General features: G+C 39.4%; 1 protein-coding gene across 1 annotated transcript; it reads left to right on the top strand.

Annotated features, from left to right (window-relative positions):
- The first annotated feature begins 16,156 nt into the window (after positions 1-16,156).
- Plac8l1 (PLAC8 like 1) lies at positions 16,157-54,776 on the top strand. The gene is made up of 4 exons (XM_042692158.1): positions 16,157-16,281; positions 22,920-23,056; positions 52,709-52,845; positions 54,596-54,776. Exons 1-4 carry the CDS (start codon positions 16,157-16,159, stop codon positions 54,734-54,736), a joined length of 540 nt encoding a protein of 179 aa, XP_042548092.1. The 3' UTR covers positions 54,737-54,776.
- The last annotated feature ends 12,375 nt before the right edge of the window (positions 54,777-67,151 follow it).

Here is a 67,151-nt window from a genome sequence, read left to right as displayed (position 1 = left end):
ATATTTTCTTTATTCATTGATTATTAGATATCTTGGATAATTTAATAATTTGACTATTGTGAACAGTGCTGTAATGAACATGGGTATTTCCTTTGCTTATTTGCAAAACAGTGGAGTGGCAGGGCTGGGAAGGGGGCTCAATGGTAGAGCACTTGCCTTGCATGCTCGAGGCCCTGGGTTCGATTCCTCAGCACCACATAAGAAAAAAGCCAGAAGTGGCGCTGTGGCTCAAGTGGTAGAGTGCTAGCCTTGAGCTGAAGAGCTGAGGGACAGCACCCAGGCCCAGAGTTCAGGCCCCACGACTGGACCCCCCCCCCCAAAAAAAAGAGTGGAGTGGCAAAGTCATAAGATAGGACTAGTTCTCGGTTTAGAGGACCTCTTTATCAATTTCAATAGAGATTGTATTAGTTTACATTCCCACCAACAGGGTATGAGGGTTTCTCTCTCCCATACCCTTTTCAGAATTTGTTACTGTTTTCTTGATGACGTCTCTGCTCATATGTCTGGGGTGAGAGAATCTTAGTGTAGTTTTGATTTGCATTTCTTTTATGCTAAGAAGGTCCAGTATTTCTTCATGTATTCATTATTCATATATATAACAATATATATTTTTTATGTATATATATATAGATAGATAGATAGATAGATAGATATAGATATATATGGTTTTTGTTTTTGTTTTTAGCCAGTCCTAGAGTCTGAACTCAGGGCCTAGGCACTGTCCCCGAACTTCTTTTGTTCAAGGCTAGTTCTCTACTACTTGAGCCATAGTACCACTTTTGGCTTTTTCTGTTTATGTGATACTGAGGAATTGAACCCAAGGCTTCATGCATGCTAGGCAAGCACTCTACCACTAAGCCTCATTCCCTTTATATTTCTTCTGAGAACTGTTAAGTTCATTTACCCATTTATTAATCGAATTATTTGTTATTTTGCTCTTTTATGTGCTCTTTGTTCTCTTGGTTCTAATCATTGTTTCTTTTGATGTGAAGAAAAAAATAAATACAGCCCCATTTGTGAATTCTTGCTCTTATTTGCTGGGCAATTGGAGGCCTATTCATAGAATATAATTACCTAGGGGCTGGGAATGTGGCTTAGTGGTAGAGTGCTTGCCTAGAATGCATGAAGCCCCCTGAGTTTGATTCCTCTGTACTACATAAACAGAAAAAGCTGGAAGTGGCACTGTGGCTCAAGAGGTAGAGTGCTTTGAGTAAAATAAGCCCAGGGACTGGTAGGAGGAGGATGAGGAGGAGAGATAATTACCTATTTAAACAACAACAAGAAGAAGAGATAATTACCTATTTACCTATGCCTACATTTTCCAGTTTTAAAGATATATATTGTATAGTATATTAACCTGTATCTCTTAAGAACTAAAATGGTCTGTAAAATCATAATGGCATCAAATATGCAGAAAAGATACTCAAGTGAAAAAACAATTAGTTGAAATGTTGAAGAAAAAGCAGTCTATTGGATTTATTATATTGATTGTATGTGAGTATTTTTCTAAGGATTTAACTACATTTACTTGTTAAATAACTACATTTACTTGTTAAATAGCATGCACACAAAAAGTCAACAATAAAAAATATAAGTGAATCCCACCTAAAAAAACATCAGAAAATAAGACACCTGTGTAATCACCAATTGAGGAATGGCTCAATGCTAGCAGCAAATTGTACTTGAACTTTATGGCTCAATGCATGATCAATTATTAGCAACTGCACAATGTGAGCTTTAATGTATATCTACATTTATACAGGTATATATGTATCCACTAGGTCACAGTTGCAGGTCAAAGTATTTATCAGTTTTTATTCTTGTTTTCTTTGTTCTTTTCTCTTTTGGGAGATGTACTGAAGATACTCATGGCTATTGACTTGTCTATAATATCTCCTTACAGTGCTGACAATGATTTTGAGGCCTTGTTACTAGATGAGTATAAAGTGAAATTGTATCTAACCAGAATTTTTTTAATTAGAAAATTTTCCACGTAATATTTTTGATTTGGGCCTAATTGCTACTGTACCTAACATTAATGTAATAATACCAGTTTTGGTTAGCATTCATTTGAAATATCTTCATCTTTTTTACTTTTCTCTTGTAGCTTTATTTTATTTTGGGGAATCTGAAGTTTAGAGAAAAGTTGAGAAAATTGTTGGATAAACAGGCACCAAGATTTATGAATTGTTGGTATTTTGCCACATTCATGTTCTCTAGAAACATTTCTGAAGTAAGCTTTTGTTTCAGAATGGTATTAGATTTACAGAAAGATTTATGACTTCTGTATGATTTTTGCCAAGTTTCCTGTTAACATCTTACATAAATAATACATTACTAACTATAGACTTAATTCATATTTGACCAGTTTTCCACTACTATTTATTATTATAGGATCCTATCCCCTGACCACTTTGTATTTAAAATAAAAATTCATATTATTATTATTATAATATTTGCTGGTCTTGGGGCTTAAACTCAGGGTCTGGTTGCTGTCCCTCAGCTTCTTTTGCTTAAGGGTAATGCTCTTCCACAGTGGAGCCACAGCTCCACTTCTGGCTTTTTCTTTTCTTTCTTGCTTTTGGCTAGAATACTTTCTTTTTTGTTGTAGTTGTTGTTGTTGTTGGGCATGGGGTCTGAATTCTGGGCCTGGGCGCTGTCCCTCAGTTCTTCAGCTGAAGGCTAGCACTCTACCACTTGAACCACAGCCACTTCTGGCTTTTTCTGCTTTATGTGGTGCTAATGAATTGAACCCAGGACCTCATACATGCAAGGCAAGCACTCTACCACTGAGCCACCTTCCCAGGTCTAGAATATATGTTTTGAAAGTTCTGAACCACTTGACAATAAGTCATAGACTCTGTGACACTCATTTTTCTTTTTCCTTTTGGTGGTACTAGAACTTATGGCTGTCTACTTGAGCCATAGCTCCACTTCTGGTGCTGTGTGTGTGTGTGTGTGTGTGTGTGTGTGTGTGTGTGTGTGTGTGTGTGTGTGTGTGTGTGTGTGTGTGTGTGTGTGTGTGTGTGTGTGTGTGTGTGTGTGTGGTGGTTAATTGGAAATAAGAGTCTCATGGACTTTCGTGTGTGTGTGTGTGTGTGTGTGTGTGTGTGTGTGTGTGTGTGTGTGTGTGGTGGTTAATTGGAAATAAGAGTCTCATGGACTTTCGTGTGTGTGTGTGTGTGTGTGTGTGTGTGTGGTGGTTAATTGGAAATAAGAGTCTCATGGACTTTCTTGCCCAGGCTGGCTTTGAACCACAATCCTCAGGCCTCAGCCTTTTTAGTAGCTAGGACTGCAGGCATGAGCTACTAGCACCTAGCTGACACTCATTTTTCAGTGCATTGATATGCATAGCCTGAGCGCCAGGACAGTCTGTAGAATCACAATGGCATTACCATGCCCACGAAATTTAACATGATACAATTATACTAGTTGATAAGCTTTCTTGGGCTGGGCTTTTAGCTTAACAGCATAGTACTTGCTGGGTTTGATACCTAACATACACACAAAAATACCAATAAAATTGGAATAATGAAAATTTCTAGATGAATTAATTGCGTGTGTGTGTGTGTGTGTGTGTGTGTGTGTGTGTGTGTGTGTGTGTGTGTATTTATACCTCTGTCTGGATCCAAAGATCAAACCTTACATTTTGTGGTATATTGATCGTTAAACTGGGCATTGCTCTCCTTCCTGATAATCTTTCTGAAGACTAAGCTAGTTATTAGTAGAAGACCTCAGTTTGGATTTGTCTGTCTTATGACTACCACATGGACAGTAGTTCCCATTACATCACACTAATAAACTGTAGATTCCATTATTATGGTGGTACTAAGTTGGTTTCTTCATATTTCCCCATTTAAAAGGACACTTTGGGGGCTGGAGGAAAAGCTCAAGTGGTAGAGTGCTTGCCTAGCAAGCATCAGGTTCTAGGTTCAATCCCTAGTACCATTAAAATTATATATATGTATATATATGTCTCTATTTGTCTATTTTCCCGTTTTAATCAGTAGTCTGTAAGACTAGGTAGGGTCTGAGAGCTGTTCTTTCTTGAATGGGATTAGTGCCCTTATAGAAGGCACTTAGAAGTGAAGACACTTAGAAAGCATCACCTGGACCTATACCAGACACCATGTGTGCTGGCTCCTTGGACTTGGACTTTGTAGCCTCCTAAACACTGAGCAGTAAATTTCTACTAAAAATGACTCCATCTCAACTACAAGCAGTCCAAAGGCATGGTATCTGTGAGCAAACATTTATCAAGTAGTCTCATTCATGAACCATCTGAGTCAGTTGCTACATGTAGTTGTCATGGTGAGTTTTGTCTCCATTAGTCTCCATTCTATAAAGAAGAGGTTTCATCTTTACTCCCAAGTTTTAAAAATCATTATTTTCAAATCATTGTGGACCATAAAACCTTTTCTTTTTTACATGTGCTATAATCTATTACTATAATTATTTCCTGATGTGTTTCCCTAAAATTAATGTTTTCCCTAAAACTAACCAGTGGAGGCCCTAAGGCTTGGATCATTCTTTGCTGAAAATCACAATAAATTCTCACCTCACCTTGTGGGTTTTTTTTTTAACCTTCTGTTTTTCTGTCTCGTAAATAGGATCAGTCTTTTCTTCAAAAAGCCACTTGAGCCACACCTCCACTTTGGCTTTTTGCTGACGAATTGGAGATAAAAGTCTCTTGGCCTTGTCAGCCTGATCTGGTTTCGTACCTCAGTCCCCAGGTCTCAGCCTCCTGAGTAGCTAGGATGACAGCTGTAAGCTCTCAGCACTCAGCTGAGCTCTGCTTCATTTTAGTGGAGGATGTATTAAGAGACACATATCCAGATCATTTGAATGCGGGTTGCTAACAGGAGATGTTTGCTTTAGGTCTTTACATTGGATAGAGCTAACACTTTTTCAAATCATACAAATTTGTAACCAATAACAGATTTCTTTCCTTTTCTTAATACCTTTGCATTTTTTTTTATACAGCGGGGACTCTGGCTCTGAAGAACTTAATATATTTCTTCACTATATTTACTTATTGGGCATTTATTTTATTAGTAACTTCAGAATTGCCAAGCCAATACTACTTTATTAACAAAAGTTCATGGGATTTTTTTTTTCTTTTTGCAGGTGTGTGTATTTTGTGTGTGTGTGTGTGTGTGTGTGTGTGTGCATGTGTGTGCATGTGTGTTAAAATGTTTCTCATTGGGATATAAAGTACTATTCTAGTTGGGAATTCTGTTTGGAATATGGTTTCTTGAATTTTTTTTGTGTTAATTTTTTCATTTTCTTTGTTATATAGTTATTTATTTCTCTTTATATTCAATGTTATAGTTTTCTTTCTTTCCTTCCTTCTTTCTTCCTTTCTTTCTTTCTTTCTTTCATTCTCCCTTCCTTCCTTCCTTCCTTCTTATCTTCCTTCCTTCCTTCCTTCCTTTTTTTTTTGCTGGTCCTAGGGCTTAAACTCAGGATCTGAGAACTTTTGTTCTTAAGACTAGCATCTGACCACTTGAACCATGGCTCTAGTTCTAGTGTTTTGCTGGTTAATTAGAGATAAGAGTCTCACAGACTTTCCTGCCCACACAATTATCACGCAATAGACAAAGAATTCATTCATGAAAACCAGCAATGTATTTGACCAGGGCTAGTTTTGTTAGGCTGTAAGATCAGAGGAAAGAGAAGTTTATATGGACCACAGTCAGACATGACTTTACATATGGGTTGTGATGCAGAAATGAACTAATAGTTGGAAAAGTAGGGCTTGTAGATAGGGGTTGGATGTAAAAACAAACATATGTCTTGTTTTGGAGATGATGCTAGGAATGGAATGTATATCCAGGGAGGAATGAGAAAAAAATCAGAAAGAGGTAAGAAAACTGGGACTTGTTATAAATGTTCTTGGATTCCACAGTAAATGGATGTTTAACTCTGTTAATTTTGGAGTTAAATTTTGAGGTCATCTGTAGTCTTCAGTAGTGTTACTCATATATTTCCTCTTGAAGAATTTTATTCATCATATACTATTTTTTGGAAGTGTATGTGCCTGGCTTTAGTAGGCATATATCTGATGCTTCCTCACCCCATCAAAACAGCTACTTTCTCATGGGAATACAGGAAGAAGTAGAATTATAATTATTAAAACACCTTGTATAAGATAATGGATCTTTTTTGTTGGTGGTGGTCATGGGGCTTGAACTCAGGGCTTGGGCACTGTCCCTGACCTTTTTCTCTCAAGGCTAGTGCTCTACCACTTTGAGTCACAGTACCACTTCCAGTTTTCTGGTGGTTAGTTGGAGATAATTGTCTCACAGACTTCGCTGCCTGGACTGGCTTTGAACAGTGATCCTCAGACGTCAGTCTCCTGCGTAGCTAGGATTACAGGTGTTAACCACAGGCACCAAGCTAAAATGATGGATCTTATCCTCCTCCAATCACCATCCCCTGCGGCTCTCTCCTCCCCCTGGTTTCTTCCCCCCAAATATTCTTCCATTTAGCTTCATGCCATTATGTTAACTTGTATTTACAAGTCTAGATTCTGCACTTGAGAGAAAATGTATTGTTTTTATGAATCTGGCTTGATTAGCTTAACATGATCACCACCCCATTTTCCTGCAAAAGATGCATTCATTCTTTATGACTGAAAAATGCTGCATTATTTAGAAGATTTACCACATTTTCTTTATCTGTTCATCTGCTGATGGGCACCTAGGCTGAGTCTGTAGCTTGGCTATTGTGAGTAGTGTTGCAATAAAATATGGATATATAGGTATCTATGTATTTTGTCTTTTATTTCTTTGGATATCTGCCCAGGAATGGTATTAGCAGGATCATATGGTAGCTCTATTTTTATTTTTTTGAGGAATCTTCATACTGATTTTTATAGTGTTTACAAATTTACCTTTCCACCATTGGTCTATGAGAATTTCTTCCCCCACTCCCCAACTCCTAACACCATACTTGCCAGCATTGATCATTTGTTCTTTTTCAGACTGGGGTGAAGTAGAATTTCAATGTTGGTTTGATCTACATTTCTTTTATAGCTAAGGATGTTGAATTTCCCTTCATGTATTGGCCACTTGTAGTTTTTCTTTAGATAACTGTCTAGTTCATTTGCCTATTGCTCATTGGACTATTGTTCTTATAGTATTTAATTTTCTGGATGATATTAAGCCCTTGTCACATGAAAAACTTACAATGATTTTCTCCCATTCTCTCTGTTATGATAGCTTCCTTCAGTGATCAAGAGTCTTTTAATTCTTGCTCTTATCTCTTGAGCTATTGGAGGCCTATTAAGGAAATACTTGCCTCTCTCTCTCTCTCTCTCTCTCTCTCTCTCTCTCTCTCCCTCTCTCCCTCTCTCCCCCTCTCTGACCCCTCCCCCCATCCCTCTCTCCCTCTCTCTTTTGGTCGATTGTGGGCTTGAACTCTGGGCCTGGGTGCTGTTTTTGAGCTCTTCAGCTCAGGCTAGTGCTTTACCACTTAAGCCACAGTGCCACTTCTGGTTTTCTGGTGGTTAACTGGGGATAAGAGTCTCATAGACTTTCCTGCCTGGGCTGGCTTTGAATTGCCATCCTCAGATCCCAGCCACCTGAGTAGCTAGGATTACAAGCGTGGGCCACTGATGCCCGGACTGCCATTATATCTTGAAGTGATTTCTCTGTTGTCTCCTCTAGTAGTTTCAAAGTTTTAAGTATATTAAAGTCTTGAATCCATTTTTGGTTTTATATAAAGAATGAAAGATGGAGCTGGAGGTGCCAGTGGCTTATGTCTATAATCCTAACTACTCAGGAGGCTGAGATCTGAGGATTGTGGTTCATAGCCAGTCTGGAAAGGAAACTCCCTAGGACTTTTATCTTCAACTAACTACTCAAAAAAGGCAGAAGTGGTGCTGTGGCTCAAATGGTAGAACTCTCTCCTTGAGCAAAAGAAGTTCAGAGTTCAAGCCCCAAGACCAGCAAAAAAAAAAAAAAGAATAAAAGATGGGTCTAGTTTCAGTCTTTTTCATGAAGATATCCAGCACTATTAGTTGAAGAGGACATCTTTTCTCCATTTTGTAGTTTTGGCTTCTTTGTTAAGAATCAGATGGTTGTAATTGTGTGGGCTAATTTCGAGTTTTCTTATTCATTTGTTTATGGTTTACGTGTCTATTCAAGTGTCACTATCATGGAGTCTTTGCAGTATAATTTGTTTGCTCTAGATTGCTTTGGTTATCCAGTGTCTTTTGTGCTTCCATATGAATTCCAATGAGGAATATCATTGGGAGTTTGATGAGCATTGCACCAAATCTGTAGTATTTTTGGTAGTATAGACACTTTTACTATATTAACTCTGCCAGTTCACAAACATGAGAGACTTTTCCATTTTCTAATGCCTTTCTCAATTTTTTTTTAGTGTTTATTGTGAAGGTTTTCCACTTCCTTAGTTAGGTTTATTTCTAGGTCTCCCTAGAATGGAGAGAGTAGATAAAGCCCACTTTCTGATTTTAGAGGAAATGATTGTTTTTCCCATTTAGAGCATAAGTGGCTATGGATTTCTCATACATAGCCTTTATTATATTAGGGTGCATTCCTTCTATTCTTAGTTTCTTCAGGGATATTATTTGAAAGTGTGTTGGAATTTTTTCAAAGGCAAATATGATGATTTGAGGTCAATACAAGTACAAAAAACAAAATTTAAAAAACCTGATAGATTTGTTAATTATTTGTCCTCTTGTTAATTATTTGTCCTCTTTCTAAATTTTTTTCTTGCCAGTCCTGGGGCTTGAACTCTGGGCCTGGGGTCTGTCCCTGAGCTTTTTTAGCTCAAAGAGAGCATTCTACCACTTGAGCCATTGCGCTACTTCTGGCTTTTTTGAGTAGTTTGTTGGACATAAGAGTCTCATGGAGTTTCCTTTCTGGACTGACTTTGAGCCATGATCCTCAGATCTCAGCCTCCTGAGTAGCTAGGATTACAGGTATGAGCCACCAGCACCTGGCCCAAGCTGGTTTTTTTTTTTTTTTTTTTTTTTTTTTTAATTTTTATAACTACAGCTTTGTAATAGAATTTGAAGTTTGGTTTGATATTCTTCCAGCACTGTTCTTCCTGCTAAAGATTGTTTTTACTATACAGGATCTCCTATTATTCCATATTATTCTATCTGCATCTATTGAGATGATCTTGTGGTTTTGTCCTTCTGTTGTATTGAATGACATTAATTGACTAATAGGGCTTCTGGGATGTTTCCATAAGTTGGCTATTGTGAACAATGAACATGGATGTGCAAGTGTCTTTACACTATTCTGGCTTGTGATATTCTGGGTAGATGCCCAGGAGTGATAATGGCTGGGTGGTAGGGAAGATCTGTTTAGCTTTTTGAGGAGCCTCAAGACTGCCATCTATGTTGTACTAGTTGTACTAGTGGTTGTACTAGTTTACATTCCCACCAACAGTGGAATAGGGTTCCTTTTTTCTACATCCCTGCCAGCATTTGTTTTTGTTTGAATTCTTGATGTTGGCTAGTCTAACTGGAGTGAGATGGAATCTCAAAGTTGTTTTGATTTGCATTTCTTTATGGCCAGGGATGTTGAGCATTATCTTGTGTTTATTTGTCATTCTTAAGTCTTCTTCTGAGAAGCCTTTCTTTAGCTCCTTTGCCCATTGATTATTAGTTTGTGTGTGTGTGTGTGTGTGTGTGTGTGTGTGTGTGTGTGTGTGTGTGTGTCTTAGGGCTCTGATGGATGTGTTACTGGTAAAGATTTTCTCTCAGTCTATTGGCTGTCTTTCTAGTTTAGTCACTATGTCCTTAGTGGTGCAGAAACTTTTTTTCTCCTTTCCTTGATTTTATTTCAATAAATATTATTTTATATGGTCAGATTGGGCAGAAACTTTTCATTTTGATGTAATTTATCAAGTCTTTTTCCTATCTCTTTGTTAATTTCATTTTTCATTTCCTTTATTGAAAATTTGGTTTCTTTCTTTTTTTTTGGTCATGGGAGCTATTTTTTTAGCTCCCTTATCAAAGATTAGATGGCTATAGGTCTGTAGGTTCATTGCTGGGTTTTCAATTCTATTCCATTGGTCCTGAGGTCTGTTCTTGTGCCAGTACCAAGCTGTTTTGATTGCTATGGCTTTGTAGTAGAGTTGAAATTTGGTATTGATATTCCTCCAGCACCATTCTTTCTGTTAAGGATCATTTTTGCTATTCAGGGTCTTTTATTGTTCCCTATGAATTTTTGGATTTCCTCTTCTATTTCCTTGAAGAATGAGGTTGGAATATTGATAGGTACCGCATTGAATTTGTAGATAGCCTTGGGTACTATTGTCATTTTCACGATGTTGATCTTTCCAATCCAGGAGCATGGGAAGTTTTGCCACTTTCTAAGTTCTGTTTTGATTTCCTTTTTCAGGTTTTTAAAGTTTTCATTATAGAGGTCCTTTACTTCTTTAGTTAATTCCTAGGTATTTTATTTTTTGTGGGACTATTATGAATGGAGTTGCTCTCCTAATTTCAGCCACGCTTTTCTCATTGTTGGCATAGAGAAGAGGCATTGATTTTTGAGGGTTAATTTTATAACCTGCTACTTTGCCATAGTGTTGAATCAGCTTGAGTAATTTGGGAGTGGAGTCCATGGGATTCTTTAAATACAAGGTCATGTCATCTGCAAAGAGGGAGAGTTTTACTTCATCTTTCCCTATTTGGATACCCTTTATGTTTGCATCTTGTCTTATTGCTGTAGCTAGGCATTCTAATACTAGATTGAAGAGAAGTGGAGAATGTGGACATCCTTGTCTCATTCCTGAGTTAAGAGGAAATGGCTTTAGTTTTTCACCACCCACTATAATGCTGGCTGTAGGTTTGTCATATACAGCCTTTATTATATTGAGGAATGTTCCATGGATTCCTAATTTTTCCAGAACCTTCATCATAAAGGGGTGTTGGATCTTGTCAAATGCTTTTTCTGCGTCTATTGAGATAACCATGTGGTTCTTATCCTTGCTCCTGTTGATGTGATGAATTATATTAATTGATTTGCATCTATTGAACCAGCTTTGTATTGCTGAAATGAATCCTGTTTGATCATGGTGTATGATTTTTTGGATGAATTGTTGAAGTCGATTGGCCAGAATTTTGTTGAGAAGTTTTGCATGGATGTTCATCAAAGAAATGGGTCTATAGTTCTTTTTCTTTGATGAGTCCCTGCCTGGTTTTGGGATGAGGGTTATGATGGCTTCATAGAAAGAGTTCGGCAGTGAACTTTCTCTTTCAATTTCATTGAAGAGTCGAAGGAGTATTGGTGTGAGCTCTGCTTTGAAGGCCTTGTAGAATTCCGCTGTGAAACCATCTGGTCCTGGGCTTTTCTTAGATGGGAGGTCTCTTATTGCTGTTTCTATTTCAATGCGTGATATGGGCCTGTTAAGATGGTTTAGTTCATCTTGGTTTAGTTTTGGCATGTTGATATTTTCTAGGAAAAGGTCCATTTCTGCCAAGTTCTCAAACTTATTAGCATAAAGGTTTGAGAAGTACCCTTATAATGTTCTGAATCTTGGTTGTTTCTGTGGTGATGTTTCCATTCTCATCTCTGAGTTTATTTATTTGGGTGTGTTCTCTTCTTTTTCTAATAAGATTTGCTAAGGGTCTGTCAATTTTGTTAATTTTTTTGAAGAACCAACTCTTTGTTTTGTTGATTCTTTCTATGGTTTTTTTGGAATCTAAGTCATTTAATTCTGATTTAATTTTAATTATTTCTTTCTGTCTACTGGATTGGGGTTTATCTTGCTGCTCTTTTTTCAAGGAGGTTCAGATGTAAAAAGCTGTTGTTTCTGAGTTTTCCAAGGAAAGATCATGTCATGCTTAGTGACATTTAGCTAGACCAGTGTTTATTAGAGGTACTTATTAAAGCATAGTAATTTTAGCTGGGTCCTAGTGGATCATGCCTATTAGCCTATTTATTCAAGAGGAGGCTGAGATTTCAGTGCTGGATTCACATCTAGCCTGGGAGAAAATATTCTTATCTCTGATTAACCAGTTAAAACCTAGAAGTAGAGGAATGGCTCTAGTAGTAAGAATACCAGGCTTGAGTGGAAAAAGCCAACAAGAAAACACAAGGCCCATCAAATTGTTCATTTCAGATCTCTCCAATTTGTTGATGTAGGAACTCAGAGCTATAAATTTGCCTCTGAGTACTGCCTTAGCTGTGTCCCAGAGGAGCTGGTAATTTGTGTGTTCATTTTTGTTGCATATCATGAATATTTGAATTTCCTTTCTAATCTCTTCCATGACCCACTGGTGATTCAACAGTGTGTTGTTCAGCCTCCATGTGTTACAGGACTTTCTTTGGTGGCTTTTGGTGTTGAGTTCTAATTTTATTCCCTTGTGGTCTGAGAGAATGCAAGGTATAACTTCAATGTTTCTGAATGTTTGGACAAGTTGGCTTTGTGACCTAAAATGTGGTCTATTTTGGAAAATGTTCCATGTGCTGCTGAGAAAAAAGTGTATTCTGATGCTGCTGGGTGAAATATTCTGTAGATGTCTGTTAAATCTAGTTGATCTATTCAGTTGTTTAGATCTGCAGTTTCTCTGTTGAGTTTTTGCTGAGTTGATCTATCTAGTGGGGAGAGTGGTGTGTTAAAGTCCCCAACAATTAATGTCTTTGGATCTATGTGAGATTTGAGAGAAAGTAGTGTTTCTTGGATAAATTTGGGTGCTCCATTGTTTGGCGAATAGATATTTAGAATTGTAATATCCTCCTGAAGAAGAGATCCCTTGATTAGTTTGTAGCGGCCTTCTTTATCTCTTCTCACTAATTTTATTTTATTTATTTATTTATTTATTTTTTGGGTGCGGTCATGGGGCCTGAACTCTGGGCCTGGGAGCTGTCCCTCAGCTCTTCAGCTCAAGGCTAGCACTCTACCACTTGAGCCACAGCGCCACTTCCGGCTTTTTTCTTATGTGGTGCTGAGGAATCGAACCCAGGGCCTCGAGCATGCAAGTGCTCTACCACTGAGCCACCTTCCCAGCCTTTCTCACTAATTTTAATTTGAAGTCAATTTTATCTGATATTAGGATTGCATGAGTTGTTTGTTTTTGAGAGTAGCAGATTCTCTTCTTCTCGGATTTTGTGAGTTTTCCCTGTGGCTTATGCATCTGGGTTCAGGATTTGTGGAGGCTGTTCAGGTCAGGTGTTAAGGTCAGTGATAATGGGATGCCATGTACTGTGTCTCTGGTGGGCACTGTGCTGGTGGTGTCCTGCGCTGTGGGTGGGCCTTTCGGCCAGGCTGGGTGCTTACCTCTGGTGCAGGTTTGCTCCAGACACTGTTGATGTCAGGGTCCTTCACGGGGATGCACAGGCAGGCTTTTGGGGTGGGCTAGGTCCCGAGGGAGAGGAATATGTGCAGAGAGGTGCCAGCAGCTTAATGGGGTTCTGTTGAGCACCCCTCCTGGGAGTATTGCATCACTAGGGCATTGCAGGCAGGTTATTGGGGCTCACTTGGATGCTCTCCTGTAGCAACTTCTCCCTAGCATTAGAAGTCCTGCCGAGGCCCATAACAACTGCTCTTTCGTGTTAGAAATTCCACCCTATTTTGTTGTTCTTATAACCTGAATTTTCATGTATCACGTATTGATGCACAAATTGTGGAGCAGCAGACATGGTAGTAAGCACTTGGAATAGATTAATGGTAGAAGAAACATAGCAGTTGATAGTTGATAGATAGTTGATAGTTGATAGAGAAGTCACCCATAATTCTGCAATGGAGACAAATTTTATGAATCTGTGTCTGAGAAATCTTGATTTGAAAGTGGCCATAAGCTTTTTCTGACTATACTGGTTAAATACTCTTGCATTAACTATTCTTTATGAGTCTGATGGAGAAAATGTATAGTTAGTAATTGCTTCCTTTTGTCTGTCTAATGTATACTGAATTATTATTTCAAATTTTAACCCTCAATCTGCAATTGTGCCGTGTGTGTGTGTGTGTGTGTGTGTGTGTGTGTGTGTGTGTGTGTGTGTGTGTGTGTGTGTGTGCCAGTACTGAGGCTTGAACTCAGGACCTGTGGGCTCTGTACTTTGCTTTTTTCACTCAAGGCTGATGCTCTACCTCTTGTGCCACAGCCCTTCTTCTGGTTTTTTGGTGGTTAATTGGAAATTAGAGTATCCTGGACTTTCCTGCTCAGGGTTGCCTTCAAACCATGACCCTCAGATCTCAGCTTCCTGAGTACCTAGGATTATAAACATGTGCCACTACTGCCTAGCTTGCCTAAGTTTTTGTATTCCAGGGATGTTATTAAACTTTTGAGGTCTATCCTTCTAAAAGGTATATCCTACCTAGAGACATATTGTGGGGGCTTCTAAGACCCTGAGGATTTCAAGCAGGAAGGAAGTTATTACCAGGCAAGCTTTGATTTGCTCCCCAACTTCCATGTAGCTGAGTAGGAGAGAATCCCTGTGAAACCCACGGAATAGCAGGGGTTTCTAGACATTATAAAAAGTCTTGCCTCTGTGCCTCTAATCATGTAAAATAATATTTACCAAAATGAATTCCAGGAATAGAGATAAGAGTTATTTTTGGTCTTGTTTGTTTATCTGCTTCTGGGGGCAAAGAAATTGTGGGCCAACGGGTGAATAAATGCAGCAGTGGGACTCAGTAGACACCGTGCTAAAAATGAACTATACAATTTGTGGGCAGGGACCAGAGGGAAAAACTGGGAGAGAGCAAAGTAAGGGTTGACAAAAAGCGATGTAGTCATTACCTGCCTTATAAAATGGTCACCCCCTTCTGTACATCACCTTTATAATTAAAAAAATCTTAGGGGGCTGGTACAACCTAGTATGGCTCAAATTTGAGCTTTCATGAGATGGATTCAGTATGACACAATTTGTCATTGCTTTTGGGTGAGTTATGTGCTTTATCTCATCTCTCTGAATTGGACCAGCCACATAATATGGCAGAAATCTGTAGTTTCTGAGTTTTCCAGGGACAGATCATGTCATGCTTAGTGGCATTTAGCTAGATCAGTGTTTATCAGAGGTACTTATTAAAGCATAGTAATTTTAGCTGGGTCCTAGTGGATCATGCCTATTATTCTAGTTATTCAAGAGGAGGCTGAGATCTGAATGTTGGGTTCACCTTAGCCTGGGAGAAATTCTTGTCTCTGATTAACCACTCAAAACCCAGAAGTGGAGGAATGGCTCAAGTAGTAAGATTACCAGGCTTGAGTGGAAAAAGCCAACAAGAAAACACAAGGCCCATTGTTCAAGCCCCAATCCTGGCACCAACAAAAATCAAAAACCAAAACAACACTCTTCCAAAAGAAGAAATTTTGACCAAAGATATTTATTTATTTTTGATAATAATAGTAGGGTTTGAACACAGGGTTTTACCCTTGCTAGGCAGGTATTCTATTGCTTGAGCCATGTGCCCTTTTTCACTTTAGTTGCTTTTTTTTTTTCCAGAAAAGGTCTTACGTTTTTTTTCTAGGGCCAGCCTGGGGCTATGATTTTTCTACTTACCTCTTGTGTAGCTGGCACCACAGCCTGGTTGTTTATTGAGATGGAATGTGGCTAACTTTTTCCCCTAGCTGGCCTCTTTCTCTGTCCACTAAGAAGCTGAGGTTACAGGTGTGAGCCCTCATGTCCAGCTGATAAAAATGTCATTTGAAGTTATGTATTTACTTGTTACTTTAATTACACAGCATCTCCAACTGTCATCTTCCTTCAGACTAGTGAGAGACACTTGCTCTTAGATGTGTATCTATCTTTTTTTTTTTTTTTTTTGGTTGGTTGTGGGGCTTGAATTCTGGGCCTGGGTGCTGTCCCTCAGCTCTTCAGCTCAAGGCTAGTGCTCTGCCACTGGAGCCACAGTTCCACTTCTGGTTTTCTGGTAGTAAATTGGAGATAAGAGTCTCATGGATTTTCTTGCCCTGGCTGGCTTTGAACTGTGACCCTCAGATCTCAGCCTCTTGAGTAGCTAGGATTACAGGCATGAGCCACCGGTGCCCAGCGTGTGTCTGTCTTTAAAGAGGTATAATGTCTGTCAGTTGTATGGTTATGACCTCAGGTTCTAGAATATCAGAGCAACATTCTTTCAAAGAGTTGTTTCACTTTGGATTGAAGCTGATTTTAGAATCAGTCATTGCTAGAGGGACAAGGACAGGCCCAAGTGCTGGGAAAACACTCTCCCCATGTCTTGGCTTGCCCATTCCTTCTCTGGCTGTCCTGATGGTGTGTCCTTATTGGGCCTCCCCTCACCTCTGCTGTTCTCACTCAGATCATCTGAAGAGGAAAGACATTGCATTCCTAACTTCAGGTAGGAAGTAGGATGAGATTTTCTCAGCTTTTTCTCTCTAGTTGAAATATCCCCCTTGGATGAAGACAATGTCCCCAATCTTTGCTCATAAAGAGATAGGGGAAGGAAGAGTGGGTCTGGAGGAAAGTCCTTGCTACCTTTCCCATGTAATGGGAAAAATGTTTAGCTCCTACTGGAGAACAAGGAGAAAGCAGAATGATGTCAACATGAGAAAAGGCTGGGCACAGTTGCTCATGCTTGTAATCCTAGCTATTCATTAGACTGAGATCTGAGGATCACTCATGAGACCCTCATTTTAATCAATGTGCAATAGCACATGCCTGTTATCAAATCTATGTGGAAGCATAACTAAGAGATGGACTTAGATATAAATATGGGATCCTATTTGAACAAATACAGCAAAAAGGGCTAAGAGCATATTTCTGAACTTTGATTTCAAGCCCCAGTAAAACACACACACACACACACACACACACACACACTCACACACACACATACACACACAGATGGGGAAAGATGTGCGTTTTGTCTATCTGAAACATCTTTACTAGGTAAGAGTGGATCAAACTTTGACTGGACTCAGCCTCCTGCCTCCCATGAGTTAAAGCTTCCCTCTGTTCCTGGTGTGAATGACCACCTCTCAAAGTTTTCCTGGGGCTGCTTGATTTTCAGTACTTTGTCCAGCCTAGGATAACTGGAATAGAGTCACCCTGGCTAAACTTTAAGGCATTTGGATAGAACTTATGACAACTGAAAAATTGGCCCAGATATTCTGTCTCTGTTTCACAGAAAGCTATACAGACTGCCTGGGGTATATACTAGGTCCTAAAGTTACAGTAATAGCAATAGCTGCCATGGATTGCATGCCCGCCAGGTGGTGCCAAGTCTACAATCTGGTTTTGTACACATGGCTAGTAGAGCTGGGGTATTTAGAATCCAACTTTATGTAGGAAGATGCCAGAATGGAGGGTTGTGAGCTATTGTTTTTTCCCAAGGCCAAAAAATTAGAATGCCTGAATCTAAAATGTGAGCTCCAGGTAGAAACTACCTAAGTAAAGATCCAGAATCACAACAAATCAAAGAAAGACGAGATAAATGGAACTGCATTAATTGAAGAGTTTCTGTATGGCAAAGGACCTAATTAGCAAGATAATAATTATAAAGTCCACCAAAAGGGCTAAGATCTAAGGGCCTCATACCTAAAATACATTCAGAGCTCAAAAATTAAACCTCCCCAAAACAAATCCTCAAAGAAATGACCACCCATTAACAAGTGGGCTAAAGACTTAAAGAGAGACTTTTCTGAAGAAATTAGAATGGCCAATAGACACATGAAGAGATGTTCAACATCTCTGGCCATAAAAAGAAATGTAAATCGAAACAACACTGAGATTCTACCTCACCCCAGTTAGAATGCCCATTATTTAGGAAACTAACAATAACAGATGCTGGTAAGGATGTGGCCAAAAGGGAACACTACTACACTGTTGGTGGGAATGTAAACTTGTTTAATCTCTCTGGAAAGCAGTATGGAGACTAATTAAAGAAGTCCTACTTCTGGGCATCTATCTGATTTACCACAAACCAAGTTACACTAAAGCCGCCAGCATAATCATGTTCACTACAGCATTGTTTACCTTAGCTAACCATCAACCCAGATGCCCCTAAATGGATGAATGGATCAAGAAAATGTCACACACACACAATGGAAACCTATGCTTCCATCAGAAAGAATGCATTGCCCCATTTGTAAGAAAATGCAAAGACTTGGAAAAAATTATACTAAGCAAAGTAAGCAAACCCAAAGAAACATAGGTAGCATGGTTTTCCTCATTTGTAATATCTAGAATGTGCCTGTAAATCTACAAGTAAACCCAATGGACAGTAAAAGACAAATAATTTCACCTGGACATGATTAAACAGCAATCTAAACACTCACACAGTGAGAAAAAAGGATATTCTTAGGATCACAGGGGCTCAACAGCTATGTACATAAGATCATATAAAATGATGCTTATCAAAATGAACTCCAAGAAATAGAAGTAAGAGTTTTTTTATTATACCATTTGTGGTTCTTTTTATTTTCTTCTTTCCTTTTTCCCCCCTCTGTAGCTGTTTTCCATTTCTGTATCCTTTGTCTTGTATATAAGTTTATCTGATTTGGGGAAAGGAAGGGGAAACACAGAAATGGTTGGACAAAGGATGAACCAATTCAGCAGTGAAACCCACTAGACATGATGTTGGAAATGAACCACAACTTTGTAGGGAGGGAAGTTAGGAGGGGAAAAGCTGGGAGAGAATGAGGGAGGGGGTGACACTGTTCAAAAGGAAATGTACTCACTACCTGACTCATGTAACTGTAACTCCTCCGTACATCACCCTTACAATAAAATTTAAAATAAAATAAAAAATTAAAGTGTGTGCTCTTTTCACTAAATGGAGATTGGATGAATTTATTGAATTTGATGGTAAATAGACAGCATAGTTCTGTGGTTGTCAGATTCAGCCATTTCTTCTTCTTCATAACAGTATTAGATTCTGTGGGATAAATACAGAAACGCTGTCCAGAAAGCTAAGAGACCACTAAGTGCCTGGCACATAAAAGATGCTTAGTGAAGAGTAGACATAGTTGTAGTTGTTATTGTAAATCATGATCTGTGAGTGGTAAATTCAAGCATTTTAACATAAAAAATCACTAACAATGTAAGATGTGTGTGTGTGTGTGTGTGTGTGTGTGTGTGTGTGTGTGTGTGTGTGTGTTGACACACACACAGGACTTGGCACTTGAACTTAGGACTTGGGCACTATCCTTTAAGTTTTTCACTCAAGGCTAGTGCTCTACTACTTGAGCTACAGCCCCGTATCTGGCTTCTTGCTGATTAATTGGAAATAAGAGTCTCCAACTGTCTGGGCTGGGCTACCTTTGATCTTCCATCTTCAAATCTCAGTCTCCTGAGTGGCTAGGATGACAAGTATGGGAAGATGTAAGATATTAAAGAAAGAATATACTTTAACTTGAGCTCAAAATTGGATGGGCAGGTGCATGTGCATGCTCTCTCTCTTACACACACAGTAACTAGGTTTTTTTTAAAATTCTTAATACGAGAGTGCTATCCTCTTAGTTATTTGATTTGGAATAGAAAGAAGACAGGCTTTCTTGCTGTGATAAAAGATATTATAAGCTTGTCAAAATAGAAGCAAAAAAAAATTTCTATTCTAGGGCTGCAAGCAGTAAATGGTTCATTTCAGGGGAAATGTCAAATCCAGGTGGTTGGCCCTAAGATATCTTTTCACTAAAACCAGAGATGTTGAGGCTCTTAGCATAGTGCTGATATATATATATATATATATATATATATATATATATATATATATATATCCTGCTGGGATATAGACAGTTTTTAGGCATTCCTTTGCTTTTATTTTGTTAACGTACATATGAGAGTTGAGGCTTCACTAGTGAATGAAACAGTGTCCAAGTGCCATAGTTTAGGTTAGAGGAGCAACATTTGAGGAGGACTCAAATACCACAGAAGAGACATGAATTTATTTGGTCCAGTCAACAAATATTTGTCATGCACCCACCAGGCTTCAGGATAGTGTAATGGATGGTGGACCTACAGGGAGGAGCAGTTGTACTCGTTGGGTGGGAAGGGTTCACATGGAGGTAGAAGAAACAAGACAAAATTGTAGCTTCTTTAGGAACAGTCTCAAATACTCATAGGTGGGTTGGTTGGCTGGGGCTACCATAAGTAAAGACCAAAATCTGAGTGGAATAAACAAGGGAACTTAGTTTTCTCAGTTGTAGAGGCTAGAATTGCCAGGTCAGAGTGCCAGCCCAGCCTATGTCCTGTGATAGCCCTTCCTGACTTGTAGTATCTCACATGGCCTTTCCTCTGTGCATCGTTCTCTTTTTATGTGTCCATCAGTTCTATTGAACCTGGATCTCACCCTATTGACCTCATTTAACTTTACTTTCTAAGAGCCATATGCCCACAAAAAGCCACATAGGTCTAGAGTTATAACGCATGAATTTTGAAGAAAAAATATCAGTCCACAGAAGTAAGTCTAAGTCACATCATAAGCATATAAACATTTATCCAGCTTGTAAGTCTTTCCTCCTTATGTATATAAAATTTTAGTATGAACAATACATGAAAAGATTTTAATAACTTATTTGTTTATTTAATGTTAGTACCATATCTTGAACAAAGGCTCCTACTTGATTGAGTTCCTTCATTCCTTCCTTCCTTCCTTCCTCCCTTCCTTCCTTCCTTCTTTCGTTCCTTTTTCTTTTTCTTTTTTCAGCTGTGGGGCTTGAACTCTGGGCTTGGGCGCTGTCACTGTGTTCTTCAGATCAAGGTGAGCGCTCTACCACTTGAGCCACAGAGCCACTTCCGGTTTTCTAGTGGTTTATTGGAGATGAGTCTCACGGACTCTCCTGCCCGGGCTGGCTTTGAACCGTGATCCTCAGATCTCAGCCTCCTGAGTAGCTAGGATTATAGGCGTGAGCCACCGGCGCCCGGCTATTCCTTCCTTCCTTCCTTCCTTCCTTCTTTCTTTCTTTCTCTCTCTCCCTCCCTCCCTCCCTCCCTCTCTCCTCTTTCCTTCCTCCCTTCCTTCCTTCCTTCTTTCCTTCCTTTCTCTTTCTTCCTTCCTTCCTTCCTTCCTTCCTTCCTTTCTTTCTTCCTTCCTTCCTTCCTTCCTTCCTTCCTTCCTTCCTTCCTTCCTTCCTTTCTTCCTTCCTTCCTTCCTTCCTTCCTTCCTTCCTTCCTTCCTTTCTTTCTTTCTTTCTTTCTTTCTTTCTTTCTTTCTTTCTTTCTTTCTTTCTTTCTTTCTTTCTTTCTTTCTTTCTTTCCTTTCTCTCTCTCTTTCTCCCTCCCTCCCTCTCCTTCCTTCCTTCCTCCTCCTTTTCTTCCTCTCTCTCTCTGTCTCACTGTCTGTCTCTCTCTCTTTCTTTCTTTCCCAGTCCAGGGGCTTGAACTGGGGCTTGTCTCTGAACTTGTCTCTAGCTCAAGGCTAGCACTCTACCACTTGAGCCACAATGCCACTTCCAGGCTTTTCTGTTTATGTGGTACTGAGGAATCGAATGCAGGGCTTCATGCATGCTATGCAAGCACTCTATCACTAAGCCACCTTCCCAGCCTCTTGATTGGATTTCTTGCTCATGATGATGCTCTCCCATTTGAACCGCATTTTGAGAATCAGCTTTTTCTTTTTTGGCTAGTTATTTAGAGAAAAATCTCATGGACTCTTCTCCCCAGACTGGCTTTGAACTGTGATCCTCCACGTTTCAGTCTCCTGAAGTAGCTAAAACTACAAACATGAGCCACCTGGTTTGGATTTTTATAATTTTTAAAATGATTTTTTTCAAAATAAATTTGCTTTTGAAATTGACGGACTACTACTGCTCAGCAGCTATGTGTACTTGAGCATCTTTGGAAAACTAATAAACTGTCTCAAAAAGAATATATTTGTGAATCCTAAATCTGGCAATTAATGAAATTAACATAATTCTTTTGGGTGTGTTGGTACTGTGGCTTGAACTCAGGGCCTTTTGCTTTTACTTGGCTTTTTGCTCAAGGCTGGTGCTCTACCACTTGAGCTATACCTCCACTGCCAGCTGGCTCATTGGAAATAATCATCTCTTGGATTTTGTCTTTCCAGGCTGGCCTTGAATTGTAATCCTCAGATGTCAGCTACCTGAGTAGGTAGGATTCCAAGTGTGAAACACCAGTGTCTGGCACAATTATTTTTGTTGTTGTTGTTTTACTGAGCATTAATTTGTGTTTTACACTTAAAAATTTTGTTTGGAGCCAGTACTTTTTCCCAAGTCTCAGACACTTAGGTTGGCTTTTCAAAGGCTCATTAGACTTTAGATTTTGTCTATGAGGCTGATGAGAGGCCTGTTTTTCCTCCTCATAGATCCATGACACAAGTGGGCAAAACACTTGAAGTCCAGACGTTCCTTTAAGCACTGATGTATCATTTCTATTTCTTTGCTAAAATTCTTCTTGATGTCTCACTGGCTCTTCAGATGGGTAGGCTTCATGCCCAATTTTCCTTCTGTCCTCCCTCTTTTGTTTGTTTGTTTTTTTGGGTCCGGTCATGGAGCCTGAACTCTGGGCCTGGGCGCTGTCCCTCAGCTCTTCAGCTCAAGGCTAGGCTCTACCACTTGAGCCACAGCACCACTTCCGGCTTTTTTCTTTTTGCTTATGTGGTGCTGAGGAATTGAACCCAGGGCCTCTGGCATGCAAGGCATGCGCTCTACCACTGAGTCACCTTCCCAGCCCCTCTGTCTTCCCTCTTAACTCTATCCTCTTGCCATCTCTCTGATATTTATACCTGCTATGGAGCTGGTGGAAGACTTGGAAGCTTTGTAGTCACATGGTCTCCAAATCTACAGGAATCAGGTTTCAGTGAGATATCAGGATGATGCTAGAAATTTCCTGGAGACTGATTCTTTAGGTTTTCCTTGGAGACATGCACAGTGGGTCTGGGGTGAGACTCAGGAATTTGTTTCCTTAACGTGTTAATGGGATGGATTCTTATCTCTTCTTTATTACTCTGTCTTGTTTAATGGTTGCCTTTTTAAAGCATCTCTGTTTCCAGGTTCATCATCTTCCTCTCTCCACCAGGAGTCATGGACCAGCCCAGACCGTGGTGAAGCAACCAGTTCGTGGTGCCAGTGGGAGGACCGCCCTCACAGCGATTGTTCAGACCGGTGGGGACTGGAGCACCGGTCTCTTCAGCGTCTGCAGAGACAGGAAAATTTGTATGTTTTTCTTCTTTCAGTTCTTCCTCATTATTTCCTTTTTCCAGAGACAGAATCCTAGCTACTCAGGAGGCTGAGTTCTGAGGATCTCAAGCCCAAGGACAGAAATAAAATGGTTTAAGAATAACTGGACTAATAGTCACTCAAACGCATTGCTTAGCTGGAAAAGCAATCTTGCTTTTTCAGCAATGTGGATTCTTTCATAGAGTAAGTTGATGCCTTCAATTTTTTTAAAAGAATATTTATTTTTGGCATCAGTAGTGGATCGTGAATTCAGGCCCTGGGTGCTGTCCCTTAACTATTTTGCTCAAGGATAGTGCTCTATCATTTGAAGCACACCTCTTTTCTGGCTTTTTGGTGATTAATTGATGGTAAGAGTTACAGATTTTCCTGTCTGGGCTGACTTCAAAATTTGATCCTCAGACTTCGACCTTCTAAGTAGCTGGGATTACAGGAATGGATCATCAGCACCTGGCTAAGATTTTCCTTCCTTTCTTCTCCCTTTGTTTTTCTTCTTTTTTTCCTTCCCTCCCTCCCTCCCTCCCTCCCTCCCTCCCTCCATTCCTTCCTTCCTTCCCTAAATAAGTATTCCTTCCTTGACTAATTAAATATTCACCAGGGCTCATCCATCCAATGAAAAGTCAGAGAACAGCATGATGGCGAAGGCAGGAGAAGATATATCTTTGGGATACCTTTTTGGATACCTTTTTAAAGTAGCAGATTGTGAAACTATGCACATTAAGCCTGGTGCTGATGGCTCACACCTGTAATCAAAGCTACTCAAGAAGCTGACCTGGAAGACTAAGGTTCAAAGCTAGCCCAAGTAAAAAAGTTCAAGAGACTTTATTTCCAGTTAACCATCAAAATTATAGTCTGGAAGTATGTCTCAGGTGGCAAGACTCTAGCTGTGATTACGAAGGCCAAGAGGTCCTGAGTTTAAACTCCAGTTTGAAAATCAAAATTGCATATGCTTTCCACAAAACTCTGCAGGCTAAACACCATTTGGGGGACGCAGTGAGGAGTATAAACATTTAGAAAAAGATATGGAGGGACACAAAGACATATTTATAGCAGAGATCTCAGGATGACAGGCTAGTGAATAATACTTATTTTTTGTTTATATCTCGTCAACATTTGTAGGAGGACTATGTAGTGCTCTAATAAAAGCAAGAATGAACACAAAAGGAAACTTGCTTTGCCAACTGAATTTTTTTCTCACACTCTGGTTCACTTTTAAGGAGTTACAAGAACACCGTCTTCGAGCTGCATGGTTTTCTCCTGGGTTTGGAGTTGAAGCCTGTTGATTGAATTTTTACCTTCTGGTAGCACCTCTCTGGTACCACATGTCAGAATCATTCTCCAGAATCTGATGCTCTTGGTCAGGGAGCAATTGGATTACAGAATCCAATCCAATGCTGTAGGAAGTGGTATGTGTGATGGATGAGGGTTGGCTTCTTAAGTTCAAAAGTCCAAAGACCCTGGCTTTAACAGTTTTGAAGAATACCACTCTCCCCATCCTGTGGAAACTTCTGGGAAGATCAGAATTTGTTCTAAAGTGTTGCAGGATGGGTCAGTGGGTCAGAGAGCTCATTCAGTAGGGTCTCTCTCTCTCTTTGTCCCTCCCTGCCTCCCTCCTTGCCTCCCTCCCTGCCTCCTTCCTTCCTTCCTTCTCTTTCTTTCTTTCTTTTTCTTTTTTTGGTTCTGGTCCTGGGGCTTGAATTCAGAACCTAGGCTCCATTCTTGAGTGGTTTTGCTCAAGGCTGGCACTCTACCACTTGAGCCACAGCTCTACTTCCAGCTTTTTTAGTGGTTAATTGGAGATAGAATCTCACTGGCTTCAAACCACAATCCTCAGCCCTCAGCCTTCTGAGCAGCTAGGATTACAGGTTTGAGCCATTCTGCCTGGCTTGACAGCCTTTCCTGTAGCTTGGAGCTCTGCAGTCTCTTCTTGCCACAGCTATGTGTATATAGCTTTCTGAATATTCACAGTAGCTGTTCTCTCAGGGTTGCTCCTGTTTCTCTGCTCTTTTCATGATGTTGTCATTCAATGCTACAGTACAGAGAGGGTAGAGTAGCCATGCAGAGATGTGGAGATCTTGTCCCAAACAGGTAAATGGACTATCTTCTTTTTATAGCACCTGGTATGGAGCTGGGGGAACATCAGTGCATTTTCAACTCTGGCAAAGCCTAGAATATAATGCAGTTGAGATAACAAATTTGTATCAGATACAGACCATATTGTTCCTGTGCTGCCTTCTACTAGACTAATCATATTACCTAGAGTGGCTTCTCTGGGTCTTTATTGGTCCTACCCTGACAATAAAGAGAATAAAAGTATTGACCTCAAGAGTTGTCAAGAATAAAGCAGATAATGCACTCCCCCCAACCCCCTTTCTCATAAGCGTACTGAAGTATGGATTCAGGGCCTGGGTGCTGTTCCTTAGCTTTTCCTCTTAAGGATAGTGTGCTACTGCTTTTTAAAACATATATTTTTTATTTTCTATTTTTTAAATAAGTTTTTATTGTGAAAATACTGTACAGAAGGGTTACAGTTACATGAGCAAGGTGATGAGTACATTTCTTATCCAGCATTGTTGTCTCCTCCTTTGTTTTCCCCCTACCATCCTGTCCCTCCCATTTCCTCATCTACATTCCCCCACCAGCCCCTACCCTCCCCCGCCCCAGATTGTACATCTCATTGTTGCAATGGGTCAATCTGTATCCCTATTTAAACATTTTGTTTTTTCCCTTCCCCTCCCCAAATTATACCAACATCAAATACAGTGAAAACAGGGGTTATACCATGGGGGAGGGACATACAAAGCAACAAAAAAAAAAAATCACTTGGTACCTTATAAATATGTTAGAAAAATATTTTTTATTGTAAAGATACTGTACAGAGGGGTTACAGTAACATGAGTAAGGTAATGAGTACATTTCCTATTGAACATTGTTACCACCTCCTTTGTTTTCCTCCTACCATCCCTTCCTTCCCTAACTCCCCAACTCCTCCTTCCCTCCCCCCCCCAAGTTGTAAAGTTAGTTTTCAACATAGTGTCTTGTATATCTCATTGTTACAGTGGGTCAACCTGTATCCTTATTTCAGCATTTTGTTATTTCCCTTCCCCTCCCCAAATTAGAAAAATATATATACAAGATACAGGGCACCAGAATCAAATAAAGTGAAAACAGGGCTTATACCATGGGGGAAGAACACAAAAGAAACAAAAAAAAAATCATATAGTACATTATATAAACACATTAGAAACAATAGCAAGAAAGATAAAACCTCTTGTGTCCCTATCTGGGTTCATTTCACTTAGCATCATCTTATATGGTCATCTATATATATATATGTCATATATATATATATGGTCATATATATATATATATGACCTTCTACTAGTTATTGCAAATAAGGGAAACCATGGGACCTATGTTTCTTTGGGCCTGGCTTACTTCACTTAATATAATTTTTATATGTTTTTTATATTTTTTATTGTAAAAATACTGTACAGAGGGGTTACAGTTACATGAGTAAGGTAATGAGTACATTTCCTATTGAGCATTGTTACCTCTCCTTTGTTTTTCCCCTAACATTCCTTCCCTCCCCACCTCTCCAAATCTTCTCCCTCCCATAATTTGTAAAGTTCGTTTTCAACATAGCGTGTACATCACATTGTTACAATGGGTCATCCTGCATCCTTATTTCAGCATTTATTTCCCTTCTCCTCCCCAAATTAGAAAAATGTATATACAGGATGCAGAGCACGAGAATCAAATACAGTGAAAACAGGGGTTATACCATAGGGGAAGTACATACAAATGAAACAAAAAAAATCACATTGTACATTATAAATATGTTAAAAACAATAACAAGAAAGAAAAAAACCACTTGTGTCCCTGTCTTGGGGTTCATTTCATTTAACATCATCTTTTTTTTTTTTTTTTTTTTTTTTTTTACAAAAATATGATTTAGTTGCTTAACATCATCTTATATGGTCCTATGTACGTAGCTTTTGACCTTTTCTACTTGTCCTACACATGTACTAGTTATTGCAAATATGGGACCTATGTTTCTTTGGGTTATTTCATTTAATATAATTTTGCCCAAGTCTTTCCATTTCCTAACAAATGAGGCGGTGTCATTCTTTCTGATGGAGGCATAGAATTCCATTGTAGGTATGTAGTTGTGTGTGTGTGTGTGTGTGTGTGTGTGTGTGTGTGTGTGTGTGTGTGTGTGTATGACATTTTCTTGATCCATTCATCTACTGAGGGGCATCTGGGTTGGTTCCATATCTTGGGCTATGGTAAACAATGCTGTGGCTTTAGTATGGCCTTGTTTGTTGGGTAAATGCCCAAAAGTGGAACTGTTGGGTCGGGGAACTCTGTGTGGAGTCTTTTGAGGAACCTCCATACTGCTTCCCAAAGTGGTTGAACAAGTTTACACTCCCACCAACAATGCAGTAGGGTTCCCTTTTGGCCACATCCCCTCCAGCATCTGTTGTTATTAGATTTCTTGATTATAGCCATTCTAATTGGGGTGAGGTGGAATCTCAATGTTTTGATTTTCACTTCTTTTATGGCTAAAGAGGTTGAGCATTTCTTCATGTGTCTATTGGCCATCCTTTCCTCTTCAGAGAAGGGTTTCTTTAAGTCTTTAGCCCACTTATTAATGCATCCATTGTTTCTTTGAGGATTTGTTGTTGTGGGATTTAATTTTTTGACTTTTAAGTATATTTTAGATAGGAGGCCCTTGTCTGTTATATGGCTAGTGAAGATCTTCTCCCAGTCTGTGGGCTTTCTATTGATCTTGCTAGCTACATCCTTTGCCATGCAGAAGCTCTGCAGTTTAATGCAATCTCATTTGGCCAACCTTTTTATCGATTTGTTGTGTTTCTGGGTATTTATTAAGAAAATTTTGGCCTGTGCCAAGGAGCCCTAGAGTTTCTCCTATTCTTTCCTGTAAAGTTTTCAGGGTGCCTGTTTTTACTTTGAGGTCTTTGTTCCACTTGGAGTTGATTCTGGTGCAGGGTGAAACATAAGGATCTAACTTTAGTTTTCTACAGGTGTTTAACCAATTTTCCCAGTATCATTTACTTTCTATTTTTTTTTTTAGCTTCCTTGTCAATGATTAGATGGCTAAAGGTCTGTGGGTTCATTCCTGGGTGTTCAGTTTTATTCTATTGGTCCTCAAGTCTCTTCTTGTGCCAGTACCAAGCTGTTTTGATTACTATGGCTTTATAGTAGAGTTTGAAGTTTTATATTGATATCCCTCCAGCACTATTCTTTCTGCTAAGGATTATTTTTGCTATTCAGGGTCTTTTATTGTTCCATATGAATTTTTGGATTGCTTCTTCTATTTCATTGAGGAAAGAGGTTGGAATATTAATAAGTATCGCATTGAATTTGTAGATAGCCTCTGGAAGTATTGCCATTTTCATGATGTAGATCCTTCCAATCCAGGAGCTTGGGAGGTTTTTTTTCCACTTCCTTATTTCTGCTTTAATTTCCTTTTTCAGGTTTTTAAAGTTTTCATCATAGAGATCCTTCACTTCTTTAATTAACTCCTAGGTATGTTATTTTTTTGTGGGGTTATCATAAAAGGAGTTGCTTTCTTGATTTCAGCTGCACCCTTCTTGTTATTGGCATACAGAAAAGCCATTTATTCGGGGGGGGGGGGAGTCAATTTTATACCGTGCTACTTTGCCAAAGTTTCAGATCAGCTTGAGTAACTTGGGAGTGGAGTCTATGGGATTCTTTAAATACAAGATCATGTTATCTGCAAAGAGGGAGAGTTTTACTTCCTCTTTCCCTATTTGGATCCTCTTTATGTTTGCATCTTGTCTTATTGCTCTAGTTAAGCATCCCAATACTAAATTGAGGAGGAGTGGAGAATGTGGACATCCTTGTCTCTTTCCTGAACTTAGAGGACATGGCTTTAGCTTTTCGTCATTAAGTATAATGCTGGCTGTAGGTTTGTCATATACAGCCTTTATTATATTGAGGAATGTTCCATAGGTTCCTAGTTTCTCCAGAGCTTTCATCATGAAGGGGTGTTGGATCTTGTCAAATGCTTTTTCTGTATCTATTGAGATAATCATGTGGTTCTCTTCCTTGCTCTTGTTGATGTGATGAATTATATTAATTGATTTGTGTATATTGAACCAGCTTTGCATCCCTGAAATGAATCCTGTTTAATCATAGTGTGTAATTTTTTTTGATGAGTTGTTGAAGTTGATTGGCCAAAATTTTGTTGAGAAGTTTTGCATTGATGTTCATCAAAGAAATGGGTCTAGGGGCTGGGAAGGTGGCTCAGTGGTAGAGTGCTTGCCTTGCATGCCTGAGGCCCTGGGTTCGATTCCTCAGTACCACATAAGCAAAAAGAAAAAAGCCGGAAGTGGTGCTGTGGCTCAAGTGGTAGAGCCCTAGTCTTGAGCTGAAGAGCTGAAGGACAAGAGTTCAGGCCCCACAACCGGACCAAAAAAAAAGAAAAAAGAAATGGGTTTATAGTTCTCTTTCTTTCTTTCTTTTTTTTTTTAATAATTTTTTATTGTGAAAATACTGTACAGAGGGGTTACAATCATATGAGCAAGATAATGAGTACATTTCTTATCAAGCATTGTTGCCTCCTCCTTTGTTTTTCCCCTACCATCCCTTCCCTCCCACCTCCACAGCTACATTCCCTCCCCCAACCCCCACTTCCCTCCCCGACTAAATTGTAAAGTTCTGGGTACAGGTTGACCCATTGCAACAATGAGATGTATAGTTCTTTTTCTTTGATTAGTTCTTGCCTGGTTTTGGGTTGAGGGTTATGATGGCTTCATAGAAAGAGTTTGGTAGTGAACTTTCACTTTCAATTTTATTGAAGAGTTGGAGGAGTATTGGTGTGAGTTCTGCTTTGAAGGCCTTGTAGAATTTCTCTGTAAATCCATCTGGTCCTTGGTTTTTCTTGTGTGTGAGTGTTCTTATTGCTGTTTCTATTTCAGTGCTTGATATGTGTCTGTTAAGTTGATTTAAATCATCTTGTTTTAGTTTGAGCATGTCAAAATTTGCTAGAAAACCTTCCATTTCTACCAGATTCTCAAACTTATTAGCATGAAGGTATGAGAAATATTCCCATATAACCTTATGTATCTTGGTTATTTCTGAGGTGATATTTCCATTCTTATCTCTGAGTTTGTTTATTTGGGTATGTTCTCTTCTTTTTCTGATAAGATTTGCTAAAGATCTGTCAATTTTGTTAATTTTTTTTGAAGAATCAACTCTGTTTTGTTGATTCTTTCTATGTTTTCTTTGGACTCTAATTCATTTAATTCTGGATTTAATTTTAATTATTTGTTTCCATTTACTGGATTGGTGTTTAGCTTGTTGCTCTTTTTCAGGAGCTTCAGGTGCCTCGTTAAATTGTTGGTTTCAGATCTCTTCAATTTATTGATGTTGGACCTCAGCTATAAACTTGCCTGTGAGTACTGCCTTTGCTGTGTCTCAGAGAAGAGGTAATTTGTGTGTTCACTTTTGTTAAATATCATGAACATTTGAATTCCTTTCTAATCTCTTTCATGACCCACTGGTGGTTCAATAGGGTGTTGTTCAACCTCCATGTGTTACAGGATTTTCTTTGGTGGCTTTTGGTGTTGAGTTTTAATTTTAATCCCTTGTGGTTTGAGAGAATGCAGGGCATAATTTCACTGTTTCTGAATTTGGACAAATTTGCTTTGTGACCTAAAATGTGTTCTTTTTTGGAGAGTGTTCCAAGTGCTGCTGAGAAGAATGTGTATTCTGATGCTGTTGGGTGAAATATTCTGTAGATGTCTGTTAATTCTAGTTGGTCTATGCAGTTGTTTAGATCTGGGGTTTCTCTGTTGAGTTTTTGCTGGGTTGATATATCCAGTGGAGATTGTGGTGTGTTAAAATCCCCAACAATTAATGTCTTTGAATCTACGTGAGATTTTAGGGAAAAATCATGTTTATTGGATAAATTTGGGTGTTCCGTTATTTGGTGAATAGATATTTAGAATTGTGATATCCTCCTGAAGGAATGTGCTACTGTTTAAGCCATACTACTTCTGCTTTTTGATGGTTAATTAGAGATAAGAGTCTCAGAATTTTCTTGCTTCAAGCTGTGATCCTCAGATCTCAGTCACCTGAGTAGCTAGGGTTACAGGCATGAGTCCGCTGCAGTTAGCTGTTTATTTTGTTAACATCTACTTTTTTGCTTTATTTTCATTTTATTATCTTTACGTAGTTGTACAAAGGTGTTTTAATCCAGCATGTGTTTATGAGTACAGTGCATCTTGATCAATGGGACCCCTTCCATCGTTCTCCCTCGTCTATCCCAACCAGGCTTGGCATTGTTCAAGGCTAGCACCCTAGTGCTTTAGCCACACTTCCATCTCTGTTGTTTGCTCTTCCATTTTCATAGTCAATTGGAAATAAGACTCTCATGGACTTTCCTACCTGGGCTGGCTTTGAGCTGTAATTCTCAGTTCTCAAATCTGAGTAGGATTGCAGGCATGAGCCATTGTTGTCTTGCTGACACTGTGTTTTTATCCAATCTCACCCTGCACTGCAGCTGGCAAAGAGATGACTTAAGCTCATTCCTGAAAATTATGGAAGAACGAAAAACTTGCCATCTGCCCCCAGAGGGCACTATAAGCACCAGGTTGAAATGATAAGCCTGTACTAGAAACCATCAGATGCCAGAGTTGGGTAGAAGGTGAGCCAGGATTGTCTTTGTTTTTTTGGAAGAAGAATGAGGCATGAAAAGGCATCCGACTGAAATGTATGTCCCCATGTTGTACCTCAGATAAACTTCAGACTTTCAGAAACCCGAAGCTACAGTTGACTCGCTCATTTCTGGGGTACTCAGTAGAGCACTGGACCTATAAGAGACACTGAATATAGTTTCTGACATACACATCGTTTCTTGACTTTGATTTTAGAATCATAGAACCTTAAAGTTAGAAAGGTTATTGTAGGTCAGTCTGTTGAGCCCTCACCTGTTTTCCTAAATCCCCCTTGCATAATATCGAACAATAATGGGTGACCTCCATTTTCTGAACACTTCCAGGGAGAAGTGTTCATTGCCTTGAGAGTTAGTTCAGTGTTAAAAAAAATCATTTGAAGCTCGGTGTTAGTGACTCATGCCTGTAAATCCTAGCTACTCAGGAGGCTGAGATCTGAGGATCGTAGTTCAAAGCCAGCTGGGCAGGAAAGGCTGTGCGATTCATAACTGCAATTAACTATTCAGAAAAAGCCAGAAGCAGTGCTGTGGCTCAAGTGTTAGAATGCTAGACTTGGGCACAGATAGACTCATGGACAGAGTCCCTGTGTTCAGGTCATGAGTTCAAATCCCACGACTGGCAAAAAAAAATCATTTGAATAAGTTATATTGCACATGATACAAAATCAAAAATAGATCTGCCCTTTTACTATATGAAAATGAAGTCAGTATTCCATGCTGCTTTCAGTCTGCCCACAAGTAATTACCCTTGCTGGATTCCAGATACAGCTCAGGTACTTAAGGGGACATGAAGATTAAGAAAACAGCCAGCTCATTCCTGTAATCCCAGCTCCTCTGGAAGCTGAGATGTGAGTATCACAGTCCAAAGCCAGTTGGGGCAGCAAGTCTGTGAGACTGTTATCTCCAATTAATCAACAGAAAACTAGAATTGGAACTGTGGCTCAAAGCTGTAGAGTGCTAGCCTTGAGCAAAAGAGTTCAGGGACAGTGTCCAGGCCCTGAGTTCAAGCCCCACAACTGACAAAAAAAAAAAGATTTTATAAAACAGGTATATTTTAACTATAAAACTGTTATTTAATGCTTTTATTACCTTTAAGTAGTTGTACAGAGGAGTTTCAGTTCAACATGTCAGTCTGAGTATAATGCATCTGGATGAATGTCACCCATTTCATCCTCCTCCTCTGTCTCTTCCAAACCCATCCATCCCTTCAGGTCACTTGGTTCCATTTTCACATATGTATATTGAATATCATGATTATATATGCCAACACTCCCTCTTTCCATTTATCTGCCCTCCCTCATCGTTATCTGCTCCCCCCTCCTGGAAACATATGTTTCGGCTTCCTGGTATTCATTGTTGTTAAATTCTAAGTTTCATTTAATCATAAAAAATAGAAAGACATAAAAGACTAGAAAAGAAATAAAAGCAGCAGCCCACAAGCCTTTGGAGATAGCCATTGTTAATATTTTCATTTCTATTTTTCCAAATAGAAATGTGTGTGTGTGTGTGTGTGTGTGTGTGTGTGTGTGTGTGTGTGTGTTAGAACTATAAACAGGTACCATTTTTATTTTAACTTTTCAGTACATTTAGATGATCAAATGCCACCATCGTATCAGGAACTGCTATTTAAAATTGCTTCTAAGATGCCATTGTGTTCCATTGTGCCATAGTTTGTTTATTCAAAATTCTCCATTGGCAACCCTTTATGTGGTTTACAGGCTTTTTGCTGCTCAGATCAATGCTATATGAATATCCATGTACAGATGTCGTATTTGCATGTGCACGGGTGTATCTATTGGATAATTGCTGAGGGATAAGACTGTTGGTCAAATAGTATGCCAAATGTTTTTCAATTTTGGAGTTGTACTAATTTACACTCCCCCTGGCAGTGTGAGTGTGCTCTATTTAAAGCATCCTTTATTATTAGAATTTCTGCCTTTTTGAAGTAATTGATCTGAAATATGCGTTGCTGAAATTTCCACCCACCCTTCCCACTTTTGCTTTTTGTGGTGCATTCTATGGCTCTTCTCTATCTCGACTTCCTTGTGAGTTAGAAAGATGAATAATCTTTGCGTGCATCCACCCATGAGGATGAGGCCCACCTCAGTAGTCAGACTTATATAACCACCAGACTTTTAGGAATAAAGAAAGAAGCTAAATTTGTGACTCCAATTCTTTTGAGCTTGAGATCTTTTCAAAAAAGGTGAAAAATATTTCACTAGTAAAACAATAATATGTACATTTTATTAAAAAAAAACTAAGACACTATAGGTAAAGGAATGTTGCCACTTCTCTCTTTTTGAGTGTTTGCTGATCCTGGGGCTTGAACTCAGGGCCAGGCACTGTCTCTGAGCTACTTTTGTCCAAGGCTAGTATTCTAACACTTGAGGCACAGACAACTCCACTTTTAGTTTTTTGGTAGTGTATTGGAGATAAGAATTTCACTGACTTTCCTGCCCAGGCTAGCTTCTAAACATGATTGTTAGATACTCCTGAGTGGCTGGGCAAAAGGTGCCCAGCTCTGTCCCTTCTCTTAAAAAAATAAGTTTGTTACAAAAGAAAAAAATTGAAAACAAAAATCAGTTTGGAGGGTTTCCTTGCAGGTCTTTTTCTCTGTTTAGTTACATATTCATTAGTATTTTATATGATTGATTTGTAACTATTAAAACAAAACATTATAAATGGTATTATGCTGTACCTGCCATTATACAATTTTATTTATTATTATTGTTGTTATTGTTACTATTATTATTGTTTTGTTAGTCATGGGGCTTGATCTCAGAGCTTGGGTGCTATCCCTGAGCTCTTTTTGCTGAAAGCTAGTGCTCTACCACTTTGAATGACAGTGTCACTTTGTGCTTGGGCTGGCTTTGAGCCATGATCCTCACATCTTAGCCTCCTGAGTAGCTAGGATTACAGGCATGAGCCCCCAGCACTTGGCCAACTATTTGAAAATCAAAATATGTCATAGAGACTTGATTATGTTGGTACTTAACTTATATTTTGCTACATTCTTTTAAAAATTACTTTGTTACTATAGAGATGTGTTACATTGGCATGCATCAGTTAATAAGTATATTTCCTTTTGTACACTGTCATCTTTTCCCTCATTCTCTTCCATTCCCTCCTTCCCATCTCCTCCAACAAGTTGTATAGTTCACTTTCATCAGTGTTGAGTGCTCTCCGCTGCTGTACTTTAATACCCTTTGTTCTTGGATTCTGTGCCATTACCCAACCCTCCCTCAGATATGCATGTGAATACATTATATATATAAGGTAAAGACTACAGAATCACCAAAAAAAGGAAAACAAATGAAAAAAGTCCTTTGTTTCCATATCTTTGGATTTCATGTAGTATGTATAGTATTGTATTTTATCTACTATGAAGAGGCGCTTGGGCATTGCACCTTTGTGATTCTCTCCTAAGACTATCCTCTTTTGGTCTCACTGTATGTGAGTAGGACTCTGTGTATTTTTGTCATATTCTAGTATATTTTTAAAAAAAATTTATTTTCTTGTAAAGATACTGTACAGAGAGGTTACAGTTCTATCAGTAAGGCAATGAGTACATTTCTTGTTGAGCATTGTTACCTCCTCCTTTGTTTGTCCCCTACTATCCTTTCCCTCCTCCACCTCCTCCAGTTCCGGTGTGTTTTAAATCTAACTTCCACTTATCAGAGAGGACATGTGCCATTTGTCTCCCTGATCTTGGTTTACCTCACTTACGTAGTTCCATCCATTTCCCTGCAAATGACATTATTTTATTCTTTCTAGTATCTCTGTAAAATTCCACTGTATATAGGTACCACATGTTTTGGATCCACTCATCTATTGTGGGGCATCTAAGTTGTTTCCATATCTTGGCTGTTGTGAATAGTACAGCGATGAACATGGATGTGCAGGTGTCCTTATCATATCCTAGTTCATGATGTTCAGGGTAGATGCCTAGGAATAATATGGCTGAGTTGTAGGGAAGGTCTATGTTTAGTTTTTTGAGGATCCTCCAGACTGCTTTCCAGAGTGATTGTATTAGTTTACATTTCCCCCACATCCCTACCAGGATTTGTTGTTTGAATTCAAAATGTTGGCCAATCTGACAGGGGTGAGATGGAATCTCAGGATTGTTTTGATTTGTATTTCCTTTATGTTCAGGGATGATGAGCATTTCCTCATCATTCTTACTTCCTCTTCTAAGAAGTCTCTTTGTAGCTCCTTTGCCCATTTAGTAATTGGTGTATTAGTTTGGGAGGGGTTAGTTTCTTCAGCTCCTTGTATATATTGGATATTAGGCCTCTGTCTGATGTATTGCTGGTAAAGATATTTTTCCAATTGGTTGGCTGTCTTTCTAGTTTAGTAGCTATGTCCTTAGCTGTGCAGAAACTTTTTATTTTAATGTAGTCTCACTTGTCAAGTCTTTCTTCTATCTGTTGTGCTCCTGGGACTCTATTCAAGAAGTTCCTGCCAATACCTCTAAGTTCTAATGTCTCTCCTTCTCTCTCTTGCAGTAGTTTCAGAGTCCCGGGTCTGATGTTGAGGTCTTTGATACCTTTTGAATGAAAATTAGTGCATGGTGACAAGCAGGGATCCACTTTTAGTTTTCTGCATGTGTCTGCCCTGTTTTTCCTAGCACCAATTGTTGAAGAGGCTATGTTTTTACCACTGTATGTCTTTGGCTCCTTTGTCGAATATTAGATGACTGTAAGTATGTGGTTTTGTTTCTAGGTCTTCTAATCTGTTCCATTGATTTCCAGGTCTATTTTTGTGCCAATACTAAGCTGTTTTTGTTATTATTGCAGTAGTAGTAGAGTTTGTAGTAGAGTTTGAAATCTTGTATTGTGATACCACCTGCATTGCCTATTTTTCCCACTAAAATTGCTTTGGCTATTCTAGGTCTTTTGTTGTTTCATATAAATTTTTGTATCATTTTCTCTATCTCAGTAAAGAATGTCATTGGGATTTTGTTGGGGATTGCATTGAATTTGTATATCACTTTTGGCATTATGGCTATTTTCACAATATTGATTCTACCTATCTATGAATATGGAAGGTCTTTCCATTTCCTGCTGTCCTGGTTTCTTTTACATCTTTGGCTAGATTAATTCATAGGTATTTGGTTTTTTGAGGCTATTGAAAATTGGGTTGTTTTTCCTGCTTTCCTTTTCTACTTGTACACTGTTTGCATACAGAAAGTCTTCTGATTTTTGTGCATTAACTTGGTAGATTGGCCCTAGGAGTTTGGGGATGGAGTGTTTTTTTTTTGTTGATGTTTTATAGGTATAAAATCATGTCATTTGAAAATAGGGATGGGGCTGAGAAGGTGGCTCAGTGGTAGAACGCTTGCCTTGCATGCATGAGGCCCTGGGTTCAATTCCTCAGCACCACATAAGCAAAAAAAAAAAAAAAGCCAGAAGTGGCGCTGTGGCTCAAGTGGTAAAGTGCTAGCCTTGAGTTGAAGAGCTGAGGGACAGCGCCCAGGCCCAGAGTTCAGGCCCCACGACCGGACCCCCCCACCGCACCCCCCAAAAAAGAAAATAGGGATCGTTTTTTACTATAATGAGTCTACAAGTATTTCTTCTTTGATTCTGTCTACTGGAGGCTCTGTATGCTTCTGTCAGGTGGGTGAGATTTTCTCTCAAGATTGGTGAAGTTATTATTTATCTATTATTTATTTTTTATTTTTATTTTATTATCTATTTTTATTTTAGTTAGTTCTCTATTATTTTATTTTTATTGTTATTATTTTGCTGAATAGGTTATCGATGCCTTTACTATTGAATTCTTCCCCCTCATCAGTTCCAACTATGCATAAATTTGTTCTCTTGGCTGAGTCTGGCAGTTCCTGAAATTCCCTTTGGTAGGTTCTGAGTGTTTTATTCCTTTGAGTTTTTGTTCTAGTTCCTCTGTTTTAGCCTTGACTCCCAATATTCTCTTTTCATTTTACTTATTATGTTACCTAGGCATTCCACTATAGTTTGCAGTGTGGAAATTGAACCTTTTATGCTTCAAAGATCAGTTCTCAGAGTTCATCTTTTAATGAAGTGTATAGATTTCTATTTTTAATCTCCATATATTTTAGGGAGTCCTGGATCATCTTTGTTATTTCTTCCTTGTACTCTTGGACTTGTTTTGTATCTCTCCCTTTATTTCGTTAGCCAGTTCTGTCATCATTTCTTTAATGGTTCTTTTGTCCTTCATTTCTTCTTCACTGTCACCGCATTGTCCTTGGATTGTTGTCGGCTTTTGGGTTTGGTTTGTTGCCTTGACAGTTTATGAATCTTGTATTCTTTCATGGTGATTTACATATTTGGGTTCAGGAATTGTCAGGGCCATATTCCAAACTTGGCCTGGTTGAGCCTGACAGATGATGGCCCATGCTTGGCCTGGGTTAGCTCACACTGGGTGCTCTCATGGCTTAGCTGGGCTGCCTGGGAGAGGGGATGGGGGAGGGCTATTTGTAGTTTTCTGACGTTGAGTGTACAGGTTATGAGATTTTTTTCCATTCCTGTGATTCTCTATTTGTGTGTATGTGTGTGTGTGTGTGTGTGTGTGTGTGTGTGTGTGTGTGTATATATTTGTTGTTGTCAGTCTCATGGGGAGAATTGTGTGTTAGGACCCTACATCTCTGTTTGATTAGAGGCAACTATGGTGATTCCCTATTGCTTCACCACCATCTTCTTCTGTCCTCTATTTTGCCATATTTTTAATGATCCATAGAATGGTTACACTCTCTGGTTTATTTGTATTTTAGCTATCAATGTATGCTTAAGGTGTTCGAAGACACTGTTGGCTATCTTTGTGGCAGTTACTTGGTACAAGTGTACTTGGTACACTTGGTCACTCTTGGGTAGATACCAATAAATAGAATGGATTTTAGAGGATTTTAAATTTTAATAGATTTAAAAGTATTTTATATGCACAGTGAAATTAGAATGATGTACCTATTGTTTAAAAAATGGAAACAGGGATAGGAAGAGCAAAAGGGGTGAATTTGATTAAAGTATATTATGTTATAGTGAACTCTGTGCAATTAATGTACAACAAAAATTAATAGATTCATAAAAGCTATTTTCTATCTGGCTGAGCATTGCCTATGTCCACCTGTTTGTGTAATACCTATTTTTCTATAGCTCCCCATAATACATGACAGTAACAGTGAAAAAAAGTGGCATTTTTGTGAATGATAAGTGGTTTCTAATAGTCTTCATATGTCTTTGTTGTGACATTGGGCAACTTTTCCTGTTTATTATCAGCCATTAATGTTTCCTTATCAGAGAGTTATCCATTCATGGCCTTTGCTCACATCCTTCTTTAGTCTTTTATAGGCTGATTTATAGGAGTTTGTGAATGTTGGATACTTCTCTTTGATACATGGTGCATATTTTCCTCCTAGAGCCAAGAAATTCCATCCTCCCCCTGCAGTACAGAGTAGGAACACTTGATGTTCAGGACCTTTCTTAAAGAAAGAGCATAGTGGGGCTGGGAAGGTGGCTCAGTGGTAGAGTGCTTGCCTTGCATGCCTGAGGCCCTGGGTTCGATTCCTCAGCACCACATAAGCAAAAAGAAAAAAGCCAGAAGTGGCGCTCTGGCTCAAGTGGTAGAGCGCTAGCCTTGAGCTGAAGAGCTGAGGGACAGCGCCCAGGCCCAGAGTTTAGGCCCCACGACCGGACCACCCAAAAAAACAAACAAACAAAAAAAACCCAACACATAGTTGCAGACTGTCCTACAGGAAAAAAAACACACTGTAAAGTAGTGGTCACGGGATGCTATCCTGGTGCACAGAAGCCCACCATCACTGTGGTAAAGTAGATGAATCCATAACACATGAGAATATAGCATTAAGCTTTTGGGGCCAGACTTTTTGAGATCAACTCTAGCTTCCACCCCTCACTCATAATGATATGAACTTGGGCAAATTACTTAGGTCTTCTAGAGATCAGTTTTCTCTCTTATAAAATGGGAATGACAGGTGTGCCTATTTTATGAAATTGTTGCAGAAATTAAATGAGTTATTATGTGCAAAATATTTTCAGCATGGATTGGCACATAGTGAATTCTGAAAACATTATTAGCTACTATAGAATAAAAACTTCGTCATTATTATTTTTGAATATTTTTATTATCTTTAAGTAATTGTATAAAGGAGTTGCCATTCACCAAGGCAGTTTATGAATACAGTGTATCTTGATCCATGTCGCCTCTTTAACATTATTGGTTTTCATTATTTTTTTTCCAATTTACAGCTGACTTCTATTTCAAACTGATTGTATTTAGATGTGTTTCAGTACCTCTGAAAGAGTGCTTAGATAACATGGTTGAATGAGAAAAAGGATGGAAAATAAGACTAACAGCCTGTGACTCACAGTGATATGGCACAGAAGCTCCAAAGCTGCTTTACACAAACAGCTTCGTTACTATGTGCTTACCACGTGTGCTGACTGTTCCTCTCTACCAGTTAAGGAGCTGCAGATGAGGAGATTGTGCAAACACATTTGTTAGTCACTTAGATCGTCAACTTTATCATTATGCATTTGTGATCCATATCCATTTGCAGTGATTTACACTATTTTGTAAACCATACATCAAGTGTGATGTGTGTGTGTGTGTGTGTGTGTGTGTGTGTGTGTGTGTGTGTATGCATGCTAGCCTCAGGGCTTGAACTCAGGGCCTGATCATTGTCCCTTAGCTTTTTGCTCTACCACTTGAATCACACCTCCACTTAAAACTTTTTGCTGGTTAGTTGGAGATCAGAGTCTCACAGACTTTTAAGCTTGGGCTGACTTCAAATCTCCATTCTTAAATCTTAGCCTCCTGAGTAGCCAGGATTACAGGTGTGCCATTGCTTTCAAATTCCTCAAATTCAAAGTTGTGTACACTGTGACCACTTCTTACTACTGTGAAATTACTGGATTATTTTCTGCTATTTAAGCTCTTCATAGTAGCTGTCAGCATGGGCTGGGCCTCCTGATCTCCCCAGAATTTTTTTAAATGTAGTGTAAAATACCCTAGATTTTCTTTTTTTTTTAAATTTATTTATTTATTTATTTTATTTTATTTGTGAACATACTGTACAGAGGGGTTACAATTACATGGGCAGGATAATGCGTACATTTCTTACCAAGTATTGCAGCCTCCTCCTTTGTTTACCCTTCACATCCCTTCCCAGCCTCCCGCCTCCCCCCCAATCCCAATCCTTCTCCTTCCCCCCTTCCCCCCCGCCCCCCCCCCCCCCCACCGACGTTGGAAAGCTCGTTTTGGACATGACAACTTGTACTTCTCATTGTTGCAACAGGTCCACCTGTATCCTTAAATGACTTGTTTTTCCCCATCTCCTCCACAAGTTATACTGACATCAAATATAGTGAAAGCAGGGGTTATACTTGTGGGGGAGGGACATACAAAGCAACAAAGAAATAATCTTATAAATGCATTAGAAACACATGCATGAAAGAAACATTAAAATACATATCTAAGGGTTCATTTTCCTAACATCACATTATCTGACCTTTTCCACTTGACTCATACATATACTAGATATTGCAAATAAGGGAAACCATCGGGCCTATGTTTCTTTGGGCCTGGCTTACTTCACTTAATATAATTTTTTCCAAGTCTTTCCATTTCCTAACAAATGGGGCAATGTCATTCTTTCTAATGGAAGCATAGAATTCCATTGTGTATATATACCACATTTTCTTGATCCATTCATCTACTGAGGGGCATCTGGGTTGGTTCCAGATCTTAGCTATGGTAAATAATGCTGCAATAAACATAGTTGTGCTGGTAGCTTTAGTGTGGTCTTGTTTGTAAACATTTGGGTAAATGCCCAAAAGTGGGATTGCTGGGTCATAGGGGAGTTCTATGAGGAACCTCCATACTGCTTTCCAAAGTGGTTGAACAAGTTTACATTCCCACCAACAATGAAGTAAGGTTCCCTTCTGTCCACATCCCCTCCAGCATCTGTTGTTGTTAGAGTTCTTGATTTTTGCCATTCTAACTGGGGTGAGGTGGTATCTCAATGTTGTTTTGATTTGCATTTCTTTTATGGCTAGGGAGGTTGAGCATTTCTTCATGTGTCTATTGGCCATCCTTCTTTCTTCTTCAGAGAAGTTTCTCTTTAAGTCTTTCACCCACTTGTTTATTGGGCAGTTGTTTCTTTGAGGATTTGTTGTTGGGGGATTTAATTTTTTGAGTTCCAAGTATATTTTAGATATGAGACCCTTGTCCGTTGTATGGCTAGTAAAGATCTTCTCCCAATCCGTGGGCTTTCTATTGATCTTGCTAGCTATGTCCTTTGCCATGCACAAGCTCTGCAACTTTATGCAATCCCATTTGTCCAACCTTTCTTTGATTTGTTGTGTTTCCGGGTCTCTATTCAGAAAATTTTGGCCTGAGACAAGGAGACCTAGGGTTTCTCCTATTCCATCCTGTAATATTTTCAGAGTGTCTGCTTTGACTTCGAGGTCTTTGATCCATTTGGAGTTGATTCTGGTGCAGGGTGATATATAAGGATCTAGCTTTAGTTTTCTACAAGTAGTTAACCAATTTTGCCAGCACCATTTACTGAAGAGGCTGTCTTTCTTCCATTCTATTGTTTTAGCTCCCTTATCGAAGATTAGATGGCTATAGGTCTGTAGGTTCATTTCTGGGTTTTCAATTCTATTCCATTGGTCCTGAGGTCTGTTCTTATGCCAATACCAAGCTGTTTTGATTACTATGGCTTTATAGTAGAGTTTGAAATTTGGTATTGATATTCCTCCAGCAGTGTTCTTTCCGTTGAGGAGCGTTTTTGCTATTCGGGGTCTTTTATTGTTCCATATGAATTTTTGGATTGCCTCTTCTATTTCCTTGAAGAATGAGCTTGGAATTTTGATAAGTATCGCGTTGAATTTGTAGATAGCCTTGGGAAGTATTGCCATTTTCACGATGTTAATCTTTCCAATCCAGGAGCATGGGAGGTTTTGCCATTTTTTAAGTTCTGTGTTGATTTCCTTTTTCAAGATTTTAAAGTTTTCATCATAGAGATCCTTCACTTCTTTGGTTAAGTTAATTCCTAGGTATTTTATTTTTTGTGGGGCTATTACAAATGGAGTTGCTTTCCTAATTTCAGCCACACTTTTCTCATTGTTGGCATACAGAAAAGCCATGGATTTTTGGGGGTTAATTTTATACCCTGCTACTTTGCCAAAGTTTTGAATCAGCTTGAGTAATTTGGGAGTGGAGTCTATGGGATTCTTTAAATACAAGATCATGTCTGCAAAGAGGGAGAGTTTTATTTCTTCTTTCCCTATTTGGATCCCCTGTATGTCTGCATCTTGTCTTATTGCTGTAGCTAGGCATTCTAATACTAGATTGAAGAGAAGTGGAGAGAGTGGGCATCCTTGTCTTGTTCCTGATTTAAGAGGAAATGGCTTTAGTTTTTCACCATTGAGTATAATGCTGGCTGTATGTTTGCCATATACAGCCTTTATTGTATTGAGGAATGTTCCATGGATTCCTAATTTTTCCAAAACCTTCATCATGAAGGGGTGTTGGATCTTGTCAAATGCTTTTTCTGCATCTATTGAGATAACCATGTGGTTCTTATTCTTGCTCCTGTTGATGTGATGAATAATATTAATTGATTTGCGTATATTGAACCAGCTTTGCATCCCTGAAATGAATCCTGTTTGATCATGGTGTATGATTTTTTGGGTGAATTGTTGAAGTCGGTTGGCCAGTATTTTGTTGAGTAGTTTTGCATCAATGTTCATCAAAGAAATGGGTCTATAGTTCTCTTTCTTTGATGAGTCCCTGCCTGGTTTTGGGATGAGCGTTATGATGGCTTCATAGAATGTGTTCGGTAGTGAACTTTCTCTTTCAATTTCATTGAAGAGTTGGAGGAGTATTGGTGTGAGCTCTGCTTTGAAGGCCTTGTAGAATTCCACTGTAAAACCATCTGATCCTGGACTTTTCTTAGCTGTAAGGTCTCTTATTGCTGTTTCTATTTCAACGCTTGATATGGGCCTGTTAAGCTGGTTTAACTGATCTTGGTTTAGTTTTGGCATGTCAATATTTGCTAGGAAAAGGTCCATTTCTGTCAAGTTTTCAAACTTATTAGCATAAAGTTTTGAGGAGTATTCCCTTATAATGTTTTGAATCTTGGTTGTTTCCGTGGTGATGTTTCCATTCTCGTCTCTTGAGTTTATTTATTTGGGTGTGTTCTCTTCTTTTTCTGATAAGATTTGCTAAGGGTCTGTCAATTTTGTTAATTTTTTTGAAGAACCAACTCTTTGTTTTGTTGATTCTTTCTATAGTTTTTTTGGATTCTAATTCGTTTAATTCTGATTTAATTTTAATTATTTCTTTCCGTCTACTGGATTGGAGTTTATCTTGCTGCTCTTTTTCAATGAGGTTTAGATGTGTCATTAAATTGTTGGTTTCAGATCTCTCCAATTTGTTGATGTAGGAGCTCAGAGCTATAAACTTGCCTCTGAGTACTGCTTTTGCTGTGTCCCAGAGGAGCTGGTAATTTGTGTGTTCATTTTTTTGAATAGCATGAACATTTGAATTTCCTTTCTAATCTCTTCCATGACCCACTCTTGATTCAGCAGTGTGTTGTTCAGCCTCCATGTGATACCAGACTTTCCTTGGTGGCTTTTGGTGTTGAGTTCTAATTTTATTCCCTTGTGGTCAGAGAGAATGCAAGGTATAACTTCAATGTTTCTGAATTTGGACAAATTTGCTTTGTGGCCTAAAATGTGGTCTATTTTAGAAAATGTTCCATGTGCTGCTGAGAAAAACGTGTATTCTGATGCTGCTGGGTGAAATGTTCGGTAGATGTCTGTTAAGTCTAGTTGATCTATTCAGTTGTTTAGATCTGCAGTTTCTCTGTTGAGTTTTTGCTGAGTTGATCTATCTAGTGGGGAGAGTGGTATGTTAAAATCCCCAACAATTAATGTCTTTGGAGTTATATGGGATTTGAGGGAAAGTAGTGTTTCTTGGATAAATTTGGGTGCTCCATTGTTTGGTGAGTAGATATTTAGAATTGTAATATCCTCCTGAAAGAGAGATCCCTTAATTAGTATGTAGCGACCTTCTTTATCTCTTCTCACGAATTTTAATTTGAAGTCTATTTTATCTGATATTAGGATTGCAACTCCCGCCTGTTTATGGGGGCCGTTTGCTTGGTAGATTTTGTTCCAACCTTTAACATTGAAAATGTGTTTGTTTTTACGGGCAAGATGTGACTCCTGAAGGCAGCAGATAGAAGGGTCTTGTTTTTTAATCCAGCTAGACAGTCTATGTCGCTTAATTGGAGAGTTCAGTCCATTAACATTAAGAGAAAGGACTGAGAGGTATTTGGGAGTTCCTGTCATGTTATCCATCTTCTTGGGGGTTGCGAAAACTGGGTTCTTCCTATGGTTCTTGGATTCTCAGTTTGGGTGCAGTTTCTTGACCTTTATTGTGGTCTTGTTGGTTTTCTATGTGTAGGACATCTTTAAGAATCTTTTGTAGGGCTGGTTTGGTGGAGATGTATTGTTTCAATTTTTCTTTGCTATGGAAGGTTTTTATTTGGCCTTCAGTTATGAAGGAGAGTTTAGCTGGGTACAGTATTCTTGGTTGATAGTTGTTTGTTTTTAGGGCATGGCATACATCATTCCAGGCTCTTCTTGCTTTGATTGTCTCTGCTGAGAAATCTGAGGTGATTCTAATTGGTTTTCCTTTATAGGTGATTAATCTTTTCTCCTTGACAGCTTTAAGGATCTTTTCCTTGGTCTGAGTTGATCCTGTGTGGATTATAATGTGACGGTGGGATGTCCTATTCTGGTCTGGTCTGTTTGTAGTTCTAAAAGCTTCTTGTATCTGAATAGGCCTATCTTTTTGCATGTTTGGGAAGTTCTCTGCTAGGATCCTGTTAAACAAATTTCCTAGACCATTAACTTCTGTTTCTAGGTGCTCCTCTACACCCATTATCCTTAGATTAGGCCTTCTGATGGTGTCTTCCAGGTGTTGGATAGATCTATCATATTTCTTGGACTTGTCTTGGATGTTTGTATGTTCTTTCTCTGTAATATCTAGGCTGTCTTCAATCCCTGAGATTCGATCTTCTGCATGGTCTAACCTGCTGTCAAGACTTTCTACTTTGTTTTTTATCTCTTTTCCTTCTAATTGGTCAGCTTTGATGGCTTCAAGTTCTTTATTGAAGCTTTGTTTTAGATCTTGTATGAACTTCTTTACTTCCTTAATTTGATGTTCAGTGTTTATTCTCAGATCACTTAGTTGATTGGTTATGGTTTCTTTGGACTCCCATTCCTTCTGTTGGGTTCCATTCAGCATTCCCTTTGTGGTCTCCCTGACTTCCTTCAGCTCTTTGTTAATGGATTCCATGAATGCCTTTAGTGATCGTTGTGTATTCTCTTCCTGCTCTCTCAATTCCTGTATTACTCTTTGATTAGCTTCCTCCTGTTCGTGGGATTCCTGTAGTTCTCTTTGAGTCTTCTCAGCCTGTTCACGCCATTCCTGCTTTTCTCTTTGAGTATTCTCAAGCTGCTCATGCAAATCCTGTATCAGCTTTTGAGTAGCTTCCTCACGCTTATGATATTCCTGTATAAACTTTTGGAATGCCTCCTCTCTCTCCCTGTCACGCTCATACAGAGACCTTTGTATGCTTTCAATCTTTTGATTTATCATGTTTGCCAGCAGTGTTTGTAGAGCTATTTAGGAATTCTCCTCTGGATTATTCATTGTCTGTTCTGTCCCCTGATTATCGGGATTGGGAATTGAGATACCCGGATTTGCCATTTTTCTTGTGTTTTTCCGGCTTACTCTGCCCATTTGAGATGAAAATAGCCCCAGTTTTGTGCTAGAACACTATCTTAAGGCAAGCATCAACCCAAGTCTGAATTTGCACAGTCAATAGTCTACAGATATAATCTAGTTCAACAGATACATCTATTCAACATCAAACAATTACACATTAATGGGCTACGAACCGCAAAGAAGAATTTGGAAGACCAGAAATTATTAGGGTTAGGGAGAGATGTGGGTAAAAAAATAGGAATAGATTGATGTGGGGTGGCTCAGGGGGAGTTGACTAAGTCTTAATCTCAAAGCAGGAAATAGGTTGGGTAGGATGAAAGTAGAGAGAGAGAGAAAAAAAGAAAGGGAACGGGAAAAGAAAAGAGACCAGAAAAAATAGAAAGGTAGAAATTAATAAAATTATGTAGAATCGATAACAATCTATTTAGATAAGAACGTGAATTTATTGAGAGAAGGGGAGGGATATAAATGATATGTGAAAAACTTAAAAATAAAAATGCTTAAAATATTATATAGGTATAAAGAGGTAGTACTGCTATTAAGGAATTTAAGTCTTAGAGGTTTTGACTTGAGTAATAAATTTGTGGATTAAGTGTGTACACAATGGGGGATAGGGTCTAATAGTCAACTACGGGTTTATCTGAGGGTGTGCAGGACAAGAATTAAGTCACATAAAGAAGAACGAAAGAGAGGATAAGGTGAAAAGGATAAGAAAGGAAGAAGAAAAAGATGAGAAGTTCAGTAGAGCTAAACAAAAAACAAAAAGATAATTTAAAAAGAGGAAAAAAAAGAAAAAGAAGACCAAAAAAGAAAGCAAAAACGCACACTCCCGTATCCCCAAAATAAAATTATAAGAGGAAAAGAAAGTTTCTGGAAAACAATTTTTTTATCAAAAAAGGCAAAGATTAAAGATTGAAAAAAGTTTTAGAAAAGAAAAAAAAATTTTTTTTATATAAGGTACCAAAAATAAAAACTAAAAAAAAAAAGAAGACGAAGAAGAGGAAAAAAAAGAAAAAAAAAAACAAACAAAAAACAAAAAACAAAAAACAAAACAAAAAAACCCAAAAAACTTCTTTGATTTTTTTTTTTTTTGGGAGGAGTGGGAAAAATCCTGTATCTCCCTTGTGTCTTTACCAGCCTCTTGTTGGAGTCTCTGGTCTGCTTGTGGTCCTGTGGCTTGGTTGGTTTCTTAAGTCAGTTTGTTCAAACAGGCAGTAAAATGCTCTGCTTTACCCAGGATTTGGCAATCCTCCTCCCAGGGTAGTTCATTGGGAGACAGATCTGCTTTGAGTATCACAAAAGAGGGGGATGCAGTGATGAGGCTAGGTTCTGGTAGCTTTTCCGGGGCTGGTTTGTGAAAACCTCACAGAGCCCAGCCTGGAGCCATTCTCAGGGTTTCTGTTTACTGATTTTCAGTTGCTTGTCAAGGCTGCTAGAGGGAGGGGCAGCCTCTGGCTCTGATTACCCAGTGAAGAAACCTACTCTTCGGGCTGGCGCCCGAGCTGGGTGACTTTTCCCTGGGTGGAGCTGAGAGCTGGAGCTAGCAGCTCCTCCGAGCTTTGTCGGTATCCAAGATGGAGATCACCGGTGCTGGGGGGGGGAGGGGTGGCCTTCCCTCCTCTGCTCCCTGAGAAGGAGTGAGGACGTCAGGCTTCTACTCACGCCGAGTCTTGGTTCCTGGGTCGTCTCTGGTCTGTGAACTGCAGGATGAAGATGTCTGCTCCTTGTCGGTTCTTGCTGGTGTTGAGTAGAATCCGCTCGCCTGCTGCGTCTGGCTCCTTCGTCCCGGACTCTCTGTTGCTCAGGTATGGCGGCTGCGCTCGCCCGCCACCGCCACAGCTGCCGCGGCGGCCATGACTGCTGGCAAGGGCTCAGAAGTGTCTCCTTGCCTGGGTTTCCTTCTCTGGCCTAAATCTCTGTCCTGTGATGGCACACTTGGTGTAATTCTCTGACTTAGGACTGTTCACTGGAACTCTAAATCTGCTTTCTATGAGAGAGCTTACTTAGACTCCAGCTTCTCCTCCGCCATCTTCCCGGACTCCCAATACCCTAGATTTTCTTAAAGCTGAACATGGCTTTGGGCCATGTGACATCCACAGTAGATGATACTGTGATAATCTTGACAGTCTTGAGTGGATGAAACAGATGTCCTGCTCTTTCAATCTAGGCTGTTCCTTCCTTTCCCTCAGCCCATATGACTTTTCTGCATAAGTACTACTTCACCCACTAGATGAAGGAGAAAAACTCCAATATCCTGCAACATTCCTCACTGTGATTCTTGGCCACTGTGTTTGGGAGAGAACTTTACAGCTCACAGCTGGGGAAAGGAGGAGTGAGTAGAGATAGGAAGTTCTTCTAGTGTGCTGGTGTTAAGGCAAAAGAACCTTTGTGAGCCAAAGACATACAATGGAAGAAACACAGCCTCTTCAACCGCTGGTGCTGGGAAAACTGGGCAGCCACATGCAGAAAACTAAAAGTGGACCCCAGCCTATCACTATGCACCAACATCAACTCAAAATGGATTAAAGACCTTAACATTAAACCTGAATCTCTGAAACGACTGCAGGACAGAGTAGGAGAGACACTTGAACTAATAGGCACAGGAAGGAACTTCCTGAACAGAGTCCCAGGGTCACAACAAGTTGGAGAGAGACTCGACAAATGGGACTACCTTAAAATAAAAAGCTTCTGCACAGCTAAATCTATCGCAACTAAGCTAGAAAGACAACCAACTAATTGGGAAAAAATATTTACCAGCAATATATCAGACAAGGGGTTAACATCCTGTATATACAGGGAACTCAAGAAACCAATCCCTCCCAAACCTAACAAACCAATTACTAAATGGGCAAGGGAACTAAAGAGGGACTTCTCAAATGAAGAAATAAAAATGGCAAAGAAACACATGAGGAAATGTTCATCATCCCTGGTGGTGAAGGAAATGCAAATAAAGACAACCCTGAGATACCACCTTACCCCAGTCAGAATGTCCCACATCCACAAATCAGCCAACGACAAATGCTGGAAGGGATGTGGAGAAAGAGGAACCCTATTACACTGCTGGTGGGAATGTACACTTATACAACCACTTTGGAAAGCAGTCTGGAGGGTCCTTAGAAAGCTAAAGATTGACCTCCCTTACGACCCAGTCATACCACTTCTAGGCATCTACCCTGAACAACAGGAACCAATATACAAGGACACGTGCACCTCCATGTTTATTGCAGCACTGTTCGCAATAGCTAGGATATGGAAACAACCTAGATGCCCCACCACAGATGAATGGATCCAAAAATTGTGGTATCTATACACAATGGAATATTATGCAGCCATTAGAAATGACAAAATAATGGCATTTGCAGGGAAATGGATGGAGCTAGAAGGAATCATGTTGAGCGAGGTAAGCCAAGAACGAAGAGACAAACAGTACATGGTCTCCCTGATAAGTGGATGCTAAATCCAAAATGTTAGGTGATACAACAAAACTAACAGGACTTAAGAAACAAAGAACTCCCGCTCATCTGGTTGAACCACTACTAAATATCCCCATGCTGCTGATCACAAATATGGTATATAACATGTGAACACTGTTATATATTACAGACTGTGATAGACAATTTGCTCCAGGAAAGTTAGAATGAACTTGTGACTTTGAAATTATGTAATCACTTAATCACAATCAAAAAAAAAAAAAAAGAACCTCGGGGAAGGGAGGGAGGGAGGGGATGGTAGGGGGAAAACAATGGAAAAAAAAAAAAAGAACCTTTGTGTTTGGTACCCTGAAAGACTATGGTGAGCACCACATGCAAGCACCAGGATGGCTAAAATAAAAGACTTGACAATAGCAAATGTTAATGAAGATACAGAACAACTAGAACTCTTGTATGTTGCTGGAGAGTATATGAAATGCTACAAATACTTTGGAGAACTGTTTGCCATTTCTTGGAAAGTTAAGTATGTATCTGCTTTGTGGCCTGGCAATTCCACACTCGGGAATTCACAAAAGTAAAATGAAAGCATACGTCAACATAAAGACTTCTAGATGAAGGTAGGCATGGTTACAAGTGTAATCCTAGCTACTCAGGAGGCAAAGACAAAAGATCCAGGCCAGCTTAGGTTACATAAAGAGACCATGTATCAAAATGGGGGGCAACAAAACAAAACAAAAACAAACTGTAGATGTCATATAACAAGGGACATATAACAAGATATATGTACATGCTGAACAAAAGAAACCAGATACAGAAGTAAACATAATTCCATATATTTGAAGTCTAAGAAAGGATGAAATTCATCTATGGGAACAGAATTCAGAACAGTGGATCCCTCAGGAATATGGAGTATTGGGTTCCTGGGTCCTCTGGTCTGCGAACTGCAGGATGAAGATGTCTGCTCTTTGTCAGTTCTTGCTGGTGTTGGGTAGAATCTGCTCGCCTGCCGCGTCTGGCTCCTTCTGCCCAGACTCTGTGTGTTGCAGGTATGGTGGCTAAGGCCGCTGCCCCCGCGGCTGCCCCCGCAGCCATGGCTGCTGGCAAGTGCTCAGATCTGTCTCCTTTCCTGGATTTTCCCTCTCTGGCCTAACTCTCTGTACTGATGGCACACTTGGTGTGATTCTCTGGCTTAGGACTGTTCACTGGAACACTAAAACTGTTTTCTATGCGAGAGCATGTTTAGCCTCCAGCCTCTCCTCTGCCATCTTCCCGGAATTCCTCAGTATTGGGAGAATTGGGACTGATTAAATGTGCTCAAGGCATGTGGGTGAGGCCAATGGCTTTCTATTTTGGTTACTTGCTTTTGAATATGGTTGTAGAAACACATCCAAACTGAATATTTAAGACTTTTTTTTTTTTTTTTTTGTCAGTTGTGGAGCTTGAACTCTAGGCCTGGGTGCTGTCCCTAGGCTCTTCAGCTCAAGCAAAGGCTCGACCACTTGAGCCACAATGCCACTTCAGGAGTTTTGGTGATTAATTGGAGATAATTGTCTCACAGACTTTCCTTCTTGGTCTCGATTTGAACCACTATCCTCAGATCTCAGCCTCCTGAGTAGTTAGAATTATAGGCATGAGCCACCAGCACCTGGCATAATATAGTATTTTTATTCATGTATGTACCTGTCCTGTGGCTTGAACTTAGGGCCTGGGTGCTATCCCTGAGCTTTTTTGCTCAAGTCTAGCACTTTTCCACAGCTCTACTTCTGGCTTTTGGTCTCACTTTTCAGAATATCAGCCTCCTGAGGAGTTAGGATAACTGGCATGAGCCACTGACTCCTGACATAACTCTTAACTGTATATCAGGGGTTCTTAAACTGTGTTCTTCTAATAGTTTTCAATGAGTCCATGAACTCCATGAAATTGAAATGCACAATTTTTTGTGCCCAGGTGCTTGCATTTTTCCTGTCCTCTGAAAGCAAATTTGTAACTATCACCATATTCTCAAAAGAGTCTGTGACCCATAACATATTTGGGATAGAATCTCTGTGTTGGAAGGTTCATGCTGCATGTGTAAGAAACCATTTTAATCGCTGAAGATGAACTAACAATGACAAGTAGTGTCCAGTTGACATTTGAGGAACCAAGTGCTTTGTGGTTTGCAGATTAAAGCTGACACATGCCAGTGGCTCCATGAAACTCACAAAAAATGAAATAAACTTCTGGACTGAGAAATAACAGAAAGCCCTGATAGGAAGCAGAATTTAGTACTAACAAAAAGTATTCAATCATATTTACACAAAAACATGACTGTTATCCAAGAATATCCTATGTACTGTGTCCATTTGAAATATCAATGTGAGATAGATGAATGTGATGGAAGCAACAGTTATGATTCAAAAATTATTTAATACTTTTGACACAAAGAACAATTATTTTTCACCAATACTAACAGAATTGTATCAGCTTCAGCATTACCAGTGTTTTACAAAAGAACACAACTCTGATGTGGCTCACTTAGGACAATTTTCAGCACAGACTTTCATTCTCAGTTCCTGACTGCATTCAGGCAATGTTCAGCATTGCATTGATGAGCTAGAGATGTAAAAGCTACTTAAGACCAGACATTGCTCCCTGCCCATCTAAGAACCCTGGCTTTCTGTTATGTGGTATTGACAGGTTTCTGTGGTCTGTTTTGTCCCATGTGTCTTGAGTGTGACATCGCCAGGCATTATGGAGAGTGTCTTTGTTGGCCACTGTTACCTGGGTCTACCTTGGCACTGAGAAGTGGCACCAGAGAGAGACATAAAATCCAGGTAAGTGCACTTGGGGTACCTACATGAGAATCTGGATACCTCGCAGGTCTGTGATCTCCCCACAAGCAGTGACTCCCCTCTGAAAGACAATTGCTATTTCATTCTTCACTAGGAAGGGTAAGTTAACTAAGATACAGTTTTGGGAAGGGGAACTCCTGGGAAAAATGACAATGCAGATTGTAGGTCAGTGGCTGGATCAGTTCATTGGCTCAGCTGTGTTCTCTGGGTTGTGCTTTGATGAACAGCAACAGGAGAATGTACACATGGTTGCTTAGTCCTCCTCTCTACGCTAACACACATGCCCTGCCATCTACAAAAATAAAACCACACTGTCTCCTCCTGCTTCAGGAGAGGATGACAGATGGAATCAAGTTTGAAGGATACACTTGTGAGGTATAGCCTAGATGACATGCAGAATTCACTTTGGGGGTTCCCTGGAGCCTTTTGAAGAGCCAGAGAGTCAATTTCCAGCCCAGCAGAGACCGAAGTTCCTAAAGAGGTTAGGGAGAAATAGATGACACATATCAGGATTTTTTTGATTCAGTTTTAGAAAGCAATTCCTTTATGTGTTCCATGGAATGGTGCCTACAATATATTTTTAGGTTAAAAAAAACCCAAGGCTTAGAAACATGCAACTATTCACATAAAAAGGTTATAATTGTATATAATTATGTAGACTGCATTTTCTGGAAGTACATACAAGAAAGTGCTAATTCCAAGCAAAACATTGGTGGCTCACTCCTGTAATTCTAGCTACTCAGGAGGCTGAGATCTGAGGATCATAGTTCAAAGTCAGCCTGGACAGGAAAGTCCATGAGACTTTTATTTTCTATTAACCACCAAAAAGCTGAAAGTGGAAGTGATAGAATACAAGCCTTGAACAAAAAAGCTCAAGAGCATGCAGGCCCTGAGTTCAAGCCCTAGAACTGGTACACACACACACACACACACACACACACACACACACACACAGACTCTGAAACTGCTAATTTCAGACAGCTAACTAGAAGAGATTTACTTTTTATTTCCCTGTCCCCCTCTTTTTTTTTTCTGCTTATGTGGTGCTGAGGAATCGAACCCAGGGCCTCATGCATGTGACACAAGCACTCTACCACTGAGCCACCTTCCCAGCCCTGTCCCTTCTTTTTAAAAGATTATTTGTACCAGTGGTAGGGCTTCAACTCAAGGCCTGATGTTGACTCTCAGTTTTTCCCACTCTAGTGTCACTCTATCACTTGAATCACACCTCTACTTCTAGCTTTTTGGTGGTTATTTAGAGATTAGAGTCTCATGCCTGGGATAGGTTTGAACCACCATGTTCAGATCTCAGCCTGGAATAGAGCTCTAGGATTACAGGTGTGAGCCACCAACACCCACACCTCCCTTATCACTGTTTACTGTGGGAATTTGGGGCCATTGAACTTATTACATACTCTGAAAAAACCAATTTGATAAATTACAAATAGTAAGTCTACCCTCGGAGAAAAAAGCAACAAATAGCCAGATATTAACAGATAAATAAGTAGTTTCAAATAAGAGGCCTATGTCAAGGGTTGTAGGGGACAAAGCTCTGAACTGCAGGCTATGAACAGCCACTGAGCATCTGGCATGTGGGCCATGCAGTGTCCTTCCTGTTGGCTTAAGGGGTTGGTGGATCTTGGAAGCTGTGGGTGGGAGGTGCCAGTAGGTAACATTAATGGTAATGAACCTGGGGAATTTCCACAGAACAGAGACTCTCATTTTGCCCTAGGGCACATTGTGTGAGGATTGGCTGGCAGTGTACTGCTGTTGGCCTTTTTCCATCTGCCAGGTGGCACGGGAACTCAAGATGAGAACCTCTCAACTCTATGAAATCTGTGAAGTCCCTTCAACCAAGGACACTCTGGTCTGATAGAACAAAATAACTCCTTTCCCTTACTCCTCCCCCATCTTCCCCCAACCCTCCTTTTAATCTCTTTCAGTAGATTCTTTTTCTTGAATTTTCACTGAGGTACTCGAAAATAAATGATATCTTCCATGACTGTCTCTGTTGTTGTTCTTTCTTTATATATTTCCTGATGAAAACTTTAGTAAATAGTTTGAATTTGCTATTCCAGTGCAGTAGTCTAGTTAGGCTCTTACCTGTAATCCTAGTTACTCATTTGGTTGCAATCTGAAGACCATGGTTCAAAACCAGCCTGGGAAGAGCAGTCCATGGGACTCTTATGTGCAGTTAATCACCAAAAAGCTGTAAGTAGGTCTGTGGCTCAAGTAGTAGAGCTCTAGCCTTGAGCAAAAAAGCTTGGGGACAGCACCCAAGCTCTTAGTTCAAGCCCTAGGACTGACGACAACAACAACAACAAAACCCTAAAAACCAAAGTGTGTTCTAAAGATCAGTTCCTGCCCACCCTCCCAGCTTCCTACTGCTATCCATTCAGAAGTGTATCTGGAGACTGAATGAACTGTTACCTGACTTTTTTGGATCAAACCAGCTTACTTTCTTTTTTAAAATGTTTATTTTTATTGTATAAATACTGTACAGAGGGATTACAGTTACATGAGTAAGGTAATGAATACATTTTCTATCGAGCATTGTTTTTCCCCTACCATCCCTTCATTTCTCACCTCCTTTGTTTTTTCCCTACCATCCCTTCATTTCCCACCTCCCCAACTCCTCCTTCCCCCCGCCCTAAGTTGTAAAATTCGTTTTCAACAGAGTGTTTTGTACATCTCATTGTTACAATGGGTCAACTTGAATCCTTATTCCAGCACTTTGTTATTTCCCTTCCTTTCCCCAAATTAGAAAAATTTATATACAAGATGCAGGGCACAGGAATCAAATACAGTGAAAACAGGAGTTATACAATGGGGGAAGAACATACAAAAGAAACAAAAAACACATAGTATATCATAAGTATATTAAAAACAACAGCAAGAAAAATAAAACCTCTTTTGTCCTGATCTTGGGGTTCATTTTGCTTAGCATCATGTTAGATGGTCATATGTACATAGCTTTTGACCTTTTTTGCTTGTCTGGTAAGATTATCCTAGACATATACTAGTTATTGCAAATAAGGGAAACCATGGGACCTATATATTTCTTTGGGTCTGGCTTATTTCACTTAATATAGTTTTTTCCAAGTCTTTCCATTTCCTAACAAATGGGGCGATGTCATTCTTTCTGATGGAGGCATAGAATTTCATCATATATATATATATATATATATATATATATATATATATCATAGTTTCTTGATCCATTCATCTACTGAGGGGCATCTGGGTTGGTTCCATGTCTTAGCTATGATAAATAATGCTGCAATAAACATAGTTGTGCTGGTAGCTTTAGGATGGCCTTATTTTGTATCATTTGGGTAAATGCCCAAAAGTGGAACTGTTGGGTCATAGAGGAGCTCTGTGTGGAGTCTTTTGAGGAACCTCCATACTGCTTTCCAAAGTGGTTGAACAAGTTTACACTCCCACCAACAATGTAGTAGGGTTCCCTTCTGTCCACATCCCCTCCAGCATCTGTTGTTATTAGATTTCTTGATTATAGCCATTCTAACTGGGATGAGGTGGAATCTCAATGTTGTTTTGATTTGCATTTGTTTTATGGCTAGAGAAGTTGAGCATTTCTTCATGTGTCTATTGAAATTCTATGTTTTCTTTTCCATGTGAAAATGAATTTAGCTTATAAACTTATATAAGTAAATACGTTGGGTAGTATGAAGGTATATATAAATGTATTAGCTGAAATATGTTGCATTCAAGAGTGATCTCAGATTGTGAAATTCCTTATAAAGGCAAAATCAAAATTGGTAAAATAAACACTATGAAGTGGGTACTCGAAAGGGTGGAGCCATCAAGGGGAAAGAGGTTAGACAAATGAAGAGGAGAAGTGCAGGACTACAGTCAAGAATACAATGTATATCCCACAAAATTTAGAAGAGTGAGAGGAGGATTGGGTAGGAGAGGGATGAGGGTTTTGGAAGGGCTAACACTGATCAAGATATATTGTATTCATAAACTTTGTTAAATGGCAACTTGTTTGTACAACTACTTAAAGATAATAAAAAGAAAAAAGTGTACATTTCCCCCAAAATATCAGTGATGGTGCAGGAGATAATCAATTTTAGTTAGCTCCTAGATTGAGCACCACATGCCAGTGAAACACATAAGCCATTGACCTTCACCTATTTTGATTTGGCTCAAATCAGTACTTGGTTGCATAAAGGAGAAAGTCTTAGGTTTGAACTAATCTTGAGCACTTCCCTAACACTTACAGGCTCCAGGCACAAAGCCTTAGATAGATAATTGTTTGCTTGGTAGATAATTGTTGAATTTATCTCCTGCATCCCTTACTCAACAAACCAATAAAACAAAACAAAAAACCATCTGTCTATATGTGTGAATGTAACTTTGCTAGGCTATTAGGAAGCTCTAACCCAAAATGGCCGGTGTCCTTATTAGAAAAGGAGAAGACACACAGAGCTAGAGATACCTGGAGGGAAGACACCAGGGAGGCAGAGTCTGGAGTGATGCTGTCACAAGCCAAGGGATGGCTGCAGTAGCCAGAAGCTGGAAGAGGCAAAGGAGAGATTCTGCTGTGCTGGATTTCTAGCCTCCAGAGTTGTGATAGAGTAAGTTACTGCTGCTTCAGGACAACCAGCTTGATGGCAGTTTATACCCCAGCTCTGGGAGGCTAATATACTAATCATTTATTATGTGCATATGCATTCTGGCATATTCTGGCAGGCAGAAGCACAGAACAGACTGAAGAAATGGGTTTCTGGAGCCTGAAGCACCTGTTCACAGTTTCAGTTTTTTTCATCTGGTAAAAGGGTGTGGTGACAGCACTGACCATGAGGAGTGTAACAAGTCAAGTCATTGGACAGAGTGTCCACCTAGTAGTGAGGACTTAGTCTATCTATCTATTGCTATGCTATGGTCACCTTATATTTGTAGCAAAATATACTCATTTTCTACTTGTAGGATATATTCTTTTAAATCAAATCTTGGATAAAACTTGAGCATTTTAAAATAACAATAGTATTTAAATATTCAAGTACTATTTAAAAGAACAATATTAAAATAAGAACATTAGATGGGCATGATAAATATTGTGAAGATGTGCCCCCCCTTTTTCTTTTTAGCATTTGGGTGTGCCAGATACCAGGCAAAACACTCTGCATGTTAGATTTCATCCTTTATATCCTCCAGGAAGACACTAATATATCTCCCCTTGTCAGAAAAGGGGTCTGAATCACAGATATACTAAATAACCTGCCCAAGGCTACTCAGCTGATGACATGGGCAGTCAGGCTGTGGGGGCAGCGTTCCTAAATTCTGCATGAAGCAGAGATGCTTCTGGCCACTTTCTTGCACCCGTGTAGTTGTAACAAACAGTATTAGCTCTGCAGAGACGAACTCAGTCTGGTTTATGGTGAGGGGAAATGGTACTTCTCTGTCCTTAACAATTTCTACTTTTTCAATAGAGAAGCCCTAGAAGCTAAACTCCTCTGAGAAAATGTACTCAATGTTGACATTTAGTTAATGATCAAGTACTGCTCTCTCCAAACCTGCTACTGAAAAGCAGCAACAACAACAGACCTGGTGGACAGGTCTATTAAATAAAATAAGTCTGCTTTTTATTGTTTTATGCTAAAACATACCAGGCTTTACAAGTTCATGGCTGGAAACTTTTATTTTTGGCAAAGAAAACATGGGTAATCTTTGTATTTGTATGTGGTTGGCTCTTTCCTACAAGAAGAGTGTTTTATAGACTTCTTACATGGCAGAGCCACTTTTCTGCCTCTGATCAGTCTGGGCAGTAAGAGTGAACTTAGCACTTCATTAATGCCATTGACCCGAGCAAGAGTAACTCTGGGCTCTAAAGACATTAAATTTACCGTAGAACCACAGAATACTAAAGAATTATCCTAAGTGGATAGTTCTGTGAAGATGGATGGTACAGACAAGTCTGAAGGGAGGTGACTTAGGGCTAAGGCTTCTGATTTTCAAGACAATATTAAGACCAAGAAAAAGAAACTTGACAAAAATATGTTCTTCCTACGAGAGACATTCTCCACTCTAGATATTTATGTGTGAGACAGTAGCTCTGACATCAAACATCCCATCAGCTCGGTTTTATAGAGAGCTGTGAGGCTGAGAGTCACTCAGTGGTAAAAACATTATGTTTGTTGCTCTTCTTCTTAGAAAATTCCTTTTGGCTTTCCAGGATGCACAGTGTGGAACAAATCTCTGATGATTTCTTTTGGGTAAGCAACACCAACGGACATTTCAAAGTAATCCATACAGCTTGTTCTGTATTACCAACCACCCCAGACAACTGAGAAATTCCCCAATGCTCTGTTGGCTTTACAGTGGAATATACAAAGAAAAAGCTGGAACTCTATTTTGTTTGGAGCAAAGATATGGAAAGTTAGGAAGCTCCTAAGTGTCCTGTGCAATAATTTTTATATGTTTATGTTGTACTTTAAAAAAGTAAAAACACAAGAGTCTATTGCTTTCCTGTTTACACTTTCAGGGAGGAGTGAATTGTTCTCCCTGACTGCTTTCTTCTTTTTGGGGGTACTACCTAAATACTTCCTTTGACCAAATGCAGTAATAAGAAGCAATGGTTTCAGGAAATGAAGCTTATGTTTTCCTGGTTAGAAAATGATTCTAGGTGAGGAAAGGGGTGACATTGTCCAAAAAGAAATGTACTCTTTATGTGACTTACGTAACTGTAACCCCTCTGTACATCACCTTTATGATAACAATAAAAAATAAAAAGTTACAAAAGAAAATGCTGCTAGGGAAAATGTCTTGCTTAACTCCATTATAATCATTCAAATTCATCTTCACCTGCTCTTTTGCCACCTCTGCCACTCTCTGAGTCATGATTATTTAAACTCTTTATGTTGGAACTGAGACCAGATACAGAAACTAGAGAGCAGTGAGCTTTCATTAAGCTTCTGGGGTTTTCTGGGCACAAATTAAATTCTTCATTTTGCGTTTCAGAAAATACTTGGTTCATTGACTAAACAGGTTCAAAGGAACTGCTAAATCCTTACAAAACCCTCCATTATGAGTCATGAGAATTACCAGAGACTTAAAAGACAGGCTATGTAAAATTAAGAGCAATGGTTTCCTGTTGCTCAAATTGTTGAGAGGTGGGAGCAAGTTTCATTTCCAGTGGGAATGGAAGTGTGTGTTAATAGCCAATGTGGTCACAGCCCATGGGTACTAAAAGTTATGTTGTTCTCCCTAGCTTTTATGGGGGGCAATCTGCTGATATTTCTTCATACATTTCATCTATAAAATTAATATGCCTTGCAACTGTAGAATGTTACCTCAGAAAAGAGGTCATTCAAAGCTCGGTATATAGTGCACTGTAAGGATCATGTAGTACCAAGAAGGTTCTGGAATCTGAAGGCAATGTCTCCTCATTTCTCACTGCTCAGGCTAGAGAGAAGCCAATCTGAATTCCCACCAGAGGAAATGGAACCAGTACATTTAGTTCTGTTGTTTAGAGGAAAAGGATAACTGATGGAAACATTATCTTTGAATATGTGTGAGGAGGGGATATTAGCACCAAATGAATCTGTCTGCAGCACAATCTTATCTCTTGCCTTCTCATCCATGCTTGTCAGGTAAAGCCAACACTTTAGGGCTTCCTATTACTAATAATCTTTTCCTGGGATTGAGAGAAAGATATGGTTAAGAATTCCAAATTAAGTTATGTGTCTCAATTAAAAAATTGGTTCTGTGGGTGCTGGTGTCTTACGCCTATAATCCTGATCACTCAGGAGGCTGAGATCTGAGAACTGGAGCTCCAAGCCAGCCTAGGTAGGAAAGACCATAAGACCCTTATCTCTAATTAACCACCCAAAAATCCAGAAGTGGATCTGCAGCCCAAGTGGTAGAGCACTAACCTCGAGCAAAAAAGTTCAGGGACAGGACACAGGCCCTGAGTTCAAGTCCCAGGATTGACACACAAAGACAAAAAGTTGCATTTTAAGTTGGGTGTGTGACAGTACTTCACATAGAGAAAAAGCATTTTTGAAATGACTTTACTTACCCTGGTTTGGGTGTGTGCTCTTGTTTACAAACATAACTATTTTTTTTTTTTTTGCTGGTCATGGGGGCTGAACTCTGGGCCTGGGCGCTGTCCCTCAGCTCTTCAGCTCAAGGCTAGAGCTCTACCACTGGAGTCACAGTGCCACTTCTGGCTTTTTTCTGCTTATGTGGTGCTGAGGAATCGAACTCAGGGTCTCATGCAAACAAGGCAAGCACTCTATCACTGAGCCACCTTCCCAGCCCCAAAAGTGTGATCCAAAATAATTTTAGGGTATCTGTGAATTTCATTTGTTTGTGTAATTTTTCTCGAGTTAACACAGATGACTTAAAAATTGTATTTTTAAAAAGTAGTAGAACATTTTCTTGTGGCTTGTTCTTTACGATGGTATATTTATAAATACATGTGGACACACAGTTATAACTGGTTTTTCTACTTGAAATACCCTCTGCAGAGATTATGGTCTGTGGTCTCCATCTTGTGAAAATATATGGATCATATTCTATGTCTCATGGATTTTTCTTGTTTGAGATTCTATCACATCCTTCTTTCCTTGATTGTGGTATTGTAGGTATTCTAGGATACGCTCTGGGTCAGAAGGAATAGGAGGAAAGACAGAATAGAAAAGAATAGGGGTATGGCAGAGAAATACAAGATGCTTAGTGGTGGGATAGACAGGAGACACTGTGAAGTACTGGTCTCTCTCTGAATATATCTATATCTATATATCTATATCTATCTATAGATCTATCCATAGATCTATCTATCTATCTATCTATCTATCTATCTATCTATCTATCTATCTATCTATCTATCTATCTATCTATCTATCTATCTATCTATCTATCTATCTAGCTAGCTAGCTAGCTAGCTAGCTAGCTATAATTTTTTTTGCTGGTCCTTGAACTCTGGGCCTGGGTTTTGTCCCTGAGCTTCTTTTGCTCAAGGTTAGTGCTCTACCACTTGAGCCACAGTGCCACTTCTGCCTTTTTCTGAATAGTTTATTAGAGATAAGTCTCATGGACTTTTCTGTCTGGGATGGCTTCAAACTATGATCCTCAGATCTCAGCCTCCCAAATAACTAGGATTACAGGCACGAGCCACTGGTGTCCAGCTGTCTCTGTGAATATTTTTAGACAAGAACATCACATTATCTATCCCTTGCATTACTCTAAATTTGAGCTGCAGACAGACTAGACACAAAGCTAGAAAGCATTTGATGTCAATCTTTTCATTTGTTAGTTTGGTGCTGTGCTGTGACTAATTGGCAAGATCAAGTTTGGCTTTGACAACAGAAGTGAATAACAAGAGAGATGGGATTCTAGAGCAATGTACAACAGCACATGACTCATTTCATTTCTCTATCCTGGCCTACTCTCCATTAATGCTGGGGCAAAGATAGGGTTACCAGACTATTAGTATTCTTGTATCATCCCTAATGTTGAAGGAATGTCTCTTGGTACACAACTTCTACTGAGCAGTTTTCACCCAACAGATTGCTCACTTTTTTTTTTTTTTTTTTTTTTTAACATCCTGGTAGTTGCTAGCTTTTCCTGAGATGGTTACTGAGGCAAGTTCTGTGAAGGCAAAAAAAGATTTTAGAATTGATAATGCAAGAATATAACATGGGAATAATCATAGTTCTTAAAAATTATACCTCTTGAGCAGGGATTTGTCTTGTCTTTTTGCAGAAGATAATGCTGAGTCTTTCCCAGCATCTCATATGAAGAGGGATATAGACATAGCATATTGTCCTCACTGTTGGTGATACGAATTGGTCTTTGGTTAAGGAAGATGTCACTAAGTTTATTCACTGAAGATTCACAATTTTCCTTTTTTTGTGGTTAATAATAATGTCTCCTGAGGAGGTACTCTGAGTTTTTCCAGGGTTTTATCCACTGGTTTTAACATCCATTTATGATTCTTGCTTCACACAATTATTACTGTACAGGGAGCCAAATGATGATTTTTTTTTAAAAGAAAATTCCATCAATCCTTGTACACTTAATGGTTGGTGCTCTTTTAATGAAAACCTTTCTCTTTCCAACTAATCTTTATTCATTCAGTATGGACTCAGTAATTCTTGTTTGACTTTATGAATTATTATGTGAGACTATCCTAAATGAATAATTGGAAAACAATGATGTTTCAACAGATAGACCACATTTGAGAGATATCTATGAAACAAATGGTATTCTTCAAATACTAAGACCACAAAAACAACAAATTGAACAACTGTTTGACAATTATATGCAATATGTAGACTTGGAAGCGACCTAGACAAGAGTTTGGAAAAGTATTTCTGTAAAAAAAATAGTAGGGCAATTGAATAAGACTATAGACTATCAATGTTGATATAGACTATCAATAAGACTATAGATTATCAATGTTGATTTCCCAATTTTTCTAGCTCTGCCACACTTGTATAAGAACATTATCTTTTTTTTTTTTTTTTAAGAAATACACCCAGAAATGTTTAGGGATTCATAGGCATTTGATTTTCAACTTACTTTGAAATGACAAAGAAAACTTAGTCAAAATGAACATGGCAAAATGTTAACATTTGGGAGAATCTGCCAAAAGGGCACATAGGAATGTTTTGTACATATAGCAAATACTTACATAAGCCTGAAAATAATTCTGAAATAAGTTAAAATTTAGGAGCTCACACAATTATCTAGGGCTTCAAGTCTTTCATTCTGACCACCAAACTCATCCTGCTACTCTGTATTTCCAACACATACAACTTGTGCCTCTCCTAACATTTTGTCCCTTTTCTCTTCTTTTTTCTGAGAGTGTTCAGGAAAAACATGCCACCTTACATCTCTGGTGATCATTTGCAAGTTGGTTTGAGTGGGCACAGTAGGATTTGGTTGGCTTCTATGTCTCTCTTGCCTGAGCTTAGTTCTTGATCCCTTGTCCCAACTGGACATGATGAAGAGATATGAAAAAAGCTAAAAGGATGATGAGAAATTGATCAGATAAAATTTGGTAACATTTTCTTTTCTTATATTTATATAAATATATCTATAAAGGTTTTCATGAGTTCCCACAAAAGCCCAGCAAAACAGAAAATAAGTAGGAAGAGTTTCCCATGTTTATTCTAGAGCCTGATTTCTTTCCTATGCAGATACTAGTGTGATGTCACAGCTAGTTTTCTCTTTGGGGAAAGTAATAGTGATCAAGCCTTCTTTCTTTGGGGGCTTGGTGTTGGCTTTGTAGGGGGTTCTTATGACACCAGTTTTGGGAGTCTTACTCATACTCCCAACGGAGAACTCTCATCTGTGAGTCCCATGGTAGGTGGTATCAAAGGTATCCAAGCTTTCAAACAAGCAGCCATATTTGGGCTGAAAACTGAGCTGCTCTGAGCTCTCCAGGGCTGCAAGCTCAGGCCTTATCTGTCAGTACCTCCATTTGGCATGATGGTAGACTGTTGTCACGAGGTGCTGAGTGGCTATCTCATACGCAATGGGAGAATACAAAACCTGTGATTACCAGGGTGTATTCAAACTCACCATGTCAACAAGGTACATAGCATTTGACCAGGCCTAGTGGTAAATGTCTGTAATCCACTTGAGCTGTGGAGTCAGGAGGATCATGAGTTCAAGGTCAGCCTAGGTTATATAGTGAGATTTCTGTCTCAAAACAACAACAAACCTCCACAGGGGCACAGGATTTGAGTTGTGCTATCTTCATTCTCATCATTGAATGTGGGTAGGAGTTTTAGTTTGTTATGCACTTATTTTAGCCCCTAAATGACAAAGGCAACTTGTCCTTAGACCTCCTGCCTCTCTTCCTCGTGGCCTGTGGTGGTGGCTGTGCCGATGTTGGACATCTGCCTGTGGAGAAGGACCAACCTGCCCCCATCCCAGAAATGCTGCTTTGATGGACACATTAGTCCTGATATCAGCTACTGGGAGAACGAATGTTTCTCTGAGACCGAAGTCAACATTATTTGAGATGACTGCATCTGGATCCCATGGGAATGGTGATGCTGTGTTTGCTCTTTTATCTACATCCATTGTGATGTGGCATTTCTGGGAGCAAATGCTGGGGCAGGGAAGTCATAAGGAAGTAACTGCCCAGGGAAGGCTGGCTGCCACATTAATCTGACATGCTAAACGATATAGAAAGAACTTTCACTCAAAGATTGACGAAGATTTCGGTAGGCACCTGAAAACTCCATCAAGAGTAGATGTGACTTGCTCAGGGCTGGCATTGTACAGGACAGGGAAACAGCCCTTGCTAGTGCTGAGTCTATAGGTCGAGGGTTTGGAATCAGGCAGGTGATAATGCTTTTGTTTACAGAGTAATCCAAAATGAGATTATCTGACGTAGAAAAACCCTGATGTCTTTACAGGACACTGGTGACTCATGCCTGTAATCCTAACTTCTCAGGAGGCTGAGATCTGAGGATTTTGGGTTGTAGCTAGCCTACGAAGACGAATTCAAGAGAATTATTATATGTAATAAACTAGCAAAAAGCTGGGGTGGAGGTATGGCTCAAGTGATTGAGCATCAGCTTTGAGTGAAAAAGCTAAATAACAAGCCCCAGTATTTCCCTGCCTCTGATACATACATACATACATACAACACCACCCTGACATCCAATGAGAGCTTTTCTGTCCTATCTTAGATGAAGCATTACTGAGCAGTAAGTAGTCACAGTGCCTGGATTCACTCCTAAACTCCCATCAGTCCCTGCCCTAGTGACCCCATAGACATGACTCTAGGCCTTAGATTCCTTGCTGGTAACACAAAGATAGTAATAGTGTTTATATGGTTGTGGTGAGATTTTTTTAGATGAGTTAATGTGAGTAAAGCATATAGGACAGTGTCTGGCACATAGCAGGGGTTCTATAATTACTGGCTCCCAGTTATTATTCTAAATTAAGAGACTTCTGGAAGGCTACTTATTATGATCATGCTTCATGATTGTATCAAAGAATGACAAGGCTGTACCTGGAAACAGGCTATTATTAAAGGATGGTTCACTGCCACATTTATTACTAGATTTCTTTTTGTAATAAAAGCCTGTCTCTGAGCTGGGTGTGGTGGCGCAAACATGTAATCCTGGCTACTTGGGAGGCAGAGATTAAGGGATTGTGGCACAAGGCCACCCAGGCAAAAGGAGAAGTTTCAGCTCACTAAAGGACTGAGTCCTGTCATCCCTTTTGCAAGGGAAACACAATTCAGGATGCAGCAATGTACACCTGTATCTCCAATGACATAGGGAAACACCAGTAAGAGGATCTTAGGCCAGGCTGCCATCGACACAGAGTGAGACCCTACATTGAAACTAATCAATGCAAATAGATGTTGGGAACATGGCTCAAGAGGTGGAGCTCCTGCCTAGCAAGCATGAAGCCCCGGGTTCCATTCCTAGTACTGACAAAACAACCCATCTCACTTCATTAAATTAATTTTAAAATCTTTTCACACTAATGTATAAAATGAAGATAACAATAGTTCAGTATTTGCTTTCTATGAATGTGGCAAGATGGCTTCTCATATCCATTACATAGTTGAGAAAACTGAGCCTCAGAGAGGTGAAGTGGCTTCACAGCCAGTCATACTTGATACCTAGTTCTATAGTCTAAGCTCAGAAATGCTATGCTAGAGAAATAGGGGAAGGCAGAGGGAGAGAAAGTGACAGAGAAGAGAGAGAAAGGGAGAGAGAAACAGAGAGACATATATAGAGAGAAACAGACACAAATGCTCATAAGCATTTTCCAAATGTATCAATGGGTGTGGAAATCCAATTAGTGTATCCTAATGGTAACAAAGGTAATGACATTGCATGCCTTGGTGACACAATTCCAAAATCACACTTTTGAATTTTGTTTGTTTGTGTGTATGTGTGTGTGTTGGTACTGGAGCTTGAACTCAGGATCTGGGTGCTGTTCTTTAGCTTTTTCACTCAAGGCTGGTGCTCTACCACTTGAGCCACAGTCCTATTTCTGGCTTTTTAGTTGTTAATTGGAGAGAAAAATCCTTCAGATTAATCTGCCAGAGTTGGCTTTGAATTGTCATCCTCAAATCTCAGCCTCATCAGTAGCTAGGATTACAACTGTACGCCACTGGTGTCCAGCAACAGATTGTTTTTTTGCTTTCAGTGCAGTCATTAAAGGAGGTCTGTATGTGGACAATGAGTTCTTAAGAGCAGTTTATATTTCTAGTGCTTGAGCCAAGTCTCTTGTACTGACTGGGGATGAGGTGGAAAAAAGACCTCCTAAAGAGGGTGGTC

The sequence above is a fragment of the Dipodomys spectabilis genome, unplaced genomic scaffold (assembly GCF_019054845.1).
Source record: "Dipodomys spectabilis isolate Male_0828 unplaced genomic scaffold, ASM1905484v1 ptg000147l, whole genome shotgun sequence".
NCBI classification, from domain to species: domain Eukaryota; kingdom Metazoa; phylum Chordata; class Mammalia; order Rodentia; family Heteromyidae; genus Dipodomys; species Dipodomys spectabilis.
The sequence above is the reverse complement of the archived record's forward strand: the minus strand, read 5'-3'. Positions and strand labels throughout refer to the sequence as shown.

What these genes read in the sequence shown, in the direction of transcription:
- Plac8l1 (XM_042692158.1), top strand. Translation starts at nt 16,157, where the DNA reads ATGTCTTGGCTTGCCCATTCCTTCTCTGGCTGTCCTGATGGTGTGTCC. An exon ending in CATTGCATTCCTAACTTCAG is followed by an intron (nt 16,282 to 22,919) that starts GTAGGAAGTAGG and finishes TCTCTCCACCAG; the next exon opens with GAGTCATGGACCAGCCCAGA. An exon ending in GAGAGAGACATAAAATCCAG is followed by an intron (nt 52,846 to 54,595) that starts GTAAGTGCACTT and finishes ATTTTGCCCTAG; the next exon opens with GGCACATTGTGTGAGGATTG.